The following is a 58,267-nucleotide window of genomic DNA, read 5'->3' as shown; positions in this document are numbered from 1 at the left end:
ATTGAAGTTGTAAATTTTATTAAGGACTTAAAATGATTTTTTATAGGTGTAGATTGATGAAATGATAGAATATATTTTTTAAAAAATAGAAATGCACTTATATTATTACTACAAATATGATAATTATGTTGTAATAGAGAGGAAGAGTTATTGGTGACAGGGAAAAACTAAATTTAATGAATGGTTTGTTTTTTTTTTTTTTGGTGGTGTTAAAGTATCTTGCTGAATTGGTAATGATTTTGGTGATCTGAATTACTTAAATGAATAATTTTTACTAATATGGAGGAGATGGATTGTTTATAATAGAGTTTGTGGAGTTAGAGAAATTAATATTCGTTTACTTATATCTGAATATTAGCCTTGGTTATATCTGAATATTAGCCTTGGTTTGGGAAGTCCGGGGGGGTGGGATATAATATTGTGTAATAATATTGTGTAATACTGGTGTTGTTTTTTTTATGATGAAAACAATAAAATTTTATATTGAAAAAAAAAAAAAAAAGATGAAGCACAGTTATTTTTTATAGAAGTTCAGGTGTAACTCCATTGTTATCAGGTTTGATATTTGTTCATTAATGGATGCCTTATTTTTCTCCTTCTACCAGCTATGACCATCTGGTTGCCCAGATTACACTTTAGGTAATACTTGTAATTTTCTTCTGAGTGTATACATACGTTACATCAGAATTAGGCCAAACACTTATTCTTCTCCTTAGGCCTCCATTATTTTAGATTTTAGGGGAAATGGTGATCCTGAAGCAAGAAAGGATACATTCATACGTGCTAAAATGTTTTTCACTTTAGGGACTAGAAGGAAGCTCCAATTAAGTTTCAGGTTCTTTTCAATTAATTTATCATTGACCTTTAGCATTCATGGATTTAAAAACATATATTTTAAAAATGTGATCATTCACCACAATATCACTGAATATATAAAATCTGACCCTTCATAAAAGCAGTGAGAATGTTGTTACCGAATTAGGTCCAGCAATGCATCTGCAGAACTCATTATTGGCTTCGCACCTTCTTCAGTAACTTCCTTCTGGGCTGCTCCACCAGGATGGATAATAGAGACCATAATGATTCCCACAATTACAGCCACAAATGTAGTCCACAGATAGTAAGTGATTGTAATGATGCCTAATCGACTAGACGTTTTAGCATCCAGAGCTGCTAGTCCTGACATCAGGCTGTTGAAAGAAAACACAAAGTACTGTATGTCTTTTTTCCTTCTTATTTGATTAGGTCTATTACTATATCCAGGGAAAGGGCAACAGATTTCGATCTAACCTTTCTTTGAGCAAAGATGATTAAAAGAAGACTTGCTTTAGGCCTCTTTTGCAGGAGACTATAGCAAGGAGCTGATCGGGAAAGAGCAGAAAACCATATTTGAAACCTAGATGTATGTGGTTAATTCATACTTTGTATTCAAGTTTCAAGACTTAAGTTAAATTAAAATAGGGGATTCACATGGACTCATCCCTAAAGATTTGTCTGTTGTATGTTATTTAAGCAAACAAATGTCTTAATTTTTCCTAATCCCACCCCAAAATTTTCTTCATATTTCTTTTTTATTATTAGATAGGCATATAAAATGGACTGAAATATGTGAGGCCAAACACTATATATATTCTCCATGTATGGTACAGATTACAGCACATCTAAGAAAAAATACCTTTTGCAAGCATTAAGTGCCTCTAAGACTGATCCTGCTACCAATTGAAAAAGCACTTTATAGCTATTTCATCTGCTTGACCTTTGCAGAAAAATGGAGGTGTCACAGGACAGCCATATATGAAAGAGAATGACACTGTAACATTAGATGAATGAGCAATTGTTTATACATTGCTAAAGCTCTATTCACATTATGTATTAATTGTTTTTTTTTGCATAGCTATAATTATTTTTAGATTTGGAAAGTCATAAGAATCCAGGTCAGTCCAATATGATAATGGAGTTTTATAATATATACAAATTCAGATTAAAATGATTGAGATGCTGAATTTTTATAAAATAATTGTTGAATTTCAGTTTAAGGACTCTAAATTAGGCAAAATAATAAGACACTTGTGGCTGATTTAGGGCCATGCTTGTACCAGGTGAAATCCTTAGACAGAATAAAACGGGATCTTCTGTTAAGTATAGAGATGATCTAGGCCAGGGGTAGGCAACCTTGGCTCTTTTATGACTCATGGACTTCAACTCCCAGAATTCCTGAGCCAGCCAGGAGTTGGGAGTTGAAGTCCACGAGTCATAAAAGAGCCAAGGTTGCCTACCCCTGATCTAGGCTATTTGTCTTCTCATTGAAATGGCAAAACTCTCAGATGTCTACAAGTATAATTTTCCAGTGAGGCATCTAGCTATCAAAAGATAACCCAGTTGTTTTATCAGTATAAGTTGCAGCATATCTGAGATGAAATCAGGATTGGCAAAGCTTTCAACACACCTTATTAACAATAGCCAAACTAACAATTATTAATGGTTTCTTTTTTTATAATGTAGTGACTATCATTTAAAGAAGTCATGTTGAAGTAGAGTTTATCCTCCAGCATAAAATAATGTGTCCTGAAAATTAATAATTTTTATATGTATATTTGTCAATTTCTAATATTCCATGTTTTGTTTGTACATCAATGTCAAAATATATGTGAGATTTTATTGTATTTAGTTTCACCGAATATTAGCATATGCCCTCTTTTCTAGAATCTTTATTCTTTAATATCAGATACAAGAAAATTATCCATGATTACAGTTACAAAATAACTTCCCAGATGTTGAGAATATTAAAGTACTCTTTCAAGTAATGAGAAAACAATAGTTGATCCTTAGGAGAAGGCAATGCTTAAAAAAAACAATCATGCTTTTTGCTTCATTTAATGCATTAAAAGTAGCAGATTTACTGTTTAAACAAAACAGGCAAAAGGAAGAAATCAAAAAGCTCCTTTGAAAAGGAAGTTGAGTTGGAAAGACTGAATGTTCCTAAAAGCAGATAAATTAGTCATAATTCTCCCAAAAAGCAGTTGGGAGGATATAAATCTGTTTTTCCTATCTATGTTATAATCTAAGCTTCCAGTTTATAGGGTTGGAGGAAAGAGAGAGAGAGAGAGAGAGAGAGAGAGAGAGAGAGAACAAAATAAGATTCAATGTAAAATTTAATTCACGTTAAGCAAAAAAATAATCAAACTTGAATACTTTGGAAACTAGTTACAGAGCATTGTGGAAAACTAGTTATCAGCATTCCACCACCCCAAACTACAAGTAGTTCTCAACTTACAACCATTCATTTAATTACCAAAGTTACAACGGCACCGAAAAAAATGACTTATCACCGTTTTTCACATTGATGAGTGCTGAAACATCCTCATCGGCACATGACCAAAATTTGGATGTTTTGCAACTGGCCTGTACTTATGATGACTGCAGTGTCCCGGGATCATGTGATCACTTTTTGAGACCTTCTGACAAGCAGAGTCAATAGGGAAGCCAGATTCAATTAACAACCGTGTTACTAACTTAACAACTACAGTGATTCACTTAACAAGTGGCAAAACTCACTTAACAACTGTCTTGCTTAGCAATGGAAATTTTGAGCTCAATTATGGTCATAAGTCAAGGACTACCCATAGGAATCTTCAGATGTAAATCCTACAATAATTCCAAGACAAATTAACATTTATTTGGTATTAAAAAGTAACAATTTCTGTTACTGTTTCTTCAAAATTCCACACCCCTCGCTTCCAACCCATGCTAGAGAGCCTTGTTTACTGAACCTCTTGTGCTAAAACCAGTTCAAAATCTGATGCTCCAACTTCCTTCTGCTAAGTCCTCTTCCTGTATTTATTTAATGTTTATTATTACAAACCACATTTAATATTTTCAACTTCTTTTGCAAACTAGGTAGTCTTCTACTTCCAAAGATACAGTGTAGAGTTCAGGTGTGGCTACTAGCACTGCACAAGGCATGTAGTTTCCTTTCTAACGTTAAACTACGGAATTTGCTGACATCTGAAGTGGTGATCTGTCGCATTGTAAATAGGTTTAAGAGAGGATTAGACAAATTCAGGGAAGGATTAGACAAATTTCACCTACCCTCTGGAACATCTTGCCCCCCCTGATGTGAGGTCATCCCCACCCTCCTGACCTTTTGTAAGGGCCTAAAGACCTGGCTCTGCCAATTGGCTTGGGGACCCAATGGGGGAACATCATAGTGAAGGTGATTAATTGACTAACAACAGGTCCCACCTCACCCCCTTCCTGCCCCCGCCCTCCCCATCTGTAATTGGATTTTAGCAGTTGGTATTAATTTATGTGTGTGTGTGTGTGTAGTATTTATGATTGTAAGCTGCCCAGAGTTACCCTGTAGTAAGATGGGTGGCAAATAAATAAATAAATAAACAAACGAATGAATGAATGAATGAATGTAAAGGCATACAATTCTATAAGGTTTCTATGCTTTTGTCAGCTGCTTCTGGGATTTTTAAAAAAATTTTTTAACTACTAAGCCTTGTTTACAATCCTGAAATTTCCTGATGAACTTGTATTTACTCTTTTCCAAGATCAGTTATGGCCGATCACCTCTTATGACAGGTATTTTGTACTAAACAACAAAGAAATAACGGAACCTGTTTCCAAAGATAGCAATTTTGTCTACTACATACGGTATAAAATTTACTTCTTACAATGCCTAGAATTGTACACAGACAACACTAGCATAAAGAAGGAATGGCCTACATTAAACTTCAGAAGTCAAGTAGAAGCTATTGCCTCATGGTTTCCCTGTTGTTTCAAGTATTTATTGAAAAGATGGAAGTGGAGCTGAACCCACACGAGACTTCATAAAGATAAGCTCAATACTTTCAGCATGTCAGCTAGCAAAAAGTTATTAAAATGGTGATAATATGCCTACCTATTCCATAAGGCTAAATAAGGTATCTGGAACTTGGCACATGAAAATATCTTCCAAATGTTAGTTTGAACCATTTTCCAGAGTGACCATCATTAAGACAACTTAATTCAGTGTTCCATTCTTTCTGAACAGTGGCAAGGAAACTAGCTAAAAGGTTCACAAATCTGATATGTACATGGAATTTAGGTTTATCTAAATTCATCTGTGCTTTAGCTCTTTGCTTAATTCATTGTCTCAATTTCTGAATGGTGGAAGCCTCAAATGTAATAACTCTGGAAAAGGGAAACATAAGGGGCTGACCATAAACCGATTCAACTCATGCCTCTCCCGCTTGTTCTGTTCCATCCCCCACCAGGAGCCATCTGGATATTGCTTTGAAACGGATGGATTATGGATGGACCTATCAGAGGGGATTAGAGTGATTAGAAAGACAATAATCCTGTCAAGAAGTAATGGTCCAGCATTACCAACCAGCAGTTGCTACAGCATACGTGCTTGTTTTCATTCATTCACCTCTTGATTATATTTTCATTGAATTTCTCTTCATAATTGCTTGCTATGTAAATACCTCTCCCAAATAAATTGAAGCTTTCTTTATTAAAACAATGTTAACAGTATTAGATGTAACCTGATTATGGGGTTGGCAGAACCGAAATACCAGCTCCTGTGTTACAACATAATTATCAGTTTAGCAATTGTCTCATAAATAAAACTGGATATTACAACACTGAACTGTGTACTGATGTTTAAGAAATTAATCCCTTTCTTATCCCAGCCTTGTTTCAACAAACAAAAGATGCTTGAAACCTTGAATCTAAAAAGTGAAAAATAGAAACAAAGTTAGGAAATGAATGAAACACTTTATAACTGACTAGACAATTCTACTCATTTTGGTTCTTGCTGCCATCAACTTCTACATTCTATATTTTCAAAAATGAGAATTAGAACATTTTTGCTTTGTTTTCAAAGCAATCTTGTAGGAGGTCAAATTAACATAGCAGGTTGTGCTGAAATAAATGCAGAAAGAAGCTTTAAAAAGGAATGGATCGTGAAAGATGGTCTATAATTGGAATGTGGAGCCTGGAATAATGGTTTCTAGGCTTCTGATCCTGATCAGAGAAACCTCTCTCATCAGGCAGATGAAATGGTTTCTTGGGCACCAAGTTGGGTTGAGCCATGACAGATTTATGATCAACCATATTTTAAGCAGACCAAAAAACAAAACAAAAAGCAAAACAAAATAACAACTTGGAGTGTAATAGGAAAAATCAGCTAAAGGGGATCAACTATGTAAACGGGCAGTTCCACGACTTTATTTAACTCTGGCTCTGGACCTATCTGACAAGTTGATTATTTCAAGAGCCAAGTCATCTTTTTTTCTGGCTCTGATCTTTTCTTGGCAAACCTGGAGTTTCTGGGTGGTCCCTTTTCTTACTTCTGGTTCCAGAGTTTTAGGCTCAAGGAAGCCACTCCACTTCAAAGCAGTCACTTGAAAAAATAAAGCAAAAACTATATACCTCTGCCAGCTAGTCATCTGCTGAAGATAAGGGGAAACAGTGTTCCACAGTGACCCTGACAGTCTTCTGAAAACTGGGCAAAACAGAACTTTTCCAGAGGGCTTTTAATTATAGCAATTAGTTAAGAGAGCCATAAATGGTTAATTCTTGATTGGGATGCTGCTGGTTTAAATTAATCTTATGATCATGTTTTTACTACTTTGTGTTGTTGCATTGTGAATGTTTTTATTTCTGTGCTCCACTAAGATTCACAATGTTGTGCTTGTTTTTAAAAAATCCAATGAATAAATAAACCAAATTCTTCATTTCACTCCAGCTCCACTAGCTACTTTGGGAAGAGTTGATTTGTTTTTAATTTAAAAAAAGCCAAATCACCTGTAGCTGCCCTTAGTGTGGTATCTGCTTGCACTGCTTTACCCTGCCTTTACAGCCACTTTCTCAACATGCAATCATGGTTAGAGAGATTGGGAAAAGCATCTCATAACACAACTATTGCTATGGTATCATTATACCTTCAGAACATTTATATTCAAAGTAGTTCAGACTGTTGCAGGAATCAACACTGACTCGAAGGCACAAACTACTGTAAATAAAGTTATGGTGAAAAGAAGGCTTAAATATTTCCTTTTCCCCACCAAATCACAGTTACGTGGATAGCTTCTTATCCAATATTTTTCTCTGGACTGTTTTCTGCAATATACAAATATACAAGTACTACTGTATATAATATTTTGACTCATTTTTAATTGGGTTTTCTTAATCTAGTTTTAGGACTTGTTGGAGAACATATCACATTTTAGGTCATATTTATGCAGAAATATTGAAAATTCAAAAGGTCATAAATTTTTAAGCACCGCTGTATATAGTGGAAAACATGCAAGAAGCAAAAATTAAAATGCTACAACTATGGTAGAAGTTAATTCATGTACATATTTTAAGATTATCATTATTTTTAAGTCTGCTAATGAATAAACATCTTTGTGATTGTGCAATTGTGAATAGTAGGCTAAGCTGTTTCTCACAATTATAAAACTCCCACATAATAAAAACCTGGCTGATGATCTATCACTAATGCCAATCTCAATGAAGAAAAGAAGTTGTGAAATAGTGTAAAGCCATTCTCAGAAATAAGAATTATAACAAAATTACACTGGAACACAAATAACACAACTATGCACCAAAATCACATTTAAAAAAAACATAGGATTTTATTGAAAAAAAACACACACCCCAAGATAAATTGGGGAGGGTATCATGTACTGTGGGGGGTGAGCCAAAACCTGAAAAAGCCTTTCTTAATGGATATCAGATATCAGATTCTGCATTAAGTTTTGGGGAAATGTATTCTGGCCATGGCAATATATGGCACTATGTTGGATTATGTGGTCTATTTCAGCATAATGTTGGTCTAACTCAGATGATTATACAAGAGTTTTAGGACTTGGCTAGTCTAAGCCCTAAAATTCTGCACATAACAAGTGGAATTGGAACATGCTATTAAATACGGACCTAAAATCTCTAAAGAAACTTGTGTGTTTTTCCTGAGGACCTGTAGAGCTGCTAATTTATTCAAGGCAGATTGTGCCTGGAATATCTTTTGTTTTTGTTTTAAATTTAAACATTTTAAAACAGAGTAAATAACTACAAAAAGAAGAAAAGAAAAATAAATAAATAAAATATAAAATATCAGTAAATAAACAAGAAGTTTTCAATGGCCACAAAAACTAAACTTCAGTGTTTAGCTAATTTGATTGCGTAGAACTGTGTGTGTTGTATCATTTTTATAGCAGGGGTCTTCAGACTTGGCCCTTTTATGACTTGTGGACTTCAACTCCCAGAATTCCTCAGCCAGCGTGCCTGGCTGAGGAATTCTGGGAGTTGAAGTCCACAAGTCATAAAAAGGCCAAGTTTGAAGACCCCTGTTTTACAGAATACTTAAAACTTCTGTACGATTCTGAACAAAATGTTAATATCACCATTATTTAGCACTATTCCAAAGATAAATGCACATATTATAATCATATAATAAAAACAAAGTAAAAACAGAAAAAAACAATAAAACATAATTAGAAAAATACCTAATTTCAATTTCCCTTACATTGTACTCTTACTGATAATTGCATTCACCATGCTTATAAGCATTTAAAGTAGATTTTTTTCATTACAGTCCTTACAACAATTGTTTTCCTGTAAAAATCCTATTCTACATTTTTACATTTGCCTTATTGTATGATGTATCATACATCGGGGAACCATTTTTGTTTAACTCTAATCCTCCAATAGTTACATTGTAATTGTTTCTTTATAATTTTGAATCTATTGAATTTATAATGCATTTTTGACTGTTCTGTCTCTGTGTCATATTTTAATAGCAATTTCTATATATGTCATAGTAGGACACAAGTATTTTTAATTATAGTTCTTTCACATTTCTATTTTAAGAGCAAAGAAACACTTTCAATAAACAATAACTTTTGAGAGGAATCAAAGGCAGATCATAACAAACAGAAAATCTTGTGTTCCTAATTTCAAATATCATTTATTAGCACTAAAACAACAAAACAGATAGCTGCAATAGCAATTTTATTCAGTAATAAAAATAAGAAAAGCAGAAAGTAGTAAAACCAGTGCAGTAGAACAATCTTCATCCCAATATCTTTAAAAAAATTATGGCTTTTGCCATCTCCTGCATGTCTATCACGGTAAAATCAAAAGTGAGCTCTCTTCAACATTAATTCCAAAGGGAGATAAAGCCATCGAAACCCCTAGATGTGATCCTAAGGCATATACCATAGGAAGAATTCAGAAAAATGACACATAAGAGGCAAAAGACCACTGAAATGCAGTTGGCAGGTAGAGAGCAGTGTTTTTCAAACTTGGGCATTTTAAATTGTATGGATTTCTAGAACTGGGGAATGCAAATTCATATATGCTGAAACACGTTAGTACAGGAGCCAAGATAATATCTGTACAGTAACATCTGTCACTTAAACATGGCTTGTGGCTACTATCACACATCCCTAGAAGAGCCTACCCAAAAGCAAGTCCCACCAAATCCAGTCAGATCTACTCTGAGAAAAGTGGGGATAAGATTAAAACCCCCGAGGAATGTCAACAGAGATGTGCCAGTCCTTAAAAACTTTAGAACTGAACAATACTACAGCCTAAATATACAAACCTATAAATGTATTTTTAAACATACTGGTAGAAAAATCAATGATTTTTTTGAAGTCATCTGTAAACATAGTAATCTCTTTTTTGTACAAATCCTTTGAAAAGAAAGATTCATTTTTGTTTCATTAAAAAAAATTGCTACAACTTTAGGAGCCTGCTACTACAGGCAGAGTGAATATGAAATATGAGCTGGGAGACAGGGGATGATACTGTTTAGCATAGAAAGCCACCCAAAGTCTAATGGAGTTGGGCAGCTTCTAAATCAAATGAATGAAGCAAGCAAGCAAGCAGGCAGACAGACCGTGTCTCTAAATCAGTGGTGGCGAACCTATGGCACGGGTGTCAGAGGCGGCACTCAGAGCCCTCTCTGTGGGCACGCGCACCGTCGCCCCAGTCCTAGGCCTTCAGCTGGGTTTTATAAAACCTTTTCGCTTTAGGCCTCCGCCGCCATGTGCAAAAAAAAAAAAAGGTTGAATCAATCAGTCAATTTCAACTTCTCGCGGGGAAAAAAAAGATCTTGCAAAGTTGGAATTGATTGATTGAACTTTTTAGTTCCACCCAGTCTGCTGTTACCACTGCAGCCATGCCCACCCAATGGGCCACACCCACCCAATGGGCCACACCCACCCAATGGGCCACACCCACCCGGCACCCGACGATGCATAAGTGGGTTTTGGGTTGCAGTTTGGGCACTCGGTCTCTAAAAGGTTCGCCATCACTGCTCTAAATTAAAGAAACACACAAAGCCCAGGAGAGACATGCTGGAATATACATCCCAACCAATGCAGGAGGAGAATGAAAAACAAATATGGCTGATTTCCTGAGGTTGCAGAGCAGCTTTTCTGCTAATGGTGGTGTTCCAGCAGTGGTTTGCAGCTGACAAAAACAAAACAGATGTGATGTACACCCTTCATGGAGAAGATTTCCTTATATATGAATACATGCATATGTGAATGAATATAGGTAGGCTTCAACTTACAAGCAAAATAGAGACCAAAACTTCCATTGCTAATCAAGGCAGTTGTTAAGTGAATCATGTGATTGTTAAGTGAATCTGGCTTTGCCCATTGACCGTGCTTATTGGAAGCTGACTGGGAAGGTTACAAATGGTGGTCACATGACCTTGGGACAGTTGCCAAATGCCCAAATTTTGATCACATGACCATGCAGATGTGTGCAACGGTTGTGAGTGTGACAAATGGTCATAAGTCACTTTTTTCAGTGCCATAACTTTGAATGGTCACTAAATGAATGGTTGTAAGTCCCCAACCTTTCCAGCTGGGCGAACTGGTTGAGGCAGCACTAGGGTGGGGGTGGGGAAATGGGATGGTTTCATGTGTGCACGTGTTCTGTTTGCACAAATGCAGCTTCGCGCATGCACTCTCCCACCACTTCCATGGCCCACTTCTGAACAGGCTGTGGCCCAGCCCTGGGCCACGGACCGTGGAGTGGGGACCCCTGTGTATATGTATTACACAGCATTTTTAGATAAATCCAATTCTGAAGGACTCTAGGGAGTGCAAAATAAAAATTTAAAATTGATATTCAGTAATAATACGAAAGAGAGTATGAGAGAGATGTCCCTTATTACCTCAGTCTGAGGACACTTTGAAAATAATATCTTATACTTGCTTACAAAAACTGTATGTATCTCTGCAGGGATGGGATTCCACAAAATAAGGACTTCTATTAAGATAACCTTTCATCTTGTCCAAGCTCCACAAATCTCAAGGAAGGGAGAATCACAACAGGCTCTTCCTAGGCAATCTTAGTAGACTGACAGATTCCATTCCATTAGTAGACAGACAAGGCAAGGCATTGTCTGATACATTTCAGTGTTGTGCAATGTAGACCTTTAAAAGTAACCACCAACACTCTTGACCTGGGCCCTAGGTAGACCTAGACGTGACTGTAAACCTGTTAGAAATCAGCAGGCTACTTCTATGTCAACTTATATTTTAAGCATAATTGTAACACTAATAAGAAATATATACTCAAACAATTTAATAATGGTTGGAACACAAGTCAATGCTTCTTGAGGATATTTGTGATGCCACCTGCCTCAAAAGAAATGGTAATATGTCCTCCCTTGATCCAGCCTTGCTGAAAATCTGTTACCATCTCCAACCACTCATATTTGTGAGGGTTCAACTACAGAGAGTCTTTATGAAGCGGATTATCTGCATCCATTTCAGTCTGGATTCAGACAGTCAGGGGTTAGATGATGTCTGCTGATTGTGTGGCTGCCTATCTTCTATTTAGATGTATTTTTGTATTAGTGTTGCTTGATGTTTTTATATTTATAAAATATATTTTATATTTTGATATTTTATAGCCACCCAGAGTCACTTTTCAGGGTGAGATGAACAACTTATATATTAAAAATATAAATATAAATATAAATAAATATTTTATATTTTGCATAAACAGGAGTCATACCTAACTAAGTACATTTACTTATTTTTAAATCAGAAAATTATCAAAAATTTTGACTTTTGTTTTAAATATAATAAAATCCTCAAGGTGCTTCTACATTTTAACTTCCTTCTACCCCTCAATGTCCTCTTCTGCTTTTCTCACCAACATTAAAACATGAAGTTTCAGAGATGATCAAGTGTTATTGTTGGCAGGCTCCAGTTGTGGTATGCTGTTTTCTGACTTACTATACAGTAAATTAACTAAACCATAACTCAAATTAAACCTTTACTGTTGTAACGTGTTGTAGCAAGTGATGAACTAGGATGATTTAGTTGTCAAATTTGCACACTATTTAAGTATATGAAGAACACTCAGTTCCAAAATTGTTTTACATTTCAGTCACTTAACCTTGATTCTAGTATTTCTTTTCATCCTGCTAGCTTTTGGAAACTTTTGCAGGAAAGGCACCTTAAAGAAAAACTGCAATATTAACCATTACCATATCCCTCATTATAATACTGTAGCTGATACTCTCGTCACCTCTCGCCTGGACTACTGTAATGCTCTCTACATGGGGCTCCCTCTGAGGAGCACCCGGAGACTCCAACTGGTCCAGAATGCGGCCGCGCGGGCGGTGTTGGGAGGGACTCGTCGCTCCCATGTGACACCGCTGCTGCGCGAGCTGCACTGGTTACCAGTGGTCTTCCGGGTGCGCTTTAAGGTGTTAGTNACAGCTGGTAATATTTGGTTTTAATTCGGCTTTTATCGGGGTTTATTTTTTGTATTTCTGTATTTTTGTATTTTGCATTTTTTGTATTGTGTGTATATTATTTGTTTTTAATATGCTGTGAACCGCCCTGAGTCCTATGGGAGAAGGGCGGTATACAAATTAAATTATCTATCTATCTATCTATCTATCTATCTATATGGCATCATAAATATGAACTTTGCAATTAAAGAAATAGAATGTATTATTGTTTCTTCACAGCCTTAAGTGCACAGAAGTATTTTTCTGTAAATTCTTATATGTACATCATGCATGGAAAAACAGAGAAAGTTTCCCAGATTATTTTGCAGTATAAAAACAGGGTCATGAACAGTTGTAATATAGCTCTTATAAAAGGGACCAGAAGATTTTTGCCTTGCAACTTTTGAGGCAGCAAACATTATAAAATATATATTTTAATCCTGGTTCCAATATAAGGGCTTATTTAAACTTTGAAGCCCCATTTTTATACAATTCTTACATGGATTCCCAGAGATATAATGTATATGAATGTCTTGGAAGTTGCATGCAGCCAGTGGGTTGTCCACTACTGGAATAATCATCTATGTTAATTGATATCTTTCAGCTTAATAAATTGTAGCTAAAAGATATCTCTACTTAATGCATCAATTACATATGCAGCCATTGTGATATCAAGAGCTAGTATACGTTTAAGACCAAATGCACATTTTTTTAAAAAAAGAAGTCATTTTAATAATGAATGATTGTGACCAAAGAATTAATAGAGGGGAAAAGAGATCCCTTTCTCTATACCACCTACTTCCCTTTGTTAAGTTCCTCCAAATATATATATATTATCTGGATTAAATAGGAAAACTAGTCACTGTTTCTGCCAAAATAATATTCATACAATGTTATTTTGAATGAATCATCTAAAAACTATACAAAAAAAACAATTGAACTGATATGATATGGGCTAACCTACCTTGAAACAACCAGAGGCAGAATCAACATTTTCAACATTCTCATCAATAATTCTCCAGGAAATTGGAAATAACTAATTTCCTAAGGAAATAAGGAAATGGACAAATTGATTTTTTAAAAAAGCATTTATCTCAAAATAAGATGCTTTGATATCTACATTATTATTTTCTTCTTCATTACAACAGCATAAGAAAGAAAGGATGGAATGATGAGGAAATGAACATATATTAAGGGTATTAATAATTGGCTTGCTTTGAAATGGTGATTTTAATACTCCTTGGGTTCTCAGATGAATGATATGTTTAGTATAAAAACTATGAACCTAGGAAAGAATTTAGTTTAGCTATTGTTGGGGGGGGAGTACTAAATCCATTGACTGCCAGACCTATCTGTCTATATCTCAGTTAAAACAAACTGAAACAATATAATTCATCAGAAGACATCAGAACCTTAAGCTACTCATAATTCTGCGTATCAAAAACTCATCAGGGATTAATGAAGCAGGTGTGAAGTTCATAGTTTGATGCTGTAGAAGAGTCTCTCTTATGCTCCTAGTTTTCTTGGTGATGGGACATGCCTCAGAAGCTGGTGAATAACATGTGAACATGTTCATAAGAGAGGCTCTGCTCATTCAGATACCTTGACCACAGACCTTTTAAGATTTTCTAGGTCAAAACCTGCAATATTCAAGAAACCTCTCCTTGTGTCCAGCTTTTCACAGTGTTAACCTCCCAAGTTATCTATTTCACATAGCTGCTTGAATGCAACTAGATCAGAGCTATACCAGCTAAATAGATGGCAAACCAGAAGAATCTCCATGCTGTCATATTGCTTGCTTTCCTGATGTGTACTTACATATTTTGCCATGCTAAACAATTCCCTCACAAAGTGAATGGATCCATGATGGATAATTGTGACTCTATTTTACTCACAATAGGGGAGACTAATTCATATTTCTCATCTTCAGCCAGCATCTTTGGGCCAACCATGGTACAACATTTTCTCTTTGTTGTTTTAAAAAGAGAAAATTCCTGTTATTTTTAAAATTAGGTAATAAACCACTTCTAGCTAGCTTGACCAGCATGAACTGTAAACAGTGGGTAAGGTGGGAGGAAGCATAATCAGATGAGTTCCTCAGGTTGTTCTAAAACATACTTTCTAGAATAATTTCATTTGCTAACAAATAAATTTATTTTTATTTATTTATTTATTTATTTATTTATTATTAAGATCAACAAAACTGTTTCAAAGTAAATGGCTTGAGGAATGTAAGTATGTTATATATTAGAAAAGAACATACATTAGCTTCACTGGGAACAGTATATTTAGACATACCATGAATTCACAACAATGCAAGGTTTTTTAAAGGTTCCTTCCTTTTGAACATCTTCAGTATTTAACATTTTATACATTTAATTTTGCAAAAGGCTTGTAGTTTTCAACGCCTCAGCTTTTCAACCATTAAAAAAAATAATAATCTAAAGACAGCTTTAGTTTTCAGAACAAGATGTCTTATTTTGCAATATATCTAGTCCGGAAAATGTCCCTCATGGACAACTCCTGTTTTGTTTTATGAATCCTTTGTTCCTCCAATGATGCTCTACCTGCTCAGATCACTAACCTGCTGAGAAAGGCGCCTTGTCCTCAGAAAGAATCCAAGAAGACATCCCACTATGACAGATAACACTGAGAGAACGAGTAAACCATTCCTTTTGCAAACATCCTTGACCCGACCTAGCATTGTTTTGAAAGTCACTGCCATGGTGTCCTCAGTGATCTCCGGAGGGGAATCTGCATCCCATAGAAACAGAGATCTTTTCAGCCGGTCGTGTTAGAATAGCAGGCATAGATTAGATGAAATCATTTCTGAGACTGCTTAGCTGACATGCAAAGTCGCTCTCCTACCAGAAGCCACCAAGCATGTATTTCCAAATTAATTCTCACAATCCTATTAGTGACTACATCAATACGAACCTCAAGGAAGATTAAGAACTCTGGAAAATGAGAACAGAGTGGAGTGGTATTTTAGAAACCAGAGTGATCTTGGAGCAAAGTAGTGCCTAATATGAAAATAAAATAATTGTGCATTGTTCAGCTGTTATAAGCAGAGGATCCTTAATAATGGTGGCATAGAGGAATACGATCCATACAGTAGATAGCTTCTGTTTTCATTCAAAGTGTAGGTGATTAACATTAGTTAAGCACAAGATTAAACTTTAAGTAATGGTGGCTTACTTTTCACTACTAGCAATACAAATAATCTGGAAATATTGGAAGCATATGGGAAAACGTCTTGTCCCTGTCAACATTTCTTTTCAGGAAAAACTTTTTTATTTCCAGATAATTGAACTATATGCAATTGTATGCTTTATAAATGCATTATGTATAACTTGCTTTGGTCATAAATGCATGTTTGATATGTGAAATTAAAAAATATAGTTTACTCAATTTACTAATGGCTTTAATTTTTGTTGCAAATGGAGCCTCAAGAGGTTGAACTTGTATCTCTTTATTTTCATCTGCTAAGAAGGAAGCAGGCAGCCAAAAATTGTAGTTGTAAACTAAAGAAACCATTGACACTGTAGCAAAATGAAACATTTTCTCCTTCAATGTATCAAGTATAGAAAATGTTTTTTTTTTAAAAAAAGATGTGAGATCAAGACTCAGAATACACATTTTGCTACATTAAATATTATTTAATGGCAGTCATTTTTTGAATCTCATATGCTATCCTTCATCAGTTCAACACTTTTGAAGATTCAACTATATTGTCACAAAATGTTCTGCTCTATTATGAATTGTATTATTTCTTGATTTTGATGTACTTCCAAATGTAGACTTTTTTTAAAAGCATCTTAGCTATTATATTTATTTAATCCAACTTCAGTGCCACCCAACTCAAGACCCAAATCCATACTTATCCCAGGCAGTTCACAAGAAAAAAAAAAACACAACACAAATAAAAGAAGATACATAAAAATGCAGAAAACAAATTAAACAAAATAGTAAACCAAGACATTTAACATCAAAACAGATGCAACATATGACAAACATATCTAACAAGGGATTGCATACATTCTGCCTCAAGGCCTAGGACAGGGTTAGGCAACCTTGGCTCTTTTATGACTCATGGACAACTCCCAGAATTCCTGAGTCAGCTATGCTGACTCAGGAATTCTGGGAGTTGAAGTCCATGAGTCATAAAAGAGCCGAGGTTGCCTACCCCTGGCCTAGGAGAAAGCCGGGTCTTTCCTCCCCCCCACTTTAAAATAAATTATTTGTATTATAGCATGTTTCCTTTTTGCCCCAGTTTTCCAATTTGGGGGTAGATCTTTGAAGGAATCGCTTGATTGACAGGTAGCTACACAAATATGACAAATACATAAACAACATCCACACCAATACTTCATGGGCATTTAATTTAAAAAGTAAACATAAAAGAAAAACTAATGTCTAAAAAAGATCCATTCAGTATCAGCTTAGTATCAATATATCATTAATTCATTCCTTCAATATATAATTGAATCTAGATATTTTTCTTGAATGTTTCTAGTGGTTTTTGTGACATAGATATCTTCAATCACTATTCATTTTATAGTGACTAGTAGATTAGCCACAAATGTATAATCAATTCATGAATCACACACATACATTTGTTTTGCCCCTTTTTATACAAGAAAAGGAAGAATTTGCAAGGATTATCAGCTACTAGGACATTCCTTCTTTCTTTAGCAACTGTTTTTATTTATAAAAATATCAGAAACTCTTCTAAAAATAACTATTTAGAAATTGTAAAAATACGTCGCCATCAAATGTTTTGCAAACTACAAAAATAATCCCATTTCTAAATATTGTTTAAGTAAAAGCAAAGGTTAGGACGCGACAACTGAAAGCAGGAATGGCTGTTGTACAAAATACCAGAAAATCCCAAGCACTATCATTTGTATTGAAGTGCTCATGAAAGTCATTTTAAAGATGATGGCTGTGATCCAGCGATTATGCTTATACTGATTATTTCTTTAATGATTATTTGGAAAGTTAATCAACCAGAATAAGGGCAGGAGAAGAAACTGTAATGCTCAGTAAAAAGCTCTAGACAAATAAGCAGATAAAACCACAATAAACTGACCTGGGAAAAATAGCAGCACTTATTGAAATGTACATCTACAGAGGTTAGAGCAGGTGGCAACAAGTAACAAGGCTGGTCTCAGAATGCTAAGCAGAGCTGAATTTGGTTGTTTTTTGGACAGGGAAATGCCAGGTGATCCTAGAACTGTAACTTTGACTAAGAAATAACAACAGCAGCCACAACTTAGGCATGAAAGCCAGCTGGGTGACTTTGAACCAGTCATTTTTTCTCAGCCCAACCCACCTCACAAGGTTGTTGTTGTGGGGAAAATAGGAAGAGTTATTCATAAAGTTCATAAAAATAATAAAACAATGACAACCTGGTAAAAGGCAAAAGCAACCCATTTGTGACTTGCTACCCAAAACCATCATGGATGTGACTATGTACCAAGGAGTTGTTTTTAGGGAGCCTTAATTTTTTTATGCATGAATGCTGTTCTACATGCTACCTTCGTCACAGTTGTGGCGTGACCAGATCCTGAGTATATTTACTCAATGAAAAGTTGCATTTTATTTAATACCCCCTTCTTCCAAAATACCTGCAAACAAAACCAAATAGCTTTTTGATAACTTAAAAACAAAAAGCGTGTTCGTTTGATGGAAATTCCTTCCTTTGATCATTCCATAGTATTGTGGCCCAATTTGTTTGAGCAAACTAAGAGATATCTCTTTCAAACCGTAGACTCCTCTAAGATGTCCTGTCTCAACAGTTGCATTTATTATGGATATAGAGACAGATAGATAGGAATGGCTGGGTTTCTTTGCATTTTATAAAATTTACTGAATGTTACAAAATGACAAAAAGCACGATGATGTTAAGTACTGCAAAACTGAAACAAACTAAATTGCTACATCCCTATTTATTAACTGATGGTTAGATTCTGTCCCAACGTGTTTGAAAGAAAATATCATCAAATAATTATTCAGCGCAACTCTTGGGGCAGCAAACACACATTTTTAAACATTCCCATACAAGGGATTTTCCTATAATTCTTACATGAGTGAAGTGTGAATGCTCTTAAAAACACTAACTTATAGATCACTAAACAATTATACAGATGTCCAATATATGCTAGACAACACTCAGTGAAATCAAAACCAAGAACATTTAAATGACTTTTACAGCAATGCTATTCAGATTACAGCATTCTCCTAAAAGTCCCAAAGATGCTTTTTCACAAGGCAACTGGACTTTCTTGTTTTTCTTTGAAGACAATATTTGATATCTGATATCAAGAGCTGAAAAAGCTTCTTGGATGAGAAGCGAAATATCTTCAAGGAAAAACAAGAAAGTCCAGTTGCCTCGTGAAAATCTTCTTTGGGACAACCATGACCTGAATGACTAAGAATCTCGATAGACAATTAAAAAAAAAAAAAGGTTTCACTTAAGTCAAGTTGAAAGCAATGTAGCCTATTCCAAAGAAAGGGTCAACAGGACTGTGACCTAATGTTATCATCCTGTATTTGCTTTTGTGGAAGTAACTCCTATTGAATTCCACAAAAAAAAAATGTATTTTTGGCATGCAAAGAAAGGAAAGGAAAACGGAGAAAATGCGCATCCCAACTCTCTCTCTCGAGAAAGAGGCGCTACTCTCTGCCCTCTTGTGTTTTTCTCGGTGATTGACAGGTAATTTAATTTGCCCATAGGCTGCTGAGAGCAGAAGTCGTGCTTCTGTCACGAAGAACGGAAGAAAGAATCTCTCTCGCCCTTTTTTTTTTATAAATCTCTGCAGCTCGGGATACGAGGCGGTTTGGTCTCAGAAGAAACGGGGAAACCACTTCTGCCTCAGTTCCCTCTCCCCTTTCCACCAGTTAAACCAGTGTCTCCGGTTTAGCACCCTCCAGGTGCCTGGGCGCTCCAGAACCGGAGCCAAGGGAAACACTGCAGAGTACCCAGCCCCTTTCTGCCACTGGCTTGTGCACTTTGTGGCTCGATCGGGGGGCGGGGGGCGGGGTGTCTCCAAATTTGGCAACCTGCAAGACTTGTGGACTTCGACTCCCAGAATTCCCCAGCCACTCAGCCTGCCTTCAATTCTGGGCGTGACAGTCCACAAGTCTTACAAGTTTTTGTTTTTGTTTTTTACAAAGTTTTGCTTTATGGGAAGGCGGGTGGGGTGCTGTCACTTCAGAGAGAATTGGCTAGTTCAGGGGTAGGCAACCTTGGCTCTTTTATGACTCGTGGACTTCAACTCCCAGAATTCCTGAGCCAGCACAGCTGGCTCAGGAATTCTGGGAGTTGAAGTCCACGAGTCATAAAAGAGCCAAGGTTGCCTACCCCTGGGCTAGTTTGTAGCGCAGAGTCAGCGCCTCGTCTGAGTGTTCAGCTTGGGGTCAGTTCAGTCGCTATGCAAACTTTCATTAACTACGGAGAGTTTAGCAGAGCGCCGTGCCACACACACACACACACACACACACACACACACAAAGGCTTAAAACCAGCAACTCGGCCTATTCATAAGCAGCCCAGGGTGCGCGATCTGCCACCGGAGCCGTCCCACGTCTTCTGATCTGAAGTAACTCCTCCCAGGGGCGGGCACCGATGGCTGGCTCTCTCCTTTTCCGCCACCGGGAGGGAAAGTATCCAGACCGCCATGGTGACCGGGGCGCTGCTATTTTCTTCCTTCTCCCGCTTCCGGAGGGCTTGGCTCCCGCCTCTCCTCGTCGGGCCCCGAAGAAGCTACAGCCAAGACGATGCATTCTCCCAGTACTTGCACCGCAGCATCGTCCCCACTATGCATTATCAGAAGAGCCTGCCCCGGTAAGGAAGTGCCTCCTTGGAGACTGGGGTGAAAGAGCAGTGCTTGGTCTCTGGTCCCCGGGACTGGTCCTGTGGCCCTTCGGCCTCGATCCCTTCCGGCTTTGCTTGTTGGCGTCCTTCGATTGCCCTTCTGAAGTGGCCTTTAGGTCCTCGCGTCCAATTCCCTCCCCTCTTTCAAAGAGGAAATTAAGTATACAAGTCAGTGTATACTTTTCTCACTCGCTGGGTTTGGGGGAAGTTGCGAAGTAACTATATCTTAAGTCAGAGGTGGCGAACCTATGGCACGGGTGCCAGAGGCGGCACTCAGAGCCCTCTCTGTGGGCACGCGCGCTGTCGCCCCACTCCTAGGCCTTCAGCTGGGTTTTATAAAACCTTTTCACTTTAAGCCACCACTGCCATGTACAAAAAAAAAAAAAGGTTCAATCAATCAGTCAATTTCAACCTCTCGCGGGAAAAAAAAGTTCTTGCAAAGTTGGAATTGATTGATTGAACTTTTTAGTCCCACCCAGTCTGCCGGTACCACCGCAGCCACGCCCGCCCAATGGGCCACCCCCACCCAATGGGCCACGCCCACCCGGCACCCGATGATGCATAAGTGGGTTTTGGGTTGCAGTTTGGGCACTCAGACTCTAAAAGGTTCGCCATCACTGTCTTAAGTCGTACACGGAAGCTCCCCATATCCAATTAAGATTTCCTTAGAAATTCAGTCCCATAGCACTTGGCACAAACTCTTCAAAGGGCAAATGCCTAGGGAGATTCTCTCAACCGTCACCCTGTCCCAAAAGCGCTTTTTCCAAAAGTCAAATTGACTTTTTCCCCCCCTCCTTTGAAATCGTTTCGCTTCTCATCCAATCTTTCCATTTCGCATCCAAGCTTCTTGGATGAGAAAAGAAACGTTTTCAAAGGAAAGGACACCCTCCCCCACCACAAAAGTCCAATTGTCTCTTGGAGGAAGCATCTTTGGGTCTTCAAAGAGCACATAATTTGTTCCATTTCATAACTGGTCTCTATAGAGAAGCAGGCTTTTGGTTGGTAAGAGTTTCATGATAAAAAATTGCAGTGATTTGACAAATTTCTTGCTTCAGGAATCGGGGAGCATTGACCAATTGCCTTCTTAAGGTGAACTTGGAGAGGAGATAAGTTTGGACAAATGGGTTTAGCCATCACCTGAGCTTGATCTGTAGGATAAGTGGGGCTTTTTGCTTCTGCCTTATCAGGAAGCCCCCATCTACCTTCTGGCTCATCCTAAGACCTGATATGTTGGGTGAGTGCTGAAGACTGCCCTCCACTTTAGGGGACAGAGTCTGTTACTCCACCTCATGAATCAGATAGTGTTGGGGAGTTCCCAATAACATAGGAGAGTCCCTTTTGATCCACTGCAGAACTTGATTCATGGGTGTCACTTTGCAGGGCAGTGTAGAAAAAAGGTCTTCATCAATAGGTAAATTGCTGTGCCAGGTGCTGTAGTTGCCTTCACCTTCCTCCCATGCAAACACTTGACAGCAGCCAATAGTATCCCAGTCCCTGCTGAGTCATCACCATAATCCCTACTAAAGTGCTACATGTATACTATACAGTAAAAGCCTTTGAACAAGATAGTACTTTGCAGAAATCCATAAGGAATATCTCTTTGCAGAACACCAGTTGCATTGAAATTAATCATGCTTGTATTTTCTGAAGTCAAGGATAAATGGAAAACTTCATCTACATCATTTTTGAACCCAGATATCTGATAGGTTGCCATGGACTCAAAGCTGCATAGGATGCCAGTCCATCAGGGGCAGTGGACATGTTCTGAGTATTCATGTGATAGCTGGTTATCCTCAATATGCAGTTTGGACATACATATGTACATTATTTATTCATATTCATAACATACCAATGAGTTTCCTGCAGTTATCATTCACCTGAAGCAGCAAAGTTAAACTTTTTAAAAAAAAACATACAGTACAGTAGTATAATGTGTGATCTCAGAACAAAGATTTTAATTTGTCTTAATAGCTGGATTGTCCTGATTATTCTGTGAATTCATGAGAGGACAGGAACTAATTTTATTTTTGCACAACTCTAGAGGTGCTAAGAGATAGTATGAATCTCTTGTTTAATTCAACTCCAGATTAAGAGAATGTTCAGCTTTTGGATTGCTCACAAGAATATCTAAGGTGAAATGTGAGTTACTGTATTCTAAATTACAGCACAACAAAGAGTTGTTTAAGAGCTCAAAATGACAAAGGGAAAGTGCAAGAGCTTCATTGCAGTTGGTAATGAAAGAAGACCAGAATAAAATATGGTATGTAGGTGAAAGGGTAATGCTAAAAGCAGGACATGATTCTCATCATTGCTATTCAGAGTTATACATTTTTTTAATTTGTTGTTACCTTCAAATCAGTTTTTGACTGCTGGTGACAGTCTGGACTAGTCCCTACAATTTTCAAGGACTGATTCTATGTATCTATGTAATTACTAATGCCTTTGTACCTATTTTGTTGACTTTATGCATTGTTCATTTCTAAATTGAGAGCCAGTTTGGTGTAGCGATTAAGGCTAGAAACCAGGAGCCTGTGAGTTCTAGACCTGCCTTAGGCATGACAGCAGTTGGGTGACCTTGGGACAGTCACTCTTTCTTAGCCCTAGGAAGAAGGCAATGGCAAACCACTTGCAAAAATGTTGCCAAGAAAATTTCAGGGACTAGTCCAGGCAGTCACCAGGAGTGAACAATGACTTGAAGGAGAAACTTTTAAAATCAGCTTACCTAGGATTATTCTATTAAGGTCAAAGTGTACTATTTAGTTGTCTAAATAACAGTGAATTCAACACTGCATACTTTGCACTTTTTACTGTTCCTGCTAAATGAGTAGCTTACATAGAGGTTACTGTGGTAAAAGAGATAAAGATCATCCAATATACCTTAAATATTAACTCAAATGTTAATCTGGAAGCATTTGAGCCAGTTGTACAGTTGTACAGTATTCATTCTCCTCCTCCTATTTTCCATTTCCCAGTTGTTAATACGCAACAATATGCAACTGTTTTTGCTTAGTTACTGTGCTCAATGCTCATTGGTTTAATTGGGGGATTGGAGTTTATTTATGCATTGTACTTATGCAGAAATATTGATAACAATTGTTTTAAGTCTGGAAGGCATTTTTCTGATGTAAGACTTTATTATAGGTTATGATTAATAGAATCTCTTTTTGTTTCTTTATTAATTTGCTTATTTCAGAATAGCTGAATGCTTGATACAAAAATGTGTTTACAATATTATCAATAAACTATGCATAGATATAAGTTATAGTGTTACAGCTGCTTTGGAGCGTGTATTTAAATTAAAAACTGTTTGACCATTTAATCTATCAACATGTTTTTCTTGAGAGTTTGTGATATTGTTTTTTTAACTTCACAGACTCAATATTTTATTCCTCTTGTTATTAGTTTGCCCATTCCCAAACTTGAAGATACAATTAGAAGATACCTGAATGCTCAGAAACCTCTTTTGGATGATGATCAATTCAGGTAAGAACAAGCTTTCATCTCTCTGATATCCTGTCCAGGTACCTATCTCAGCCTGCAGGTTGCCCTGCAGATGATTATTATTATTATTATTATTATTATTATTATTATTATTATTATTATTATTATTATTATTATTATTATTATTATTATTATTATTATTATTATTAAAAAGTTGGAAGGGACCTTGGAGGTCATCTAGTCCAACCCCCTGCTCAGGCAGGAAACCCTATACCATTTCAGACAAATGGCTGTCCAGTCTCTTCTTAAAAACTTCCAGTGTTATGTATAATGTGTATAATGTGCTGCATTATAGCTCCCGTTCTCCTGACTATTGTTTGTGCTGACTGAGACTCATGACAATACTAATCTAGGCAGTCTCAGAAAAACCTTCTAAATAGCACTAAAGGAAATTTCTCTCCCCTTTGCATTTCAGAACAGTTAATTCAAATGCAGATCTAAATAGCAATAGCAATACCATTTAGACTTATATACCGCCCCATAGTGCTTTACAGCACTCTCTGGGCGGTTTACAATGTCAGCATATTGCCCCCGACAACCTGGGTTCTTATTTTACCGACCTCGGGAGGATGGAAGGCTGTGTCAATCTCGATCGAACTACAGACTGTGGGCAGAGTTGGCCTGCTAGGCTGCATTGTAACCATTGTGCCACCAGGACTCCTTTTGCCTAGATAATAGTTCTTCCACACCATAATAAAGGTCATCTTCTTTATTCTTTACAATATATCAGGTTAGCAGAACCTTATCATTTAGCTGCATACTTCACATTTTCACTCAAAGAATTGTATATATCAGAGAGATATACTAAATTTCCTTCTCTGTGTCTTTTTTAAATTTAGGAAAACAAAACAACTGGCTGGCAACTTTGAGAATGGCATCGGTAGAGAATTGCATGATCATTTGGTTGCAAAGGACAAACAAAACAAACATACTAGTTACATTTCAGGTAGGAAAATGATTGTGAAATGTTGCTTATCTTCCTGATGTCTTTTCCTTAAACTGCTCAATTAAGAATCAGTTCTAACCCGGCAGATAGCAAAGAATGGATCTTCCTTTTCATTAACTCAGGCTGAAGCCACAGGTCTGGAACTGGCTTTAAGGCTTGTTTGCATTTTGAACGGTTAACATTTCCTTTAGGAGTGTGCATGAAATGGAAAGTATATTTTCTTTCAAACCAGGAACAAATCTATGTGTTCCAAAAGTTTTGCTGAACCATTTCAGTTTATCCACAGTTCAGCAGAACCAATAGCCAAGAGGTTTTGGTTGTTCCAGGTTTCAAGACAAAACTAAATCTGGAGGGATCCTGGAGTGATTTTTGTGCAGTGAATAGGCCAAAGCTGTACAGATTACCTCTTCTCTCCATTCCTTGCCTTAGTAGCTCACAGCATGACATATTCCCCTGGCATGCCCCATTTCTCCTCCCCTCCCCTCCCTCCCTCCCTCTCTTCTTTCATGCACTGCATAACCTATCTTGCTATATACCAGTGATGGCGAACCTTTTAGAGACCAAGTGCCCAAACTGCAACCCAAAACCCACTTATGCATCGTCAGGTGCCGGGTGGGTGTGGCCCATTGGCTGGGTGTGGCCCATTGGGTGGGCATGGCTGTGGTGGTACCGGCAGACTGGGTGGGACTAAAAAGTTCAATCAATCAATTCCAACTTTGCAAGATCTTTTTTTTCCCGCGAGAAGTTGAAACTGACTGATCGATTGAACGTGGGTTTTTTTTTGCACACGGCGGCGGAGCCCTAAAGCAAAAACGTTTTATAAAACCCAGCTGAAGGCCTAGGACTGGGGTGACGACGCGCGTGCCCACAAAGAGTGCTCTGAGTGCCGCCTCTGGCACCCGTGCCATAGGTTCGCCACCACTGCTATATACCCACTCTAGTCTTCCCAGTGTCTTTTCTCCCCTCACCATTGCTGATGTCCTTGGCCGTTCTTCACTGTTACCTTCTCTACACAGAACAATTAAATTTATAGCCTGGACATAACATTCAAAGACATTTGTCTCAGTTTGGGCTATCAGAAACTTCTGTTCCATACATGGAATTTCTTGAGTCAAAGCTGAATGTGTCCCCCCACAAAGACTGGGTTGGAATTAGTCTTAAGCCAAAACCCTGGAGCTCCAGAATAATTTCCGAGAGAACCTATAACAGACATTAGATTCCTTCTTCTAAATCTAGAGAATGGAAGAGAATACAGTGGATAGGTGGAACAAGCATCTCTTTCCATGCAGAATGTGGCAGGTTCAACTCTTAGCATCTTTAGCAGGAAAGCAGGATGGCCTAATTACCAAGCAGTTGCCTTTTATTTACTTGAATACTCTTCAAGTAGTGAAGGAGGAAATGAGAAGGGAAGTTTTTTGTTGCAGGAAAAAATATGTTATTTTATTCATTATAGCAGTGATTTTTCAAACTGGGGGTAATTTGAGCATAGTCTGGGGCTAATGGAGCAATTTCTAACTGCTTGGGAGTTGAGAATCCAGATTGCTGCTGCAGAGATGCTTGTACAAAAAAACAGACCTTTGGCCTTGCATGTGTGTGTGTGTGTTTGTGTGGGCAATGGAATTATTTGAGATAGGGAAATGGAGCAATTGGTTCAAACAATTGAAGAACCGCTGTGTTATAACTTTCACATACTGCCGATTCCATATGCCATTCTGAGAAATAAAATATACGGTCTGTAGAAATAAGAGCGATCATAGTAACTTAATGTCCATTACCAACAAAATATTAATCTATTGCAGGCTGCTAAACTTTATGGTTTGGGAAAAGAGAACAGTCAGGATGAGATAAAGAAAAGGAAACTTACTTCAGCAGATGAAGGAATACCAGAACATAAAGAAAGGAGACAGCAAAAATAAGACAAAAAAATGAAAGAGAGAGAACAAAAATAGAAGAACAGCAAGGAAGAGAACCTTTATAGAATTTAGATTAGTGAACTTAATTTACAGGTAATCCTTGACTTATGACTGTTCATTTAATAATGGCTCAATGTTACGAACGGCCTTGGAAAAAGTGGCTTATGACCTGTACTTGCACTTACAAACCTTGCACCACCTGTTGGTCACGTGATGACAACTTGAGCACTTGGCAACAGGCTCACATTTATGACTGACTGCAGTGTCCTGCGGTCTCATGAACATGATTTGTGACCTTCCCAGATAGCTTTTGACAAACAAAGTCAAGTGGGGAAGTCAGATTTCCTTAACAACTGCAGTCACGTGATCACACGGTTATGTGACCCTGCTTTGTGACCCTTTTTTTGTGGATTTCTGACCAAAAATGCCCATTGGGGAAGATGGATTTGCTTAACAACTGCATGATCCACTTATCGACTGCCATAAAAATTATTGTAAAATTGGGTCCAACTTGTCTTATGACTCCAATGACTCCTATGTTTTTCTCTTCTTCTTACATGTATGATATTGGCATCTAAAATGTACATGTAGTCCTTGAGTTACGACTGGAATGGTCAGGCTCATCATGGTCATGTGGTTTATTAAGCAAATGCTGTGGTCATTAAGCAACTCTTGAGGACTATCTGTGCCTAGGGTAACAGCGTGTTTGTATACCACATGCCCATTATTGGTAGAAATCTCACCACATTTGACTCTGTTCTATTTCTCAGCTGAATCCTTCTATGAAAGAGTGACTCATTACACAGTACATAAACAAGACCCTGAATTAAATACTTGTGGATTTAAAATGCTATCTGTCCCGTCCTATTTGCTTGAGAGTAGGCTAAGAAGTGATTAATGCATTAAAACTTAGCCAAATTATAATCTTTCCACTGAAAGAAAAAACAAAATCTGCAGAAGCAAAATATAGAGAGTCACGTGGAAATGGAAAGAATTGTATCATTATTCTCCTTCCCCACCCCACCTATTTTTCTTCTATTTGAAATAAAATGCTAAAAGGTTTATTTGTTTAAATGAAATTTAGGAAGACGATAGCGAAGTAGCTCTCTGTTTCTGTGGGCAATTAATAAGCAGCAGCTGAGTAAAGTTGACTGAGAGGAAATGGTTACTTATAAGTGGAATATAAGTGGAAAATCCAAGGTAATTTTTGCAAATCAAAATCACACAAAATTGCTTGATTCCATTCCATAGGGGTAGCAACTTTGTCCTAATTTGCAGCAGAATTGGTGGTCTAAATGCACATTATTTACTACTTCCTTATCAATGTTCTGCAGAGCCCAAGATTTGGGGTTGTAGACTTCTTTTCTGATACCTAGTTTACTGCTAACCTCTGTCACGAACCTGTGAAAATTAAAAATTAGTAGCACAGGAATGTCACTTTTATACCAATGTATTTGTCTGAAGGTTCAGACTATGCAGGCGATTACCTTTTATTTCTTACCAGTATTAATATTCTTTTTGTAGTCCTCATATTTGTGAAGAAATCCCACACTTTTTATGCCAAGTATAGAATTCAGTTACTTTAGTGGATAGAAAGAAGCCAGGAATTAGAAGTGAAATCTTTGCTGGGGAACTGAAACTTTTGGAGAGAAAAAAGGAAAGAAAAACACAGGAAAGAGCAGAAGCAACAGGCAAAAAGGTAAAAGAAAAAGCTAGAGTGTATTTGTATGTGTCCTTTTTCATTGAAGACAAATGATAAATGGTCAAAGAGGAGAGCAAATGGTAAATGAGCATTGGATGCAAAACAAATGCCCCATATTAAATTAATGGCAGGAAATGTAAAAGAAATTCTGTTTTCAGTTGTCATTAACTCGGAAACTTTTCTACCGCATCCCATAGATCAGGGGTCTTCAGACTTGGTCCTTTTATGACTTGTGGGCTTCAACTGTCTGGCTGAGGAATTCTGGGAGTTGAAGTCCACAAGTCATAAAAGGGCCAAGTTTGAAGACCCCTGCCATAGATCTTCACTAAATATGCTTTTGACTGGAGTCCCTCACATAAGCCTCCCATGTTAATGACATTTGAAGAGCGGCATGGTGGCCTAGTGGTGAAAATGTTCACCGCCCACTCGGAAGGTTGAAAGTTCAATCCTAAGTAACGGCAGATGTTTCTCACTCAGGGCGCAACGAAAAAATATCTGCTGCAAACTCTGCATGGTATCATGAAGGGCTTCCAGCCAGCAAACAATCAGCTCCAGCCAGTTGCCCCAACTCTACCCTAATTTAAGGGATTACATGGTCGTAAAAAGGGACTTAATGATACGTAATTTACTCCTCTAGCTTAATTTACTTCTATGGTTGCTTCTTAATTTCAGGTCCCTGGTTTGACATGTATCTTCAGGCACGGAAATCTGTTATTCTTAACTTCAATCCATTCATGGCTTTCACTCCTGACCCCAAACCTGAATACAACGATCAGCTTGTGAAAGCCACCAACATGACAGTTGCTGCTTTACGTTTCTTGAAGACTCTTAGGGCAGGCATCTTAGAACCAGAGGTGTTTCATCTGAACCCCTCCAAAAGCGACACTCCCGGGTTCAAAAAGTTTATTCGATTGGTGCCTTCTTCTCTCTCATGGTTTGGTGCCTATATGGTGAATGCCTACCCACTAGACATGTCACAATACTTCAGACTTTTCAATTCCACGCGGCTGCCTAAACCCAGGAAAGACGAGCTGTTTACAGATGAGCATGCAAGGCATTTACTGGTGCTTAGAAATGGTCACTTCTATGTGTTTGATGTGATAGACCAAAACGGCAATATAGTGAAACCCTCAGAAATTCAAGCCCATTTAAAATTTATCCTTTCGGACAATACTGCAGTTCCAGCATCTCCTCTTGCTTATCTAACTACCGAAAACCGGGACACCTGGGCGACTCTGAGACAGGAACTCCTTGACAATGGCAACGGGGAGGCCTTAAGGAAAGTGGATTCAGCCATATTCTGTCTGTGCCTTGATGATTTCCCAATTAAAGATGTCGACCATTTGTCTCGTGCTATGCTCCATGGCGACGGCACTAACAGGTGGTACGACAAATCATTTAATCTTATTTTAGCTAAAGACGGCTCTGCAGCAGTTCACTTTGAGCATGCTTGGGGAGATGGTGTAGCTGTGCTTAGGTTCCAAAACGAAGTCTTTAAAGACAGCACCGAGATGCCTGCCGTTACGCCTCAGTCCTTGCCAGCTGCCTGCGATTCGCACGGAGCTGTAGAGAAGCTAAATTTTAAACTGAACGATGCCTTAAAAGAAGGAATTACCAAAGCCAAGCAAAAATTTGATGCTACTGTGAAAACACTAACGCTGAAGTCCTTGCAGTTTGAAAGAGGAGGCAAGGAATTCATAAAGACCCAGAAGTTGAGTCCTGATGCCATCGTCCAGCTTGCCTTCCAGTTGGCTTTTCTTAGGCAATATGGACAGACAGTTGCCACCTATGAATCTTGTAGCACAGCAGCATTCAAACATGGTCGCACTGAAGCGATCCGGCCTGCTTCAGTTTACACAAAGGCATGCTCGGAGGCATTGGTCAAGAGGCCGTCCAAGCACAGTACTGTGGAATTACGCCAGATGATCACAGTGTGCTCTACGTATCACGGTCAACTCACAAAAGAAGCTGCTCTGGGTTAGTATAGCTGGGGAGTTTTGGTGATCTTCAGCCTTGCTTTTGGTTATACTGATTGCAGCCCTTTTCTTAACGTTGAGTTCTCTGTGGAACAAATGTGAGCACAGCAATATAACTTTTTTTTAAAGTAGCTTAATCCAATTGCAAAATGTCATTTTGATCCGTTGAGTTCGTTGATCAATGAATTGATTCATTCAGTTTACATGCTGCCTGACTCCAACTGACTGGGAGGCTCACAATAGATTTATATACCAAGATTACAAAACACCTCAATATAATATTGTGAGAAGTAAATGTTATGCAAATTGGCAGCATGCCCTCCTCACTACCTGTTGGAGCAGTCCACATACAGCTACCTTTGAAGGCCATCCTGAAGCTATCACTGCTTCAGTACAGAGCAACTTGGGTGTTATCTGGTGCACAATGCCTAGGGCTTAACTGGTAGTGCTAATGAACAAAATTGAAACTTTGATTATTAAGCAAACCGCAACTGTGCTTATGAACTTACTTCAGTTTTTCTTTGCTTTGCAGACCTGTGAGGGTCATAAGTGTGAAGGGTTGGTTGCTTTTTCATTACTGTTATAACTGCAAAAGTTGTTAAACAAGGCAGTTGCTAAATAAGGACTATCTGTATTGATTCTGAAGGTTCTGCGCCATCTGCCAGTAGGGTGAAATTCAAAATGCTGGTTTTGTCCTATAAAGCCTTTTATGGTTGGCACTTAGGTGTGTTCAGGAACTCCCTTTCCAATTGAGGTTGACCCATTTTGAGATATTCATCCCGGAAGAAACTGCTTCTGGTGCCCCATCTTTAGAAGTGGGATAGGGATGGGACTGAGATCAGGAAGTGCTCCTTTTCAGTAATGGATGTAGTGCTTTGGAGTATCTTCCTTCTGGAATTGACACATTGCTATTAGCTTTTTGAAAACAGGTAAAAACTGAATTATTGTGGAATAATAACCTCTGGGAGGTTAATACCTATTTCTTTATAAAATGTACGCACTGCTTCAAACCAGGTGGTCTCCAGGCAATTTATCTGTATATCATAAATATACAATAAAAATAAAACAACCAAAACATAAGCAATACATTAATATAGCAAATCTAAATCCTACATGAATGTCTCCAGAATCAGTCCTGAAACTCCCTCTGGAAAAATCATCTCTTTACACTTATTAGAAAGTAAAAGATGTTGCCTGTGTTTTACTGCTGTGCTTTAATTTTTATATACTGGTATCCTTATCAGGAGCATATTAATCATCACTAGCACCAGTAGTCACTGAGATATTAACTGAATAACATTTCAGATGGCATAAAGCCTCCTAGGCACTGAAAGAGATTAATATAGTGACTGAAACTATTTAAATAAATTTAGTGCTTATTTAAATAAGCTCACATAACCTTTTTTTTTTTTAACAGCAATAGTTTTTCATTTAAGAGCAGCCATTTGGAAGTGGAATAAAATATGATTTTGAAACAAGTAGTAACTTTTTCCGAGCCGCTCACTGTTGTATTTTTCTTGACAGGTCAGGGATTTGATCGTCACCTCTTTGCATTGCGGTGTGAAGCAGAATCCCAAGGAATTTCTTTGCCAGATCTTTACAAGGACCAAGCTTATGCCCTAATTAATCACAACATTCTCTCCACAAGTACTTTGAGCAGCTCATCTGTGAACCTGGGTGGATTTGGGCCGGTGGTGCCTGATGGATTTGGTTTAGGTTATAGCATACACGATAACTGGATCGGGTGCAATGTTTCGGCTTATCCATCTAGGAATGCACCAGAATTCCTGCAGTGTGTGCACAAGTCACTGGATGATATTTTTGATATTTTAGAAGGGAAACAAATTAGTAATTAAGATAGAGCAGGGCTGGCTTTCTTAAATGTGTGGCTTCCTCTGGCTCAAGGATAATGTTCTAGCTCAGAGGTAGGCAACCTTGGCTCTTTTATGACTCGTGGACTTCAACTCCCAGAATTCCTGAACCAGCCATGCTGAGGGGAAAGGGAGAGTTTCCAAGCTGAGCCATGTTGGCTCAGGAATTCTGGGAGTTGAAGTCTACAAGTCATAAAAGAGCCAAGGTTGCCTACCCCGTTCTAGCTGGACTATGACCTGTTTCTCCTTTTTAAAAATGACAGATTAAGGTCTGGAGAAAAAAAAAGAATGTAAAGGTTAAAGAGCCGGCCCACTGGGTTTTAACATTTGCCGTGACTAATTTGTTACATTGCTTTTAATGGCTGTTCTCTAAATATGACTAAGGCTAGATCCAACTCTCTAAGGGTAAATGGACTTCAATTGTAAAAAAAGTGTTGTCTACTAGCTATCAGCCAATAGAAGGTCTTGCAGTATGTCTGCTTGATACATCTTCGAGGATTCATTCGATCTTTGCTAATATATATGTTTAATTTTTAATACACAACTATCAAATATATGACTGGATGACTTTTAGATAGCAACACCCCTTTTGTGAGGCTTTATGTAAAAGACAATCCAGTATTATACATTTATTTTTGTAAAAGGAAAGAAATCTTGACTAGCATGTTCATTGGAGCAGAAATGTTCATATACTTCCTGAGATCTGCCTTGTGACACTCAAGTGAAATTTTTGGAATTCTTACAACAAACAGTTACAGGAATATTCAATAAGGCAAGCACCAAATTTACCCAAGAGGAAGGAAAAAAAATCCTGAATGTAAGACGAAGGATTTGTTTCCGTTTAGTCTTCCTTCCTCACAAGCAAAAATCTTGTAAAAATGCCCATTTCTGTGCCTAGTAAACTGAAGTTAACTACTGCAGAGAATGATAGAATTGTGCGATTTGAAGTGAAACTCTAGCTGACACATTGATCACTAGGCATCATCACGCCCACCCTGGTAACTGAAAATATGATACAGGAGACACACTGGGTACTACTACACTTGATCTTAGCCAAAAGGCCGAGAAGCGATACACACTGGGTAAAAAAAAAATTCTCCCCAAATAAATGGGGTGGAAATCATATAAAATGGCATACATGGAGAAATAACAAGAAACATTCATATCTGCTCTGAAAGCTTAAGGCAGGGGTGTCAAACTCAATTTCATTGAGAGCCGCATCAGCATTGTGGTTGCCCTTAGGGGGCCGGGTGGATGTGGCCAGGGTGGGTGCGGCCTACTGGGTGGGTGTGGATGGGGTGGGTGTGGCCTACTGGGTGGGTGTAGCCAGTGGGATAGATCTGAGGGTCTCTGGCAGAAGGGGGTGGGACCAGGGCAAGTGCCAAGGCATGGTCCACTGGAGGACCCTCACTGTTCCTCTCAGGCCATGCGGGGAGGGGGGGGCTTATGGAGCTAAGACTGAATGCGTTTCAGCATAGATGGCCACCACAAAATTGTACATTTGCCAAGGCAGAGGGGGGTGTTCCTTCACTGTTTCCAGGATGGCTTCGCGGGCCACATGAAACCACTTTGCGGGCTGCATCCGCCTTGTGTTTGACATGTCTGGCTTAAGGGATGATAATGCAGATAGTCCTCAACTTACAGCCACATTGGGACCAGAATTTCCATTGTTAAGCAAGACGGTTGATAAATGCCTCACACCTGATTTTACAACCTTTCTGCCACAGTTAAGTGAATTGCCGCAGTTGTTAAGTGAAACAGGTGGTCATTAAGCGAATTCACCTTGCCCTATTGACTTTTCTCCTTGGAAGCCGGCTGGGAAGGTCACATGCGGTAATCACATGATCTAAAGAGGCTGCAAACCTCATAAACCCATGCCAGTTGCCAAGGACGCAAATTTTCATCACATGACTGTGGGGATGCTATAATGGTCGTAAGTGTGAGGACCAGTCATTTTTTTCAGTGCTATTGTAACTTCAAACGGTCGCTATATGATGGTTGTTAAGTCAAGGACTACCTGAAATATCATTCTGTCAGAGCTTCCAGCTGGAATGTATCCTGAAAGCTTTCTGTTGAATAAATGTGACATTGCATGTCAATGTACATCTGTTTACATGTGTCTACTAGAAGCTACATAACAAAAAACAAAACAAAATAACTGTAACTAATGGTGCCTAAGTAAAATTAATTGTCTAAAAAAATAAAAAATAAGGTTCCTCACTGAGAAAATTCTTATTTCTTATGCACTGAAACATAAGAATACAGGCTCATATATTCCTTTACCTCCCAATAGAATCAGGTCCACCCTTCACCTAGAACTAGTCATATCTTCCCAAGAGGAGATGCTTAGAGTCCCCATTATACAAGAGGATTGTTATTAAGGAACAGCTTGGCTCCTGAGATTTGACTGATGCCCACTTGGTTGGCTTTATGGAAGGTTTTTGAGCCTTTTTGTTTCATTATTTGATGCTTAGGCTGGCTTTACACTGGTACTTTTTTCTTATTTTGTAGCTAGACATTTTATAGAGGGTTGAAAGGCTATTGCGTTTTTTAATCCTTGCCTTTTTAGTTTTGGTCAACAGCCTTGATTGTATTAAGGACAATAGGACCGAGGTGGGATCAAGGGGAAAGGGTAGGAAAGGAAAGGAAAAAGGGAATACAACCAACTGGGGATGAGAAGTGATAGCTTGAAATAAACATAAAGGGCTAAAATACTAGACAAGCAGTTCTTCCCTAGCAGGAGCTTATTTTCAGACTATATTTAAAAGCATCTACTCTTGGGTGGAGGGATATCTTCAGACATTGTCATTCATGTGGATTATGTTTTTAGTTGTCTCCTCTCTTGGGACAGCGTGATGGCTCAGCAGTCAAGACCTTGGGCTTGTCATCTGGAAAGCTGGCAGCCCAGATTCAAAACCTGAGCGCCAAGCGACAGGGTGAGCTCCCGTCTTCACCCCAGCTCCTGCCAACCTGGCAGTTCAAAAACATGCAAATGCAAGTAGATAAATAGGTGCTACTTCAGTGGGAAGGTAACAGCACTCTGTGACATCATGCTGGCCACATGACCGCAGAAATGTCTTTGGACCGTGCTGGCTCAATGGCCTTGAAACGGAGATGAGCATTGCTCCCTATAGTCAGCAACAACTAGCGGAGGGAGGTCTGCAGTCATCTCCACCCTAACTATTCATCTTCCTGCACAATAAAGTGTATTTAACCTAGAAGCATCCAACACATGTTATTTCTAAGATACTCAGAATATTTTTGTTTTTCTTGATATATTAAGAAGGTATAATGTCTGCCTCTGTTAAAAACTGTTTCACCTACAATGCTATATGGAAATATGTTTTTCTGTTGTGAATAAAGCTCACTGGAATGGAATGAGTATTATTCTTAAGTGTGTATAAGAAATGGAACTGAAATGTGAATTCTCAGTATATTACATGGATGTCTTATTTGTAGACTGGCTTGTTCCGAGATAAAGCTTGTGGTGTTAATTGAATATATTTTTTTCAGACAATAAAAAAATAACAGCATGTGGGCAAAAATATCAAAGTAATGGTTTTATTTTGACTTTTGTGGATACAATTTAAATGGCTTTGCTGTATGCAATTTTTTTTCCATAGGAGTTAACATTTGACAAACTTATGGGTAACTTCATAGACGCCAACGGATTCCTTAATTTTTTCATCATAGTCGTTCCAGTCCTGTAGAGTGAAACATGCCATCTTAGGTCTATACAAACTTTAATGGAGATACAGTATTATTGTTTCAAGTTAAACTGTAGGCAGTTGCTTGGAATCTAGCCTGCATTTCAGTAATATCTCCCCACCCCACAATCCATTTATTAGGCACAACCCTCAGAATCAAATGTAATTTGGTTTCAAGTTTTTTCACATATTTAAAAGTAAAAGGGTTTATCGTGTCTTGAAATTTGAAGAGCTCATCCTCAATCTGGATGATTTTTCATTCCAAGAACTGACCCTTCAAAATGTAATTTATAGTTGAAGGAAACTGTCAACAAGATTATTTGACATTACTTTGCTATGGAGAAGACCAAATTTGGAAGATTGCTTGCTATCGAGATAGTCCTCAGCTTACAACTGTTTAACAATGGTTCAAAGTTAAGACAGCCTAAGGAAAAAATAACTTACGAACCACTCTTGAAGTAATGACTGTCCCAACCCGACTGCAGGTGCTTGACAACAAGCTCACATTTATGTGATTGTAATTTGTATCTTCCTAGTCTGCTTCCAACAAGCAGTCAATTGGGGAAGCCAGATTTGCTTAATAACTGCATGAATTACTTAAACGACCATGTGATTTGCTTAACAACCCTGGTAAAAATGGTCATAAAATTGGGTGATTCATTTAATGAGTGTGCCGCTTAGTGCCTGAAATTCCAGTACTAACTGTGGTTTTAAACCAAGGACTACCTGTACTTTGTCCTGACAGCACCCAGGTTCCACCAGAGGTTTATGAAAAAAGGAAAAATATCTATCTTCTAGATATTTTGAACTACAATTCTCATTAGCACATTTGTCATCCAAAACATCTGGAGGATATCAAACTGTCTTATCTCAAGCTAGTGTTTAGAACAGAGGTGTACAATGTTGACAACCTGGTTAAATTTTTAAACTATGACTTCAATATGAAGATCTTGTTCTAACACAATGGAAAGGCATCAGGCTACATGTATCTAATATAAAAGACAGTACAATATATCCTGGGGACCTTTAGAAATTGTCCTGCTTGCCCAGTCTTTCTTAATTTCTCTTAACAAGCTGCAATTCATCAGCATAACTTGGATTGCTGGAAAACTGGACCAGGATATTTTGTGAGGAATAGCTAATGATCCTGAGATTCAATGTTACTTTTAGACTGGTGATACATTCAAATACCAGTAACAGGGAACAGAAGTAGGAGAAAGGTATACCTCTTCCTTCTGCCGGGAGCCATCTAGTTGGCCGCTATGAGAATCAAATGTTGATCTTAGGTGTTGACCTGAGGCTGGTCCAGGAGCACTAGTCTTATATTAGCCTGTTTTAAGATTTGTACACTATATATCAGAGGTCTCCAACCTTCTGGGCACCAGGGACTGGTTCAATGGAGAAAGGTCCATGGGGCTTTGCTTGTTTGTGCGGCCCGGTTGCTGGCATGCTGCGGCCCGATACCGGTCCATGGACTGGGAGTTGGGGACCCCTGCTATATACCAAAAGATTATTTGAACCACAAATATGAAGACTCTACCTTTTCCAGTAAGTTGATGTCATCGAAAGATGTGCCGGACTCAGCACCATTTGCAGCAAACCCTGCCTACAAATAATTAGAAAGCACCTGTTAGGGACACATTAGATCTGAGCTAAAATGCTGTCTTTTATTTGCGTCTATGCAGCTACAACCACACAGAATTCCTGTCTGATTTAATACCAACCCTTCATCCAAACAAGTTCAGCAGGTTCCCTGCTACAGATGAGCAATAAAGCCATAACCAAGAATGCAAAGTTAAGTTACTTAACAGTGCTTTCTCTATCATGTGAATCTAATTGTGTGTGTTTAAGTTTGCATAGAACAAACTTCAAATCACATTAATGTTTAGATGTAAACTTACCAGCTGTTAACTCTTTGACTTATAGCTGTGTGAATTAGCTCCAAAAGAACATGTTAGGAATAATTTGGGTTTAATAGGCAGGCCTTTCAAAAAGACACTCTTGAGAACTTGCCTGTGGTTGAAAATCCACTGGTTCAAGGCCACGACACTCAAATTCCACTATTGTCTTAAAGATCTCATTGTCTTCAGCCTAGAATTCAGCAAAAGAATACTTAGCTTTTTTTAAAAAAACAAAAGAATAAAGACAAGGAATGAGAAACTAAACATGTTTCCCATATTATTATACTCCATAAAGACACAGTATAATATTACAAAGAATATAATCTGTAATGTTTGTAAATCTCTAGAGAAAATGCCAATTAAAGTAGGGAAACATTTAAGCATGAATGACAGAAAAATAATCATTAGTGCCTGTTTAAATTGCTGCCTTTAAGTCAAATAACGGGAAATGGAATTTCTGCTGAATGGGAATATATATATTGAGCTAATAATCTAACCAGCAAAAAAACTATTCTCAAAATGTAGAGCAGATCACAAAGCTCTGTGGCTAACTCCTAAATAAATGTCCATAGGTTTCACTTAGCTTAAATCTTCTTTATTCCTACATTTCTTTCCTTCCACAAAGATTGCACAATTATCTTACTATGCTTAGAAAAAGAAAACAGATGAACCATATGTTTTCTGCATGGAAATAACTGCATGAAGAATCTGTAGACACAGTATTAAAGCTCCATGAACAGCCAGTTTCCATTAATTTTGTGAAAAAGTCATCCTCTAACCAAATTCCAGGATAATATGAATTTAATAACAAGCAATCAATGTTCTCAGTGCAGAGGGCCACTCTTTTATGAAATTTCAGAGCGTACGCTGTATCATTTTGGATTTTAGTTTCTTTTGATCAAGCCCACTAAAAGTTCACCCTTTCATAAAATGCAAATAAAATGAACTTACATTATAAGGCTTAATTGTCTGACTTAAGATATCTGAAAGGAAAAGGAAAAGGAAAAACGTATCATTGGAGCAAAGAAAGGTATAACTCATAGGCTACAAAAATATTTAGATTTGAATGTGCTAAATAGTCAGTCATCTGCTAGACTTCATCTTTAAAAGTTAGTTTTAAATGTTTAAGCAGTATGCCAGGACTAAATGCATCTCTGCAAGTCATAGCATGCGGCCCACCTAATTTAGACTCCAAAACTAAGCAGGGTTGGGACTTTTAGGCCAGGGGTCCCCCAACTCCTGGCTCATTGCTGGGCCGCAGCTTATTCAGAACCGGGCCACAGAAGCGGGAAGCGAGTGAGTGTGCATGTGCAAAACTGCATTTCTTAAAGCGGTGCATGCGCATGCTTGAAACCATCTCCTCTCTCCCCCCTCCCCCACTGCCGCTGGTCCGCTGAGCTGGAAAGGTTGGAGACTGCTGTTTTAGGCCACACTGGGGAGTCAGAACAGCAGAAACAGGCTCAACTCAGGGGTGTCTTTAGGGTTTGCAAAAAAAAATAAAAATCTAATATATGTAGACTAGGTTAATTTCCTTAGAAATACTTCTGCCCTTTGCAATATTCTATACCAATGATGGCGAACCTTTTAGAGACCGAGTGCCCAAAAACTGCCCTATCCCCCCGGCCTACCCCGCTCTGCCCCCACCACAGGGCCACTCACCACAGATCACCCAGGCGGCTTTGCAGCGCCATGGCAACCACGCCCTCCATCCGAACCCCATAGCATCATCTGCACGTGATGGGCACGAGGGCAGAGTCTTGCCCCTGCTGCCCGGCTGCCATGTGCTTCGCTGCGCTGCTCCGTGTGGGCTGCGCCTGGAGGAGACTTTCCTCCAGGCAGGCTGCTGGTGAGGAGGGGGTTGTGGGGGGGAGGCAGGGCTGGGGCAACGGCTCGCGTGCCCACAGAGAGGATTCCAAGTGCCACCTCTGGCACGTGTGCCATAGGTTCACCACCACTGTTCTATACTAACAATAAGGATAACATTGGTCAGTTGTGACATATTTGGGCCAGTTTTACTCTAAGAGGCGTACAGAACATGTATAGATACATTTATATTATATAAATGTTGGACTCAGCAAATACTGTTCTTTCCCCCCATTGCCACCCTCAGCAAGAACCAATTTTCAGGCTAATCCATCTTTCAAAATAGAGTTCTGCAGTCATTTGGCATAGCTTGTTTTATGGAGAAGATTATTTCTTTCTCCACTCTGCAAAAGATTGATAGGCAATGACAGAAGGGAAGAGGGAGCAGGAGAACATATTAATCTAACAGGAGAACATAGAATGTTCTCCTATTAGATTAATATAGTATCATAGCCTGAGTTCTCTATCTAGGGCAGGGGTGTCCGATCTTGGTAACTTTAAGACTTCAACTCCCAGAATTCCTCAGCAAGGTGAATTCAAATTCAATTTCTGGGAGTTGAAGTTCATAAGTCTTAAAGTTGCCAAGGTTGGACATCCGTGATCTAGGACAGAAGTCCACAACCTTTGGGCCACAGCCCACTACCGGGCCGTGGCTTCTTGGCCTCTGGGCCACGTGAGTGGCTGATCAGTGCACACACACACCTATGTGCGCTCACCCCCTGCTCTTATGCTGGCCAAGCCATGAACCTCGCGTTGGCACTAGAAGCCGGTGCTAGGAGAGCCACACACCGATGCTAGCAACTCCATTTGCATGCTCACAGCCCCGTTTGTACGTACACAGTCACATTTTCGTGTTTGTGCATGCACGCATAAAGGTGCCTATCCCTCCCTTTCCCATGGGGCCGCCAATCCAGACAGGTTGACGACCCCTGATCTAGGGGATAGATGTATAAAAAAAAACCCTTACCTATGGAGTTTTCTCGGGAGCATAGCTTGCATTTCTGCACCCTTGTGGCACTTCCCCGGCCTCCTTTGAGAGGCTGGCTGTCCTAAACAGAATTTCAAAACAAAACATTAGTCACCAATCTCAGGAGCTCCAATGGAGAAGAAATAAAGTCCTTTTTCTCAAGATCCAAATCTAATGGAAGTCCTTTTTCTTTTGAATTAAGAATGTTATGCAAACACTAAGCAATCAGCGAATGTTCAGAATTTTGATCTAACAGAGAGAGATAAACATCTTTAGCAAAAGCAGAGATACTATTAAATCTTTTGTTTAAAGAAAAATGCAATTTGCACTGCTAAATAAATTTACAATTCTAATTAAGTGATTGAACTACATATCTGACTGTAAAAATGTATCAGCAATGGAAACATTCATATTAAATGAATGCAGGTAAGGAATCTAGAAATAATGCTTTCCAAATCTAATTTCCTGCAAATATTTTGGATGATAGCTCGTCACTGACATTCACAAGAGCAGGAGCAAGTGACATCATAAGCTTCATGGTGCCACTGCCCAAATAATATGAATTATATACATAAATCATTTGCATCATGACATGCATAGTGCTAACTAGATTTTATATAATTTGTTTTAAAACTTACCATTAATCGTAGATATTGCCATTTTTCTGAAATCTCACCACAGTTTCCACATTTAAGCTGGAAAATAAAAGAAAAACAAATACAAACTAAAATATTGAATGAAATCCAATAACCCAATAATCAATATATATTGCTATGTCATCTTGTGTTGGTTCTGTTTAGTTTTGTTTTATTTGAAGGTTTAATTTATGTGTTGGCCTTTGGCTGTAATAATAAATTGATTGATTGAATAATCAAATCTCTAAATTTACAGTGCCTAGAGGCTGCCTGGACCAGAATGGAGGGCTTTGGGATTTATGGGCCAAATGATCCTAGAGAAATATCATCTTTGCCTCTGAATGGAGTTGCACTCCCCTATTCAGAGATGGTTTGCAATTTGGGGGTATTCCTAGAGCAGGGGTGTCAAACTGCTGGCTGGTTACATCATACGGAGGCCACGCCCACCCCAGCTCCGACAATACGAAGTCACGATACATCGTGACACGTCACGTGACACGGCAAGTTTGGCACCCATGCCCTAGAGCAGGGGTGTCAAACTGCCGGTCCACGGGCCGGTTTCATCATACCGGAAGCGTGCCCACCCCATTGCCGGCAATGGCGAAAAAGCTCCGATACGTTGCGTGATGTCACGTGACGTCGTGAGTTTGACATGTGTGCCCTAGAGTCATAGCTCCTGCTCAATGAACAAGTGGCAGCTGTGGCTAGGAGGACTTTTGCACAATTATGTCTTCTGCACCAACTGCATCCATTCCTGGATTGTAAGGCCCTTCTCAGACACACACACCTTAGTCACCTTCCATTTAAATTCCTGTAGTATCCTTTTACATAGGAATGCCTTTAAAGAACATTCAGCTGGTACAGAATGGTCAATTATTGATATATTCAGATATACCAGGGGGACAAAGTATGGGGAACTACAACGGTTACCAATTGGCTCCTTGGATCCAATTGATTGTGGATGTCACCATTAAAGTCATATTTGTCTCTCACTTTAGTCATTAAGGAACTATGCCCATCTGGCTGGATCAAATAGAGTCAACTCTTTTTGTAGAAGATAATGGCTTATCAGGACCAGAAGGTCCCATTAACGCTGCTAACAGAAATCAACAGACAATATTACAATAGGTCATTGAGATGGGACCGGTATACAAATTTTCACAAACTATACCAGTTGTGGTGAAGCCGAAACCCAATTTGCAACAACACCATAATCTAACAGTTACTACAAGCCAAGGCACCTCGATTCAAAGCCACTGTGTTGCACTCCAAACAATAATATGTAGATGTTGAAGCGGTGGGACTGAGGATGGCTAGAGCTGGGTATGAAGAGAATATTGTTATGCATTTGTCTTTTTAAAAGGCAAGTCACCTATACTCCATGCCACTGGGCTAACTTTGGCTACCTTAATCGTGTTGTATTTTGCGGGTAATTACGCAGCACGGGTGTCAGTGTAATGTACTGAAGTGAATTACTTGGAAATGTTGAAAAAACGGTCATAAGACTCTCAGTTAAGGGCCAGACTTTCTGTCTACATCAGGGGTAGTCAACCTTGGCTCTTTTATGACTCGTGGACTTCAACTCCCAGAATTCCTGAGCCAGCATTCTGGGAGTTGAAGTCCACGAGTCATAAAAGAGCCAAGGTTGACTACCCCTGGTCTACATGCTCATTAACTTGGGTTAAAAGCAGGAACTAATAGCTGAATCCTATTGGCCTTTGCCAAGTGGCTGAGTGTATAAATAAGGGTGGAGCGGCAGTTATCCAGGCATCTGTTTAATTTTTTTTTATTAAAAGTTTTATGAAGATTACAGTATAAACCCCCATACCCACCCCAAAACCCCCCTCCCCCTCCCCCACTTCCCAGAGCTGAACACAGGGTTACAAATATAATAATCAAAATCTATCTAACATTAACCAACTATTAAAGTAACCAAATCCATAATGCGCTTTAACTCCCCTTTAACACAAATCTAAACAAATTAAAATTAAGCGTATTCATCACCTAATTAAACAGTATTGTAAACAATACAATACTAATATTAATAATAATATCATATAATTAAAACTAACAAAAATGCCATTAAAATAAACTATTAATAATAACAATACTCTAGAGCAGGGGTAGGCAACCTTGGCTCTTTTATGATTCGTGGACTTCAACTCCCAGAATTCCTGAGCCAGCATGGCTCAGCTTGGAAACTTCTCCCTTTCCCCTCAGCATGGCTGGCTCAGGAATTCTGGGAGTTGAAGTCCACGAGTCATAAAAGAGCCAAGGTTGCCTACCCCTGCTCTAGAGTTTACTCATAACCCAAATGAAACTTTTTAGTCCCATATTTATTCTGAATATAATCTACCTATCTTCTCCAGACCGAGATATATCTTTCTTGTGATTGATCTTTTAAATAAGCGGAAATTTTAGCCATGTCCGCTAAATTTGACACTTTAAGCGTCCATTCTTCTATAGCAGTGGTTCTCAACCTTTTTAATGCCGCGACCCCCAACCAGTCGTAAGTCGAGGACTAAACCGGTCGTAAGTCGAGGACTAAACCGGTCGTAAGTCGAGGACTACCCAACCGGTCTTAAGTCGAGGACTTTCCCTGCCCAGGAGTGCCGCGCATGTGTGGTTCTGCCCCCTGCCGCCAGCCGAGGCGTAGCTGGCAAGTGGCAGAGACGGAGCAGGCCAACCACCAGCTGGCCCAGCCCAAGGGAGGTAAGGCACCCGCCGGAAAAGGGGAAAAAAATGGCGGACAGCCTTGCTTGGCGACCCCCGTGAAATGGTTGTTCGACCCCAAATGGGGTCGCGACCCATAAGTTGAGAACCGCTGTTCTATAGTAGGCAAAGAGTCCTTCTTACCAAAATTGAGCTACCAATAATCTTGCGGCTGTTATAAGATTCAACATCAAATTCATTTCTTTCTTTTTTTTCAAAGAAATTTTATTATTTTCCATCATAAAAAAACAATCAAAAGCATAATAAACACAATAACAAGTAAAAACCCCCCACCCACCCCTCCCGGACTTCCCAAACCTAATCCCAGGATAATATTCATATATAAGTAAACAAATACTAATATCCCTAACTCCACGAAGTATCTTAATCTACAAAAAGGGATAGAAAGAATAAACAAAATAGAAAAAAATCTAAAAACCTAAGTTATATTCTACCACTCTATGCTTCCTTTGAATATAAACAATCCATCTTCTCCATATTGATAAAAATTGTTCATTTGAATGATTCTTCAGATAAGCCGAAATCTTTGCCATTTCAGCAAGATACGAAACTTTCAATCTCCAGTCTTCCAATGTAGGCAGAATTGGGCTCTTCCAATTTTGGGCTATCAACAAACGGGCAGCAGTTAGACAATAAAGCATCAAATTTGTTTCTTTTACATCTAAATCTTGCACAATACCTAAAAGAAACAACTGTGGAAGAAAAATAATCCTTTTTTTAAAAATTTGCTGTAAGTTCCAAATTCATTTCTTGAACATCCAAAGCGTCTGTTTAATTTTTAATAAAAGGGCTGTGTTGCACCTGCTGCTTGTCAATGCCTCACCGTGCACCAAACACAACAGTCAGCATGTTTGGGAAGGCAGGCAATCCCTTTTCCGAAGACCTACCTTCAGATACCATCGAAAATCCTCCCCCACCGGCCGGAGGTTTGTGATGTTTTCTAAAGTCGCTTTGAACTGCAACCCGATTTTCTGCAAGGAAGAACGTCACCCGACCGGTTAGATGCGCCGGGCAGACAATCCCCGCCAGCCTCAAGGCATGCCCGGGCGAGCTGCCTCTTACCCCCATGGCCCGAAGGGGAACGAAAAGAGATGAGCCTCAGAAGAGCCGGGCCGGGCAAGAGACACACCCGCTTCTCCCTTCCCACGAACGACGACACGTGAAATTCCACAGCTCTCGGAGCGAAATCGGCCGCGGACGCCACTGGGCAGGCGCTCCTCAACTTTCGCGAGACTTGAGTTTGGCCTTATCCGGGGAACGGAGAGGCGAGGCGGAGGGTGCCCTTAAAAGCGGAGGGGGAGTTCTCCCGTTCTAAGAGACTCGGGTGGTCCTCGAGACGGGGCTCGGCTTCTAGAAACCATCATTTATCTCGATCCACACGCATCCTTAAACTGCAGGGGTAGGCAACCTTGGCTCTTTTATGACTCGTGGACTTCAACTCCCAGAATTCCTGAGCCAGCATTGCTGGGCTCAGGAATTCTGGGAGTTGAAGTCCGCGAGTCATAAAAGAGCCAAGGTTGCCTATCCCTGCCTTAAAGGATCCAAGGCAGGCGCCTGCTTGTGGAGACCTGAAGCAATCCACATCTGTTCCTCTTCTCAGCACCGCTTTGTATTCGATTCACTGGATCCGACGGCAAATTGAGACTTCGATTTGATTCGGTTTACTCGCCTTGCAGCCCAAAACAGGTTTCCAGGCGGGCGTTTGGGGGGCTGGTTCTGGCGTTTTGAGATCTTGGTCAGCAAAAATTCGGGCGATCAGATGCTGCCGTCTAATGGCAGTCTGAACTTTTGCAGCGTGGAAGCGGGAACTCTATCGGATCTTCTGGATCCGTGAAGGTTACAGAAATTGAAAGGGGATTCGACAGTTCAAAAGACTCCCATCTTTAAATAGGGAATAGAAGAAATTTAACTCCGAATTCTGGATGTTGAAGCCAAGAAGTCTTCAAAGTTGCCAAGTTTGGAGACCCCTGTTCTGAGTCATTCCTCCCCCACCTTGGACGCTTTTCAAATGTGTAAACTTCCAATTCCTAGAAAGCATGGCTATTGCCTTCTGTGTATGTATGTAATTTATATGCCACCCATCTTGTAGTCACGCAACTGGTTATCTTCCCCTGGCAGTGAGCTACACATACACATCTCCAAATAACAGGTGATCTGTTATTCATATTAGCTATTTAAAGCTCGGGGGAAATAATTTCTGTATTAAAACCCTCCCCGTGGCGACAATAGCAGGAAAATTGGCCTTATGCATACAAAACACTGATCATACACTATTCTAAGTTTAGACAACCAGGATCATTGGATTATTGGAAGGAGGAAAACAAGGTTCAATTACTTCTAAATGCTATATATAAGGATACCAATTCATTTTAAGTTGTAAACAGTAGCAGTGGTCTGTTATTTTACAACCACTTGATTTTATTAAAATATACAAAGTCAAATTTCAACCAAACAGTAGTAGCACACTATGTATGCATATATCATGCAGATGTGGCACACACTGACTTCTGTGGTCTCCATCACCATTCCCCAGTTTTATGTGAAATGTTACACCCTATCATTATCTGATCACTGTTTCAACCTTCATTGCCAAAAACAAAAAAGCCCACCAACCCCTTTCTTTTTTAGGTGCCATATGTAGACAAAACTTGGAAGATAACAATAAATGGGCCAAATTTCTTATTTGATTCACTAGGAAACTTGCTATTTCACAGAATACCTTATTCAAATATAAGATTGTTAAAACAGACAAAAAAGATACTGAAGGAAACTCAAAGTTGGGGTGATGCTAAGTTATTGATGATTTGGTAAGTTGTTCTAATAAACTTATTGAACTAAGCCCAGAAAATAGGATGAATTTGGAACCATGATATCCCAGTAAATTGCTGCAGATTACTGGCCTCTAATAAACGATAGCAACATCACTGCTATTTTATTTTATTTTTAACTACTTAATACAAAATAATTATCTAATTCTTATTCCTAGTAAGAATTTGTTGCATTAAAAATGCAACCCAATAATATCTATCACCATAAGATACTGGTCTATATAGTTGTACCTGTTCCTTAATATATGGAAATTTCTTCCATAATCACTTGTTCTGAATTATGGAAGCTCTGCTTTCTTCCACTGTATTTCAGAAAAAGCTAAAAATCCATTGACATGCACAGTTCCTGAACATACTACTTACTTAACTTCCTTCACAATACAGAATAATCATGTACGTATCTAGATGAATGTGTTGACTCGTTATATAACAACCCCTTCAAATTCATGCAAACATAAGGAACATGAAAACAGCCCATCCCTAAAATATGAATCTTGTTTTACAAAGACTTTCTAAATAAAAAGAAAAAAGTCTTAGTTTTTATTAAATCACTCTGTATAAAAACAGACATACATAAACGTTATACAAGATACGGAATGAAAAGAATCCCACCCCCCAAAACTTTACAAATTTAGATTCACACAATTTAGATTGGTTTAATCTTGAAATGTAATCCAATGAGACTGAAGACTAGACACTTGAGATCTTGGACAAGATAATAAAACACTCTTAGACCTTCGGGATCCCTGGGGAGCAAAATGGAAAAAACACATAATTAAAAGTAAGAAATTGTGACATCAAAATCATTATCCTCATCAGGAAAACAGAATTTCCAGGCTATCAAAATGTCAAACAACTTTTAAAAGCACTATGAAATTGACCTGCCCTCATTTCTCATTTTTAGTAAATAAAAAATAATACTTTAATATAATATTCTACAAATTGATGTGTTAATATGCATTCCTCCAGTTTTTGAGTCAGCAGAAAAATATGCCAGCATCATTTTCACCGCCAACAGTTCCAACTGATGACAGTAATTAGGTTTATGAATGGTCTCACCCATGCAGTCTCACTCTATGGGATAATTTAAAGGAAGTAAATTGTGGGTTCCTCTGCTTTTTCTCTCTCTCCTCCAGTTAGCATTACTATCTACTGGGATACAAAATCACCAATTGTTCTCCTTGAAGTCAGGAGACCAGACTTAAATAGATGGCTAAAGTTGCATGAATCAAAAGTTGCAAGTAAGATGTGAAAGCCAATTGAATGAATCTACTGGTGTTTTGAAAGAAGAGAATATGGGATGAAGTAGGAGAGAGCTTCCATGATACTATAAGAGATCTTCCTCCTGGCCCATCCTACACAAGACTGGTAGACCTTTGGACAAAACTATCCTGGCTGACATGCTGGGGGAATGGAGGAAGGTTGAAGAGTAAAACGAGAGAGCTTGCAGGACTTTTGAGCAAGCTACCTTCTGCTTCATCCCAGATACCTGTGTTCCACTAGCCTATAAGTCAGGCTATTGTGGAAACAGGTTTAATGGGCTTCCTGTCACCTGAGTGAGAAAGGGAAACTGAAGAATTCTTGCCAATTGTGACTGTGTTTACAATCAATTACTTAATTACAAGGGAACAGCAATGCTGGCATCAAATGGCCACAGTGGACAGCACATGGACCCAGGAACTATGCAAAAAACTGTTAAAAAGTATGCAAAATGGCACTACCCTTTATAACAAAAACAATAAAAAGCACAGCCACAGAAAACTTATTGGCTGAAGTAGAAGATTGACAGAAGCATGAAAAAAAAATCCTTACTTATACAGTACTGAATTTGATCTGTAATCCCTCCTTTTCTACATACAGATTTACAGGTCTTTCAAAGTACACTGAACACATGCTTAATAACAGGTCACTATAGCTATATATATATATATATATATATATAGCATAATGCTTGAACAGTACTTAGTGAATCATTGATCAGGCATACAAAAACAGAAGCCTCTATGGAAATATCCCACCCAAAATGGCCATGAAACACAGTTCTCAGACATTGGAAGGGAGAAGGCATGCCCAGAACAACTTCAACTAGCCAAGAAGAACTTGGCAGATGCCAGTCCCTTAGCATTGTAGATCGTTCCTAGACTAAGTCTTATGTGGGGAGAAAATGGAAAAGCTTATTTTAAAATGGGAAAAGCCAAGAACTAATTTATGCTGTTTCCAAAGAGAGTTGGGAATTACCCAAAATCAGCATAAGCGCTTGTCCTCTAAAACTGGGGAGTGGAATATTTTTACGTCATGATTAGTGGGACCCGAAGAGGAGTTCTTATTTTCCACTAAGGTACAGACTATGGCTGCATTGTTCATAAAGGCATTCAAGACAAGGCAGCTAGGATACACCTACATTGCTTCTGCTCCTCCTGTATCCCAAACTGGTGCCATCTTATTGTTGAACTCACAGATTTGATTCCTTTGGTTTTAAATGGCCCTCCCACTGTCTTGGAGAGATCAAGTCATAATACAGCAATTCTTTACAATGCTAATTTAATGAATGCAAAGAGGCAAGGTACATAGTATCATTCACTCTTCAAACAGCACTTACTTGGACTGATTCACGTCAATAAGAGAACCAATTTTTGATGTTGTGAAAGAGATATGTTCATCCCCGATCACAATTTCAAGCTCCTAGGAATAAATAAGAAAACAAAATACATTTAGAGTAGATTACCATTTTTATGAAGCCTGAATTTCTCTTTTCCATGTTCCCTCATAACATCCATAATGATGATTCAAGTCCAAAACAAGATGTTCTACGTACTAGAACAAATATTTATATTCAGCTATTTAAGGGCTGTAGCCACTTCAAAGCAGAAAGAACAATCTTAACCACATATTTATATTGATAGAATTAACAAATTAACATCTACCAGAAACTCAAATATTATGTTGGGTGGGATATGATGCAAATAAGTAAGACTGAGATTTTAGTTTTTACTTTCTTGTATTTGGGAGATTATTGAGGCCTATTTATTTTAGGAATTATTCTGCAGCTTTCGTGTTTTGTCTCGAAATAAACAAATCACCAATGTTTGCTCATGTCAGAGAAGTTTTTGGACTTTCAAAAATAGACTTGGGGGCTGTATTCCTGTTCCCCTGGGATTAGAGTTGTTGGGGACATGGGTCCATTGCTTTGTGGCCTATTATTACATCATCCAGAGACATATCTATATATTACGAGTGACTGATGTTCTTCACCAAATATACTTAGCAAAGGGTACCAGAACATTTTCGGATTGATAGGATAATTTGGGCCCCACGGGTATGGCTCATGTGATAATGATATGATTTTTTAGCTTCCAAAAGGAGATTTTAAAAATAAAATATCCAACTTTACGTCTCTTAGCAAAGGACTCTACATCCACTTCCTAGTTTAATCTTCCTCCAGGTACATTGGTCTTCCAACTCCAAGAATTCTTTAGCCAACATAACCATTGCTGGGAATTCTTGAAGTTGCTCCACATATCTGGATTGGGGAAAACTACTGTAACCCCATCTAGACTGATCTGTTACAGATTGCTGGTTGTGCACAAACATGTAGCTGGTTCCTTTAAAGCATCTGTATGATAAATGGGAAATCTGCTAACCTGTCGGCCAACTCTATCCGGTGGAGGCCACAATGCATCATCTTCTTTTGTAATTTCACTGTCATCAATGATCCTCTTTAGTTCTTCCATCACACTTTTATGTACGTAGGCCTAGAAACAATGTAGAATGTTAGCATGATTCTGCCATATTTTTAAAAAAAGACATAGAAGACTCATTTCTCTTCCATTTATACAAATATCCATCAGAAGAATTAAGAAGGAAAAAAAAAACCCCAATACGAGTACATTTGCACAATACAGTCAATGCTAGTTGCTTTAAACTTGCAGTGTTTCTCAACCTTGACAATTTTAAGGCATGTGGACTTCAACTCCCAGAATTCCACAGCCAGCATTGCTGGTTGTGGAATTCTGGGAGTTGAAGTCCACATGCCTTAAAATTGTCAAGGTTGAGAAACACTGCTTTAAAGGATCCTTTTAGAGGTTTGATTTTCAGCAAGACAACTGAGAGAGGAGTTTTACATAGAAACTTAAAACAAGTAGAAAATGAATCATTAACTCTCAGCATTCTCAAAATCATGGACCAAATTAAAAAATAATTCTGAAATGTCATTATTTTATTTAATTTACTACTCAATGAATTGCAGATATAATGAAACAGTCAACTTACTTCTTTTCTGATCATGACATCATTTTTGTAATTGCTGTTATTTGCATATCTCAGTTTACCTGTTGAAAAAGATTACACTAAACATTACAAGAAAAATGTAAACAAAAGAGCATTTCAATTAATTCCACAAATTAAACAAAGAACAAGGAAGTGATAGCAGTTGCACTCAAGCAAGGGAAAAAAGGATTACTCTTAATTTCTGAGGTCTTTAACTACTGATTATGCTGATTCCTCTGTAATTCTCACCAAGATCAAAATGTATAGGTAGGCTTCACTCCATGCAAGGAAACTGTTCTGGCTGCTATTTAAATGGGCACTTTCCTACTGAGCTAACCAGCTCAGTGATTGATGATGAAGAGTCTGGCTACTTAGTGATTCCATAACAGAATTATTTTTTCAAATTTATATTTTTATTCGATCCTCTCCTTATCTTGGAATCCGTGGCTGTATTTAGAGGCCTGCCTTATTTCCCACAAAACTGTTTCATATTCCACTATCCTTCAAGCAATGAGCAACTAGCTTTAATCCTCACATAAGTAATCCATCTGTTATTCGACCAGATCAGCTATGAGATCCCTTTACCCATCTTATCTCTCCAGGAGCTACAATTACAACCTGTCAAAACCCAATCCGTTCAGATATGAGCAAATTCCGCCGATCACTCTAACACAGTGTTTCTCAACCTTGACAATTTTAAGGCATGTGGACTTCAACTCCCAGAATTCCACAGCCAGCATTGCTGGCTGTGGAATTCTGGGAGTTGAAGTCCACATGCCTTAAAATTGTCAAGGTTGAGAAACACTGCGTCTAACATAGCCCCGGTGCAGTCTCGTATTCGCCTTTGCTTCTTCCCCTCAGCAAACATCAACCAGTCCTTCCTCCCATCCTGTTCCGCTCCTTCACCAGCATAAGCAAGATCTATTCTTCCCTGGGCAAATACTTCCCCATCTTCCCCCCTTGCCTTGTTCCTAGAAGCCACCATGCCTGTTGCTCCGGGACCGACTAACAGTGGTAGTCTCACCGTCAGGACGGAACTCGAACTCGAGAAACTCATGGCCAAACTTGCCCTTGTGCCCAACGTAATAGCGCAAATAGAAATCGCTCGCCATGATCGAAGAGCGCCCACCGGAAACCAGCATGCACCGCGTTCGGCAAGCTTAGCCTACACGGAGGGGCGCCCGAAGAATACGTCATCAACTGGAAGAGTCGCACAAAATGACTATCGCTCGCTCGCTTTCCTCGCATGCGCAGGAAATGGGTTCCATAGACTTATACTGAATAGAGCCGCGCGTCGCAGAAATCAGGGGTTCTCAACCTTGGCAACTTTAAGACTTGTGGACTTCAACTCCCAGCAAAGCTGGCTGAGGAATTCTGGGAGTTGAAGTCCACAAGTCTTAAAGTTGCCAAGGTTGAGAACCCGTTATGCAGAATACTTCCGGTTTAGGAGAACTTCTCTTTCAATCAGAAATTCCATGATTTTTCACTATAGAGTGAACAATGTCGAAAATAGTTATTGCGACTAATGCGGAATCATAGCCAGTATCTGTAATTGGAGAACTAAATACGGATTTAGGTGCCCAATTTCCTTGCTCTTTTTCAAGCCAATTGGTTAAGGATGGATGTAAGAAATCCGTTCTGTAGCCCCATCACCAAAGTGGAGCAAGCAGAGATCCTAAATAAAGGGAATATCTATAGCTCAGGACTGAAATGCGAAATGCTTGATACTTTCTAAGGTTGACTGCTTACAGACGTTTTTACCTTCACTGAGAGGTCCCCTTTGCTCATTTCCAGTATTCAACTTTCTGCAGAAGTCTTGTGCTTTACTACATTCTAAAGCTCATTATAGTTGCAGATTTTTAGGACCCAAATAAGACCATGATTTCCTAGGTGGTTATTTTGGCTGAGTGGGGAAGTCCACTCTGATCATTTTAGTTACTTTAGCTACCAAAAGGAATGATATATGGCAGTGGTGGCGAACCTATGGCATGCGTGCCAGAGGTGGCACTCAGAGCCCTCTCTGTGGGCATGCGCGCCATGCCCCGGAGATGGCAATCGTCCCTCTTCAACTAGCCACCCGCTAACTCGCCAAGGTCCCACGTGGCGGGATGCATCCCAGCACCCATGAGCTCACTGGCCTCTGTGTGCAGGGACCAATGGTGTCAGGCAGCAGCTGCCCCGGCCTCTGCCTCATCTTGCCCTGTGACAATGGCACTGCCGCCCTGCCTCGCCTTGCCTCGCCTCGCTCACTCCGTAGGACGAGCCTCCTGCCCACCGCCCCACCTGCCAGAGACCCCCTGGATATCCCCCAACCCTGCCCGGTCCCCACAGGCGTCCCTCCCCACGAGCAACATCGAGGTGATCACACCCACCTTGGCCACACCCACCCAGTCTGCCATGACCACCGTAGCAACGCCCATCCAGTGAGCCATGCCCACCTGGCACCTGGCGATAAATAAGTGGGTTTTGGGTTGCAGTTTGGGCACTCAGTCTCTAAAAGGTTCGCCATCACTGATATATGGTTTAAGAATGTTAAGAGGTTGCATCTCTTGAATTTACCAGACATCTACAACAGTTTATGTCCTTATGCCAGAACAGATGACAACTTTATATCTAGTGAACTGGCTGATAACAAAGTAAGCTAAGCATCAGGATTAGTCCTGGTTTTTACTTGAATCTTCAGAGAATTCTAAGATGATAAGCATGTGGCATAGTGATGCAATGGTTAGAATGCAGTATTGTAGGCCGGGGTCCCCAACTCCCGGTCCGTGGACCAGTCCTGGGCTGCGGCATGCCAGCAAGTGGTCCGCACAAACAAGCAAAGCCCCATCTGCGGGATGCAGGCAGCACACAAAACCACACCCTCTCCAGTCCACGGAAAAACCTGTCTCCACATAACCGGTGACTTTGGTGCCCAAAAGGTCGGGGACCTCTGTTGTAGGCTGACTCTGTCTACTGCCAGGAATTTGATCCTGACCAACTCATGGTTGACTCAGCCTTCCATCCTTCCAAGGTTGGTAAAATGAGAGCCCAGATTGTTGAGGTCAATATGTTGACTCTGTAAACTGCTTAGAGAGTGCTGTAAAGCACCATGAAGTGATATATAAGTTTAAGTGATTAGAGACAGTCTGGTCTAGTGATTAAAATACCAGACTGTAAACCAGGACACGTAAGTTGTAATCCCTCTTTAGGCATCAAAACGGGCTGGGTAACTTTGGGCCAGTCACTCTCTCTCAGCCCATCATGTTAGTTAGACTTGGGCAGTTTCTGTCAAAACTGATGGATCAATACTCTGATTGTGTCCTAAGGGGAAAAATCAGATTGTGTCCTAAGGGGAAAAAAAGTCACATTGTTCTGTTGCAACAGATGACCGTAGCTCTTGTTCTGTTGAATGATTACTTGTCTCTACAGGAAGTCCTCACTTAACAACCAGTTGCTTAGTGACTGAAATTACAGACCACCCAAAAACTAATTATGATTGTATTCCAGAATTCCAATGGCTGCATACCCTCACAGTCACATAACATTTCAGGTGCTTGGTAACTGGCTCACCTTAATGGCTGGTTGTAGCATTGTGTGATCATTCTGGTTTCCAGCAAAAAAACACCCATAGGAATATATGGATTCACTTAACAGCCATAGCATTCGCTTACTGACCACCCAAAAAGTGATAAATTGAGTGGTCACATGGGTACTTCAACTTATGAAGTTCATAACTTAAAATCCCAGGCTCCATTATGGCTGTAAGTTGAAGACCACCTGTACTGCTGTTGGTAGCTTTCACATCACGTGTAAAATTTAGGTTCTGGGTTCCTTATTAATTAGTATAAAAACAGTTGAATCTGTAGTTTAATCTCTGTGGTAAAATATATCAAGAAGGAGAGCCACATAGCCCAGAGATAGAATGTATTACAATGAAATATTATGAACAAGAAAGAATGCTTTTTAGCAGGAAATAAAATTTCAGTTAGGTTGTTAATTTGGCGAGAATTTGGTTGTTTAGCCAAAACTTCATTTTCTTGTCAACTGCGTGATAGCAATGCTAAGAGAAAAGGCAGCATAAGATCAGAAAGGTATTTGGCAATTAGTTTTATCAAAGTGGGACTTTTAAATATTCTTATAGCCTTAATAAAGATGTTATCAGTTCAATGGCACTTGGCAGATTTTTAAACTTTATTCTTTAAATTGCAAAATCCACTGAGGAAAAAAAGAGACCAATGTATTCTACTTTTCTAGGGTTAGGGGGTTCTTAAGAAAATTTTGACACTGTGTTATGGGCATTTTTACTGAAGGCTGATCTTGGTCTTTTGCAAATATTGCTTTACTTGGTGTGGTTAGTCATAAACTTCCCAAAAGGCAATCTGATGTTCTCTAATAAATCCTAGTTTGTATTTTTTCCCCCAGAGGTGCTAGAAACTCTTTCAACCAAAACATTGGTTTGCAACCATTCCCATTTCTATTTTCTACAACCATCCAGGCCCAAAGGCATTTTTAGAAACATATTTGATGTAAGAAATTCATATTTTGGTTTGCAGCATGCAGCTTCCTGTTTAATGTTTTTAAAGTTAAATTCCTGTTTTAAATGCAGAGGGAGTCAAATCCTCTCAGAAATTCAGAAGGACCCAGATCATCTCCAACTTTTGAGGTCCCATGTAAAAAATAAAAAATGCCATGAAAATAAAACACAATTAAGTTATAAGGGCCAGATAGCCTCCCACCTCATAGCTTTCTTTGCCTGTTTTCTGATTGACCTCAAGCATATAGATCAGGGCTTTTCAACCAGTGGTACGGGTACCACCTGTGGTACATTGGCACCTGGCAAGTGGTACGCAACCATCCTAGAAAAGTAGCAGGGGAGGGGAATGAGCTGAACCGGTGGCAGCACAGCACAAGCCTGAGCGAGAGATGGCTGGAGCTGCAGGGCTGTAAGGGCTCAGCAGAAGCGCCAGGATCAGTGCTTTGGGGCTGTCAGGCTCCAGCTGGAGCTTGGCGCTGATCCTGGCGCTTCTGCTGAGCCCAGAAGAAGCGCCGATCAGCTGGAATGTTGCAGCATCTCCAGGGTCTTGTGATTTACATTCAGATGCTTGGCAACTGATTCATATTTATGACGGTCACAGTGTCCCAGGGTCATGTGAAGTGACCAAAACCTACTGCAACCACACAGCAGATGGGGGGAATAAACCCCCCCCACCCCCGCTGCCAATCCTCAACAGAAATGCTCACAACAATGAAAACCTCGGACAGGAGGAAGAGCGCCGCCGGGTGGGCAGGCAGGTGTCTTGCTCGGCTGTGGCTTGGGGGGCACTTTTTTCAGTGCCATTGTAACTTTGAACAGTCACTAAGCGAACTGTTGTAAATCGAGGACTACCTGTACTTCACTTTTTCCTTTTTTTTCTTTTTTCTTTTGGTCATCAGGTTTTTGACACCTTGCTAGGTGACTGGTGGTACTTGGATATTGCCATATCCTAAAAGTGGTACAATGGGTGAAAAAGTTGAAAAGCCCTGATATAGATTAAATAGAAGCTCAGAAAGATGTAAAGACTGATCAGGAAGAAATTTAGCTGAGAGAAATATATCCATGCCTACTTAACCACTGCAACACACTAATAAAATGCAATCACACAATTTTCATGAGATTAAGACTTTAAGGTAGTCCTTGAATCTATCAGAGGAAGAAGTCTGTGAACAAATATTCACCCTCTTAGTTTTAGGAGCACTGGATAATTGGATGCTTTTCCCCTATAAGGCACCAGAGAACCTCCAAATGACTTGTTAATAACGCTACGTGCAGGCTTGCAATGTTATATTTGAAGTCAACTTATGTTTTCTTCAGCCCCACCATTAAAAATAACACAACACACATCGCAAATAGTCAATAAAAAATTTAATATCTCTATAGAAACAGCATACCATCTTACAAATGTATTCATTTGGTTTTTCAGTATCCCCTATGGATGTAAGTATCAGAAACATTAGAAACAGCAGAGCCCTCCCTTCTCCATCTCCCTAACCCAGTGTTTCTCAATCCTGGCAACTTTAAGATATGTGGACTTCAGCTCCACATACTGGCTAGGGAATTCTAGGATTTGAAGTTCACATATCTTAAAGTTACTAAGGTTGAAAAGCACTGCCCTAGACCATTTGTTCAGAATAAAAACAAACAGAAAAGGCATCACACGAGAGCGCTGTGTTCTATTGGAATTTCATTGTGACAAGACAAAGCTCAAAAATGATTACTGTACAGTGATAAACAAATTTTTAATGTTCCCAGTTCTGTATTGAAAATATTATTTTTATTTTAAGGAAAATTTGATTATCAGCTTGATGTAATTACAAACCTGTCATATTGGAAATCAAGAAAACAGAGTAATTTACAACGGTTTGGAGAAAAATTCCATCATTATACATAGGATTTATACAACCTTTTACTTTTTTTAAAAAAAAAGTATCAAAATGGTAAATTACTCAAATCTATATACAGTTTGAGGTTAGTTACAGTTATTAGATACAAAGCCTTTTACTTCTTTTTATAATTTTATTCATGCACACAGTGCATGGTTTTGTAGTAACTGAGTAGAGCAGCTTTAGATATTTTCTTTTCCCTCTACATCTTTCTTCAGAACTGTGTATTTGACTCTAAAGCTTCTATTCTCAAAATCTAGCAGACAGAAATAGGACATCCTTTCTTCTAAATACCCATTATAAACAAGCAGCAAACTGAATAAACTTTCCAAGGTGCAGATTCTATTATACTCTTTTAACTTCTCTCTCACTTATCCTTAACGTGAAGGACCAGTTTAGGCATATTGGTATTTG

At 39.1% G+C, this 58,267-nt stretch overlaps 4 protein-coding genes and 1 pseudogene across 5 annotated transcripts in view; 1 reads left to right on the top strand and 4 right to left on the bottom strand.

Annotated features, from left to right (window-relative positions):
• The window catches only part of SLC1A7 (solute carrier family 1 member 7), a 42,419-nt gene extending 26,931 nt beyond the window's left edge, over positions 1-15,488 (bottom strand). The window contains exons 1-3 of the mRNA XM_015810917.1: positions 15,348-15,488; positions 13,728-13,807; positions 975-1,190 (exon numbers count right to left, since the gene is read on the bottom strand). Of these exons, the coding sequence (XP_015666403.1) occupies positions 975-1,190; positions 13,728-13,807; positions 15,348-15,488 (437 nt within the window). The remainder of the gene's footprint in view (positions 1-974; positions 1,191-13,727; positions 13,808-15,347) is intronic.
• A 4,951-nt stretch (positions 15,489-20,439) lies between these two features.
• On the top strand, positions 20,440-32,538 carry CPT2 (carnitine palmitoyltransferase 2). Of its 2 annotated transcripts, XM_029283130.1 has the most exons (6): positions 20,440-20,612; positions 24,045-24,125; positions 24,983-25,089; positions 29,377-30,611; position 31,222; positions 32,205-32,538. In XM_029283130.1, exons 1-6 carry the CDS (start codon positions 20,446-20,448, stop codon positions 32,534-32,536), a joined length of 1,923 nt encoding a protein of 640 aa, XP_029138963.1. In that variant the 5' UTR covers positions 20,440-20,445; the 3' UTR covers positions 32,537-32,538. The 2 variants fall into 2 exon arrangements, with proteins under 2 accessions (XP_029138963.1, XP_015666402.1); XM_015810916.1 differs by lacking the exon at position 31,222 and having other exon boundaries at positions 29,377-30,681.
• A 943-nt stretch (positions 32,539-33,481) lies between these two features.
• LOC114922252 lies at positions 33,482-33,624 on the bottom strand (annotated as a pseudogene).
• Positions 33,625-36,086: 2,462 nt separating this feature from the next.
• CZIB (CXXC motif containing zinc binding protein) lies at positions 36,087-45,571 on the bottom strand. Its single transcript, XM_015810888.1, has 8 exons — positions 45,420-45,571; positions 45,245-45,328; positions 41,628-41,684; positions 40,990-41,071; positions 39,111-39,142; positions 38,272-38,349; positions 37,799-37,864; positions 36,087-36,255 (listed from the first exon to the last, which is right to left on the bottom strand). Exons 1-8 carry the CDS (start codon positions 45,423-45,425, stop codon positions 36,178-36,180), a joined length of 483 nt encoding a protein of 160 aa, XP_015666374.1. The 5' UTR covers positions 45,426-45,571; the 3' UTR covers positions 36,087-36,177.
• A 1,159-nt stretch (positions 45,572-46,730) lies between these two features.
• Positions 46,731-52,621, bottom strand: MAGOH (mago homolog, exon junction complex subunit). Its single transcript, XM_015810887.1, has 5 exons — positions 52,476-52,621; positions 51,455-51,513; positions 50,827-50,937; positions 49,785-49,867; positions 46,731-47,931 (listed from the first exon to the last, which is right to left on the bottom strand). The coding sequence occupies exons 1-5, from the start codon at positions 52,591-52,593 to the stop codon at positions 47,832-47,834; spliced, it is 471 nt and encodes a 156-aa protein (XP_015666373.1). The 5' UTR covers positions 52,594-52,621; the 3' UTR covers positions 46,731-47,831.
• Positions 52,622-58,267: the final 5,646 nt, after the last annotated feature.

The sequence above is a fragment of the Protobothrops mucrosquamatus genome, unplaced genomic scaffold (assembly GCF_001527695.2).
Source record: "Protobothrops mucrosquamatus isolate PMUCROS unplaced genomic scaffold, P.Mucros_1.0 scaffold24, whole genome shotgun sequence".
NCBI lineage: Eukaryota > Metazoa > Chordata > Lepidosauria > Squamata > Viperidae > Protobothrops > Protobothrops mucrosquamatus.
This window is presented reverse-complemented; position numbering and strand designations above follow the sequence as displayed.

What these genes read in the sequence shown, in the direction of transcription:
- CPT2 (XM_015810916.1), top strand. Translation starts at nt 20,446, where the DNA reads ATGGTGACCGGGGCGCTGCTATTTTCTTCCTTCTCCCGCTTCCGGAGG. An exon ending in TATCAGAAGAGCCTGCCCCG is followed by an intron (nt 20,613 to 24,044) that starts GTAAGGAAGTGC and finishes TCTTGTTATTAG; the next exon opens with TTTGCCCATTCCCAAACTTG. An exon ending in TTGGATGATGATCAATTCAG is followed by an intron (nt 24,126 to 24,982) that starts GTAAGAACAAGC and finishes TTTTAAATTTAG; the next exon opens with GAAAACAAAACAACTGGCTG.
- CZIB (XM_015810888.1), bottom strand. An exon ending in CTCCCGAGAAAACTCCATAG is followed by an intron (nt 39,143 to 40,989) that starts GTAAGGGTTTTT and finishes TTTTCCTTTCAG; the next exon opens with ATATCTTAAGTCAGACAATT. An exon ending in AGACAATTAAGCCTTATAAT is followed by an intron (nt 38,350 to 39,110) that starts GTAAGTTCATTT and finishes GCTGAATTCTAG; the next exon opens with GCTGAAGACAATGAGATCTT.
- MAGOH (XM_015810887.1), bottom strand. Translation starts at nt 52,593, where the DNA reads ATGCTGGTTTCCGGTGGGCGCTCTTCGATCATGGCGAGCGATTTCTAT. An exon ending in ATGTCATGATCAGAAAAGAA is followed by an intron (nt 50,938 to 51,454) that starts GTAAGTTGACTG and finishes CATTGTTTCTAG; the next exon opens with GCCTACGTACATAAAAGTGT. An exon ending in ATTGACGTGAATCAGTCCAA is followed by an intron (nt 47,932 to 49,784) that starts GTAAGTGCTGTT and finishes TTTGCTCCCCAG; the next exon opens with GGATCCCGAAGGTCTAAGAG.